Genomic DNA, 72,089 nt, shown 5'->3' on the forward strand with positions numbered 1-72,089 from the left:
GGGGGGGTAGTCTTTTGCCGAGGGATGTCGCCGCTGCCTGAGCCCCTGCTCCACTTGCTTTCCCGCCAGCGCCCCTGACTTCCCGCTGCCCGCTGGGGGACGCTGCCAGCAGCAGCTGCACAGTGCCACGCCGAGGGGGAGCTCCAGCCATGGCGGCCGCTGGAGAGCACCAAAGATAAGCCGGCAGCAGAGTGGCAGGGCAGCCTCCGAGGCAGCAGCCGGGGAGCAGGATGAGGAGGAGCCGCAGCCCGGTACCGACTGATCCACAGACCAGTCCCGGTCCCCGGACCGGGGGTTGGGGACTGCTGATCTGCCCATGTAGGATAATGTACTTTTAATGTGCTTTTACAGTTGGATTTTCCTGTGCAGAACTGGCTAATCTGTTTCTAAAGTGCATGGGAAGTGCATCATCCAACACCTGCAGAATGAGTATAGGTTAGGGCCCCAGAACATTTATTTGTGTATTTAAAAAAAACAACAACGACTGGCCCAAAGCGGGGCTTACTTTTGAACAAATATAGGATTGGGTTCCTTGTCTTACCCAGGTCCTAGCTTGGCTGATGGGGAACTTTGGCACTAAATCGGAAGACCTCCCCCCCTCCCCCCAGCATTTCTTTACCTCTTGAGGAGCTCTTTCCTGAGTGACAGGAGCCATTGGCTCCTTAAAGATGTCGTCGCCAGCGCTATTAATCAATACATACACGCCCCAGTGTCTTGAACTGGAATAGTCCTTAGGATGATTTTTCTGTGCCCTCCTCTAGTATTTCAGCATTCTTCGTGTCCTCTCGAACCCCGGTCAAAACTAATAGGAATTGCAGTGATGAGCAATCTGCTTGAAAACAAAAGGAAAAGACTTCTTCTGGCTCTGATTCATCAGAAAGCAAGCAGCAATCAACTGGGCTACTCCTTTGTAATTTTTCTGTTTCAAAAATAATATAGGAGTTTACTAACAGGAAGTTTGTGGGCAGGGACAGTAAACAGTCTCACAGCCCATCTGTTATTATGGGATCGCGGAAAGCTGATTCAGTGTCTTTGCAGAGGGAGAGAGGAGAAGGGCTATTTTGTTGTTTAGGTCTCGATGAGATTGGGGGAAAATAATTATTTAAATAATTAAGCGGGGGGGGCGTAATTCAGCAATGAGAATCCCCCCTTCTTTTTCACTAAATGAAATGGCCTGATTTTACCCAAGGACTTAGGTAGATGAACCATCTATAAGATTTTAGACACCGCAAATGTGGGATATGATCCAATTCAAGCACTGGGCTTCAAGTCCTATTCGTTTTCCTAGGAGAGATGCTGAACGTCCGTGCAGAAAACAGCGGGAGCCAAGAAGAGCTTCGATTGTAGCGTAAATGTTTCGTTTGCAACGAGGAAGATTGCTTGGTCTTAGGAAGCAGCATCTCCCAAAAGGCAGACAGCGTGTTGTTGATTAAGACATGTCAGTGTCATGTTTTGTTCTGTTGCAGTTGTGTTTCGGGCAGGACAGGGGTTGGTAGGAGGTAATGAGATCTGATTGTAAGGAGGATTGAAAAGGAGGGAGACTGTGAGCTTATAAGAAACATTGTGAAAGTTCTACAACCGGGGGGGAAATGAGGCTAGGTTGTTCTTAGGGAAGGATCTTATGGATTCATCCTCCAGAAAAGGAATTTTGAAGTGTTGGCAGAGTTTCAATTTGCAAAGGAGGAGAGAAGCACCGGCTGCTTAAAGAATAAAAAGCTTGATTGAGAACAAAAACAATATTGTAAAGAAGAGAGGAGAGAGAGTATCCTAACTGTCTAACTGTTTATTCTGTCAGCAATCAGGGAGAAAGGGTGTCCAACAAGTGGAGATTATTTGAAAAATACCAGGAAGGTCCTATGCTACCTATACATATCCGATGCCCCCTGTAGGATATTGTTCATATGCTGTTGAATCAGGCACACACAATCACGCTGTTGCATCATTACAGATCTTGCATATTCCAACATGAAAAACACCACCAGCACCAAGGCTTACCTTCGTATAACAATCCCACAGAGTAGACTGAGAGACAAAAGTTGCAGTCTCTGCTCAGCGATGGAGTTCCCCAGCTGCTTGAGGGACAGACATTCTCTCTGCACCTAAGCAGCTTTTTCATGAGGCTAAAATGAGAAAGGCCACCTTATGTCCACCCGTACTACCCTTCACTGCTAAGAGGAAGAGGCAGGCTAGAGAGCCAGTTTGGAGTAGTGGTTAAGAGTACAGACTTCTAATCTGGCAAGCCGGGTTTGATTCCCCGCTCCTACCTCACATGCAGGCAGCTGGGTGACCTTGGGCTCACCACAGCACTGATAAAGCTGTTCTGACTGAGCAGGAATATCAGGGCTCTCTCAGCCTCACCTCCCTCACAGGGTGTCTGTTGTGGGGAGAGGAAAGGGAAGGCGATTGTAAGCCGCTTTGAGACTCCTTCGGATAGAGAAAAGCAGTATATAAGATCCAACTCTTTTTTTTCTTCCTCCTTCTTGAGTAGAATGAAAAGATGTCAAGCTTATAACGTTGGCATTTGCAAGACCTGCCCTGTGCATGATTCAAAGAATATCCTGCAGAGGGCATTGCAGGAGATGTGTAGTTAGCATAGTTGTATTAGAAACCTCCTGGCATTTTTCGAGTGTGTTGATTTGCTCGTTTGGAGACCTTTTGAGAACACTTCCTCCCTGCTTGTCTCCAAAATGAACAGAACGAAGACAATAGAACAGTTAGACAGTTTAGTCTCTCTCTTCTTTCTCTATACAAAGTTCATTTCTCTTCTAAATAAAGCTATTTTATTCTTTTAAGCAGCTTGGTGCTGAGCCCTCTTTGCATACTTAAACTCTGGCAACATTGAACAATGCCAATTCCAGGTCTAGAAATACATGGAGATTCGGTGGAACCTGGAAGGCTAGGATTTAGGGAGCGGAGGGACATTGGTAAGACATAGTGCTATGGAGTCCAACTGCCAAAGCAGCCATTTCCTCCAGAAGTGGAATAAGTGGTCTAAATCAGGGGTAGTCAACCTGTGGTCCTCCAGATGCTCATGGACTACAATTCCCATGAGCCCCTGCCAGAAAACGCTGGCAGGGGCTCATGGGAACTGTAGCCCATGAACATCTGGAGGACCACAGGTTGACTATCCCTGATCTAAATGAATTTTAAAAAAGTGATTTATGTAACAGAGATCTTTTCCACACAGGGGGAAAAGGACAGGCTGGCCCACAGCAGGGCTAATTCCTGCTTCTACACGACATCGGCACCATCCTGGCTGCATCCCACCCCTATCCTGCTTTAGGCCCTCCGTTGCCCTGCAGCAAGGGAACGTGGATATTTCTGTGTTCCCTTTTTCACCATGGGTGCCAACAGGGCCTATCCTAGGGTAGGGCTGTGTGGAAGGGGAAGAGTCGGGTCTTCCAGCCTGGCTCCTCCTCCTCCTCCCAGGAAGGTCCTATGCTACCTACACATCTCTAGTGCCCCCTGCAGGAGACACAGAAGGGACACAAAATGCCTCAGTTGGCTCTATGGCACTTCACAGCAGCGTGGAGCCAACTAAGGCATTAAATTTTTTATTTCATGAGGGTGGGATTGCATTGTCACACAATCCTACCTTCGTGAAAATAACACACACATTCTGCCGCCATGATGCATGGTGGAACCTTCTGCCCTGGCTACCTTGTGTGGAGGCAGAAATGCAGGGTGGACAAGGTCCAGATGGGAAAATCCTCACCCATGAGGACCCAGGAGGGAGGGGATTACTCCATCGTAAGGAACTGGCAGCAGCCCTGTGCGGCTGCCATTGTGCCAAAAAGGTCAGGGAGATCGGTCGTCATTCCAGATTTCCTGCCCCCACCTGGAGCTTATGAGCAAACATTGGCTCATTGAATCCTGTAAGTTTCCGAATAACTCGTTTCAACCATCGTAATGCGGTCTTGTATTTCCACTGGAGATCAACAGGAAGCCGACTTCTGTCACTCAAGAGGCTTTGAGCTCTGCCTGATTTTATTGGGCACGTGCAATTATTAGACAACCGAGGAAGTCCAACAAAACTCGTTTATCCTGAGGATACTAGCCTTGCCTGTGCTTGATGATTACCATTCAAGATACTGAAGACAAAATACTTTTCTGCTTGTCTGGCATCATGTTGGCCTCCAGCTGAAAACAAACGGGATTTATTGTACCACGCTTTTGGGGGGGGGGGGTTGCGCACATCCTCCCAGGTGTATTTCTACTTTGTGGTTTTTATTCCCCCCTGGAGGCTAGCAGCCCTAGCCATCATAGATGTACTATGGGCCACGAATTAGTAAGAGGGCTTTTTAAAGTGATGCTTGGATGGTATCAACATCCTCATAAAGAACCTTTTTAGCTTTTCTACCGCCAGTGGGGGGGGGGGAGAGAGGATTGCCATCAAATTGCTGGCAATTTACAGCAGTCTCGCAGGATTTTCAAGGCAGGAGAGGTTCAGAAGTGCTTAGCCATTGTCCGCCTCTGCATCACAACCCTGGCATGCCTATATAGTCTCCCATCCAAATACTAGGCAAGGCAGACAGACGCGGCTTAGCTTCCAAGATCTGACGAGAATGGGCTAGCCTGAGTCATCCAGGCCAGAGTGTCAAGTGCTGGAAGAACTCACAACGTACTTCTGTAATAAGAAAGCTTTATTGAGAAGTTACTTCAGACACCATAACTAGCGAAGTCAAATCTGCCCAAAGATACACTTGCAGACCCTTTTCAAGAGAATTCTCCGGCCCAAAACCTGAAGGTTCCCAAGGGAGGGGGGAAGAGCACCAGGTGCAATAAACCAGGGAGTGTTACTTCTCACACGTCCTTGGGCTGCCCGGCGCCCACTGACAAGATAACTGTTTTGGTTACAAAGAGCAGGCCTTGCTGGCCAGTTCAAAAGACTAATAGTTCACAGCAAATCATGATAGCAGAGTACAGCAGACAAGTTTCGATTTCAGGCAGACTGCTAAATATAATGGGTCGAGGTTACACAGAGACCCAAAAGCGAAAGGTAAAACTAAGGCTAAGCAAACATGGAGAGGCTTAGGCTAATATAGAGATTCATGGCAGAGAGCAGGCACTGATCCTGACACAGAGAAGACATGTGATTGGCGAACAGGAACACAAGCACTAGCTGGTCACGTTCGAAATGGAGATTTTTGTATAACAAGATCAACAGTGCAATCCTAAAAGTGGTTTTTCCGGGAGCAAGCCCCGAATGAAGAGGATTCCTAACAGTCCTGCTTCGGAATATAAACGTCTGTTCTGTGGTCAGAAAAGAATATTTACATATCTTTTTTTTGGCAACCAATTAAATCGGGCCAGACTAGACAATACGGAGCCCAAGCACGCTTCCCTGTGCACGGCAGAGACTGAGAACACAAGGAAAACCATCATCTCACCCGTCGGAGATTCAAAAACGTTTTGAAATAGAATGCTTGAATATGATTGTGCACTGAGCTCCTTGGTGGGCCACATCAGATGGCAAGGGTGCAGATGGCTCCCCTGTGCCTTACGCAGGGCTTGAATGAGAGCGCATCTCCCTCTTCCATCTGAATCGACAGAATAATATTTGAGGCCGGGAGTATCTTTAAGACCAGCAACGTTCCATTCTGGATGTACACTTTCAAGAGCATGCACTTCTTCAGAGACCCAGGGGCTTTCTGCATTCGTCCAAAATAGCACAATGGTTACTAATTGAAATCGCTACAGTTTTGCCATTATGCACAACGTCATTGACAATCTGCCACACACCTGAAACCGATCTGCAAAAAGCGCTTCATTGTAGCGCTTTCAGAGAAATCCCAAAAAGTTGATTCACCCTCCGGAAAGCGCTACACTCCTGCAACCAATCTGCAACACTAGCGGGAAAGTTCTGTGCGCCACATTTAAATAAGATATATAGACGGATCCTCCAGTGACCAGGAACAGTTGATTTCCAAACCAAAATCCAGCAATTTGTCAGCGGCCAAAGAGTCTAAGCCTACATCTGCTCCATTCGACACCCTTTTTATTTTGTTGTCAAGTTTTACTGGACTTATCCCTATAGGATTTTCAAGGCACCAGACATCCAGGTTTGCCATTGGCTGCTTCAGTGTAGTAACCCTAGACTTCTCTGGTGGTCTCTCGTCCAAATACCAGCCAGAGCTGACCCCGTTTAGCTTCCAAGATCAGATTAGATCAAGCTAGCCTGGTCTATCCAGGTCAGGGATCTATTAAAATGATACATCCCTGAAAGGACAGCTGATAAACTGGGAACAGGATGGATACATCAGGTGGGGCTTCAAGGCAAGGCACACCTGATTCTTGCTCCCCACAATAAAAAGGGGATAAGTTACCTATCACCTGATCCAGCCCACTGTCAAAAGAGCAAATATACGAGTCCAAAATCACGTCAAGGATTTGACAGTGCTTCTGTTTCTAACTGGTGAAACAATGATCCAAACCGATCAGAACACAATCATTCTGAATTCATTTACTGGTGTACAAAAATAATCATTCTGGGGGGGGGGGACAAATAGCTAGAATACAGTCACGGCTTAACTTATCAAAAATGTGAGATGGGTCACGACCCGGACAAAATTAAGCCCTTCGAGGGTGCATTGATTTCAGGAGGAAAGAATTAAGCACACACGGTGCTCACGATTTAAGGCGAGATATCAGAAATCCACAACAAATCGAATTGCTGTGTTGTGTAAAAGAAAAGTCTACGGTATGATCTGGTGCAGTTTTACCCACTTGGATTTTTGTCCCAGTTTTATTATCTTAAAGGGACAGCATTTCAGAAGGTCAAAAAAGAACTATCGGCATTGGATTTTAGAAGTGCAAACCAACGAGCAAGACGGGCATGAGCTCTGGCATATAATGGACTTCAACCTCCTGCCTATATCGCCAGCATATTTAAAATCCATAACTGTACCCCGATATCGAGATTTTGGGGTGCTGCCAAATTAAACCTTATTATGGCCCCAGAAGTGAAAGGCTGCAATCTGGGAAAGGAAGAGTTTTTGCAATACAGTCTGGCTCACTTAGTTTTTGAATGCTCAGACTTCAACGAGGAGAAAAAAAAAAGACGGGTTCAATGACTGTTGTAGAAGAATGAGCTTATAAATGTAAATCAAGACCTATCCTTTCTATTGCAGGTTGTGGACCTACATGCTTCCAGGTCACTGGCAACTCAACATAAAATTAAAATTAATACTTTTTATGAAACCCGCCCCCCCCCCATGATAAAATATGATGGCTTAAGGCTTAAGGCCAAAGAGCATAAGAAAACGAAAGGAAAGATAATCTGTTACAATTTTACTTCGAAGTAAGTGCCACTGACATCACTCTTAAGTGAGTGAACACGGGACAGTATCTATGGTTCTGACAAAATCTGACAGAAGTCAATCTACGTTCTTCTTGACTGTACACCTTCCTAGCAAGAGCTTTAGCAATAATACCTTAGCTACCATCAGGTTATGTAGGGAATTAAAAAAAACCCTCAATTCTCTTGCTTGAAATCTACCTGGATATATCACCCTAACCAAAAACTTCAGGAAAGTACCTTTGTCTCCACCCTACGGGAACAACTCCCAGATTTCCAAGGTGGGTGGCCCTAGCTGGCCTTGTTAGTGCAAGTGACCTTCTGTGGCCTTTTCAGGGCAGAGGCCTTGCTCTGTTCTTGTGGATGGCACCCCAGTTTGTCCTTGATGTGGCTGCTTAGCCGTCCTTTCCCATTGTTATCACTTTGGAGCTGGGTTTTTATTTGCTTATTTATTTTTGTCGATAGCCCTTCCAAGGGTGCCATCTTCTGGTCTCACGCATGAAAATCAACCCACTATCTACTTCAAAGAAATGCTGCTGTGAAAGACAGGAAATCTTTAATTTTTCGCTCTCACCCACAGAGCAATTGCTTTTAACCCAGACTTTTAAGTCTCAATTCAGGGCCTGTGCTGACGAGAGGGTCTAACTTCTATCCCATCTAGTTAGGAAGAGGCAGTCATCCGCATGGGTCTGTATTCAGCTTGATATTTTGACACGTGATGTTAACATCAGAAATGATGAACTTCGGGAACACATGAAATGCTCTTGCATATCAAGAGAGCCTCTCTGGAAACATTCAAATTGGCGCACATTCTTGCACTTGTGTTTGTGAGCACATGGCAGCCTTTTCCAAACTTTTGACCGTGGAGCTTTTGAAATCTTGTTCAGGCTCCGGAAAGCCCCAGATCTGGCCACTCGGGTTCCCTGCTTTCACGGCAGTGCTGGGAATAGCTTGTGGCTGAGACCATTAAGGCAGGATACAGTGGAAAGGCCAGGGAGCTCTCACAGAGCCTCAGGGCTTCACGGGCCCTGGTGGGGAATCCCTGGTCTATATGAGAGAGACTGGTGCCTTTGGCTACATTGATGCTGCTTTCTCTTACTCTTCTCTCCCTTTTCTGTGGTGGCTCAGTGGCAGAGCATTGGCTTGGCACCCAGGAGGTCCCAGGTTCAAACTGTGGCATCTCCATTTCAAACAATCAGGTAGTCGTAGTGTTGAAGAGCATCACTGTAAACAGCGAACACATATAATACTGGCTCGGATAGACCAGTGGTTTGACCCAGGAGGTCCCTTCCAACTCTGTGATTCTATGATTCTAGATGACAAAAGAAGTAGGAATACACAAGGTTGAAGGCTCATACAAAAAAGAAATCATACTGTGTAAAGTATGATAAAAGAGCCTCTTGTGGTGCAGAATGGTAAGGCAGCAGACATGCGGTCTGAAAGCTCTGCCCATGAGGCTGGGAGTTCAATCCCAGCAGCCGGCTCAAGGTTGACTCAGCCTTCCATCCTTCCGAGGTTGGTAAAATGAGTACCCAGCTTGCTGGGGGGGGGGGTAAATGGTAATGACTGGGGAAGGCACTGGCAAACCACCCCGTATTGAGTCTGCCAAGAAAACACTGGAGGGCGTCACCCCAAGGGTCAGGCATGACCCAGTGCTTGCACAGGGGATACCTTTACCTTTACCTTTAAAGTATGATAAGGAGTAGGAACAGACAATTGTTGACTAAGTATTCTCCTTGTCAACAAAGTATTTATTTTCAAAATGAAATGGCTTGTACATTGAAAATGTTTTGGGGGAAACCTTCAGTAAGGAACCACAAGGATTTCTAATGGTGAATCCTCATATGTAAGAAACAGTAGACTCTGTTCCAGTGCAAAAGTCAAAGCACAGCATGAGAGAGAGAAATGACAGCCAAAAAGCTGATGGTTCCCCTCTGCGTGACGGTGTTCCTGGTTCCCAAAGGCCGTCGATGCTCTCTTTATTGTACTCCGTACAGCATAATTTCCTTTTTGCAGGGGCTCAGTCATTGAGCATCAGTTTTGCATGCAGGAAGTCCCAAGTTCAGTCACTGGCCTCTCCTACTCAAAGTAGCACATGGCAGGTAATTTCAGAGGGCAGCCATGTGGACTGTGGTCGGACCGCTAGAGTCGCGTCCAGTAGCCTCTGAGAGACTGACAAGACACTTTGGGGTAAAAGCTTTCGAGTGTCGAACCAGGTAATGTGAAATACCTGCGCACAGTGACGTTATATTTGGTGCCATGCGAAAACAACAGGAAGCTCAGAAGTTCAGCTCTTACATCTCCTGTTGGGTTTCAACAAACATAGATGGGCTATGGGCATGCCTCCCACTGAAATCTTCAAAGCAGAATTCCATCAAAGATGCTTGATTTTGCCCGGGATCAGCCAAAGGGAAATTAGAACCGAAGAGCCCAGCTTCGCTCCTGAGATCTGACGGGATCAGCCTTGCCTGGGCTATGCAGGTGTGAACTTGATGGAAGCTTCTTCCACTGACGTTCCACTCCCATGAAGCTGGTGCACAGGGAGAAAAAACATTGGTCTACTAAGTTATTTATTACTATTTATTGTATGGCATATGTGTAACGTAGCCAGAGGATCCTAAGATTGCCCAGCGGCCAGGCAAGAGACCTGTCTGCCATCGTCTGCTTCTGCGTGGCAACCATTTTATTTGTTTGTTAGTTAGTTAGTTAGTTAGTTAGTTAGTTAGTTAGTTAGTTAGTTAGATTTATTACCCCCCACTCCCGGAACTGGTTCATGGCGGGGTACAGTTGTCCGTATCAAAACCCCAATAAAACCCCTCTTCACCCCCAACTGTTGCATCTGCAAACTTGCTTGAATTCTTCACAAGAAGAGCAACATCCAGATATAATAAACAGCTGTGGGCAGATCCTTCCCAGCTGCAGAAAGGGAATGGGAATTTAAGATTCCATTCTTGATCGTAGCTCCCGTCAGGAACTGAGAAATGTCATTTTTGTTAACCTCATTTTTTTCCATCTTAGGACCATTTCCATGAGTCAAAATCTTTTATCACAAACAGGTTTAAAATGTTCAGGGTCTCCACATACACCTCCTCTGATTTTTGTACTGTGTTATATAGAGCTTTAGTGCACCCCAGTGGCTCAGTGAAGCCATTACATGTATTTATATGAAAGTGTTTGCTTTTCTCATATAGAACAGAGATTCCCAATACAGGGTCCCAGGGACACCTGGGGATCCGCAGGAGCTCTGGTGGTCCGTGGCCTTTCCCCTCCTGCCTAAATGCTATTGGCCAGAAGCTCAGATTTTTGCTTCTGTTCTGGAGATCAGTTGTGATTTTGGGACATCTCTGGGCCACACCTGGCACGTATCATAGGAGGTGGTCTCCAAAAAAGATAAAATTTACATATATTGGTTGGAGCCATAATTTACAATAAGTCACCACTCATGTTTGAATGATTTACATATTAGACTCTCTTTTTTAAATCATGCTCATTCTGATATTTTTCAATATCTATTTATGTCCCGGGATCCCATTCAACCACTCAGCTACACTTTATAAAGAGTTCAATATAGATATTTTATATAGAGTGTATTATCACAATTCTGACCACTGAGGAAGACCCAGTAGGGTCGAAACGCGTTTGGTCTTATGTGCTGTTAGTTCTGTATAGTTTTTATGAAGTTTTTATTCTGTTTTTAATTGTGCACTATAATAAATAATCAACAAGTTTTACATTATTTTATTGTACAGCTCAATTCAAGTTTGGGTTGTGTTCCTTTTTTGGTTTTGGTTTTGCATTGTATGTTTCGGGAATTATAACAACAATATTTTGGGAGGTTATCATGGCACATCATGATTTCAATGTCGTTAGCTATTCAGATGAGCATCTTGCTACATTATTGAATCAACCCAGTTTTTTTTAATTCAAATGTTCATTCCAGTGCGGGTAAGGAGTCGGAAACTTTTAGAAGGTCTAACATCAGGAAAATGAAAATACAAACTCATGGAGGGGCTCTAAGAGACTATTGTAGAAATAAGATTATACCTTAGAGTAGCGATCCCCAACCTGTGGGCCGCGGACCACGTGTGGTCCTTCGACTAATTGGAGGTGGGCCCCGAAGGACGCTTTCTCCCCCCCCGGCCCTTTACTTCATCCCCCCCCCGGTGATAAAAAGGTTGGGGACCACTGCTTTAGGATGCTTTGGACTGATCCTGCATTGACCACTCAATGCCGGGGACCACTCACCGGGGACCACTCAACACCTTTTACTGAGGCCCGGGGGGGGGGTAGTTTACTCCTCTACTCTCAACCACTGCCCTAGCGCTCTCTGGTCGCTATGGTAATGTTTAAATATCCCTTCAAAATAAGATACAGACACGCCACAACAATGAATATGTTGTAAAGGGCTGGGGGGGATGAAGTAAAGGGCCGGGGGGGGGAGAAGGTGTCCTTCGGGGCCCACCTCCAATTAGTCCCCCTCCCGGCCCCTCCGGGCCGCCAGCAAATCGGCCGCCAAAGCGGCCGATTAGCTTGCGGCTTGGCAAGCTTCTCTTCCCTCCCTTCCCGAAACAAGAAGCTTGCCTGGCTGCGAGCTAATCGGCAGCTTTGGGGGCCGATTTGCTCGCGGCCTGGCGAGCTTCTCGCTTTGGGAAGGGGGGGGGAAGGAGCCGCAGCCCGGCGCCAAGGCCTTCGCGGCCCGGCACCGGGCCGCGGCCCGCGGGTTGGGGACCACTGGACTGGATGTTAGCATTTTAATATGTATCAGTGTTGTATAATTGTATTTTATAGTTTGCGGCTGGTAGACTTGAGCTGGTGTCTTCTCCCTCTTCCCCCCCACTTTCCTTCCCCTACACACACACATTTTTTTTTGCTGGACTTCAAGGCTAGTCCACAGACACTTGCTGATGCAACAACAGCAGGATTACATCAGCCTTACAGATGGACGTCAATAGTTTCCTCCCCAATACAATGATATAGCTTTATTTCTGACGCACATGAGATACATTCTCAGCACAGAATTATATAATAGCAAAGGTATGTATGGGGATATCCCGTTGGTAATATGGGCAATTTTACTCTTTAATTTTTCAAAAGTAGGCTCTTTTTTATTTTTACACAGTGGTGACCTTAGGCACATATCATAGGAGGTGGTCTCCAAAAAGGATAAAATTTACATATATTGGCTGGAGCCGTAATTTACAGTTAAGTCACCACGCATGTTTGAATGATTTACATATCAGACTCTCCTTTTTAATCATGCTCATTCTGATATTTTCCAATATCTATTTATCTTCCAGGATCTCATTCAACCACTCAGCTACACTTTATAAAGAGTTTAATATATTTTATATAGAGTGTATTATCACAGTTCTGACACTGAGGCTCGAAACGCATTTGGTCTTATGTGCTGTTAGTTCTGTATAGTTTTTATGAACTTTTTATTCTGTTTTTTAATTGTGTACTATAATAAACAATCAACAAGTTTTACATTATTTTATTGTACAGCTCAACCTCTGAGTTCCAAAAACATTTTTATAGACATCCAAGATAGGACTGAGATTACTGTATATAATACAAAACCACCCATAATAAGAAATTAACATATTCTTTAATGCAAAGTCATAACATCTGCAAGAATGACTGTTATTCAAACTAATACAAACTGAACAAGTAGCATATGACCAAACACGCATCTCCAGGTTTTATACAAAGTTAACAGAGGGCATAAGAGCCAATAAATTACTGTATAGTAAACTGAGGGCAACGTAACCATATACAACATGTTCAAGTCTTATGCGTAGTTGGTGAGTGATGCGGTGGCTAGATAAGGCGGTCAGATAATGCAGTCAAAGCCCTTCAATGCCTGCCTCTTACAGATGATCTGTAAGGCCCTTTATCCAGTTACCTTGGAGATGGGTAAGCCTTTTATGATCTCATAGGCTGCATGCGCCTATAACCTCCTCCACACAGGCACACACACACACACATACGACATAGCTACCCCATAAGCTACAGCTGCAATCAAGTCTGAGAGACCAGAATACATTTCTTGGCCGAGAATGACAAGCGAAGGAAAGGTAGCATGGCTTGGACTGCTTACATAATTCTGTAACGATATTAAGGAGGAACTTTTTGGCTGTACTCCCATCAGGCCTAGGGAAAAAATAAAGGGGGGAGGAGAAATGCCAACCGTAAAATGTATTAGCTAACCAGTGGCTTGAGAACAACCCAACCAGCCTGGAGTATTGGTTAAGAGTGCGAACTTCTAATCTGGTGAGTTTCGGGTTTGATACCATACTCCTCCACATGCCTTGGGGTCATCAGAGCACTGATAAAGCTGTTCTGACCAAGCAAGAATATCAGGGTTCTCTCACCCTAACCCACCTCACAGGGTGTCTGTTGTGGGGAGAGGAAAGGGAAGGCAAATGTAAACTGCTCTGAGACTCCTCCGGGTAGAGAAAAGCAGCATATAAGAACCAACTGTTCTTCTTCGGTAATATCAGGGCTCTCTCAGCCTCACCTCCCTCATAGGATGTCTGTTGTCGGGAGAGGAAAGGGAAGGCGAATGTAAGCCACTTTGAGGCTCCTTTGAGTAGAGAAAAGTGGCATATAAGAACCAACTCCTCTTCTTCAAAACTCACATTCTAAGTTGTTCTTTTTAATTGCTATGAAGTCAGAGTTGATTTATGGCAACCCCATGGAGTTTTCGAGGCAAGACACGTTCAAAGGTGGTTCACCATTGCCTGCTTCTGTGCAAAGACCCTTGACTTCCTTGGGAGGTCTCCCATTCAAATACCAACCAGGGCTGAGCCTGCTTAACATCTGAGATCTGAGGAGATACAGCTAGCCTGGGATATCAAGTCAGGGTGCTAAGATGAATACCATTTGGAAATGCATACATTTTAATGGAAGATGGAACAATAAAATCCAGGGATTAAAAACACTCTTTATACAAAACACGCATCTTCCTCTTATGTTAGACATGCAGACCTGACTAGGTGTGTGCACAGGAAAAAATATCGGTACTTTTTGGACTTGGCCAAATCTGAATCACCTAAATCACTTATTTGATATAGGGGTTTGGATTATTCAGATTCGGCTGAATTGATTCGATGCCCAAATCAATTGGGCTGAATCAATTGGGCTGAATCAGACAGCTGGTCTCCAGAGATCAGCTGTTTGGCTGCTTTCTCTCCCCCCCCCCAGCTCTCTGCTGCCTGGCAAGGTGTGTGTGGGGGGCATGTAAAGGGTATGCCAAACAGCTGATCCTAACATGTTCCCCAGAAGTCCAAGTGCTCAGCAGCTTGGGATAGGTGCAGGGGGAAGGGAAGTTTAAACTGGCTGCAGATCTAACCAGTTTAAAGTGCAGGGATGAGCAATTTGGCTCTGATACATCCAAAGAATACCCGAATCAGCATTGATTTGAGTACTTCTTGGCTTATCCAAACCAAATTGCCCATCCGTATACCTGACCAGGCATGAAATAAATATTAAAGATATAAAGAGAGAAAATATATTTAAAGGAATGTTCCACTTGAATGTAATTAATACAATTTTGTTCCACTAAAAACCAATCAGTTGCTTACCTAACAATCCTATACACTGTCATGGGGTGGGTTAATATAATATCCAACCTTATTTTTTAAAATTTATATCCCATGTTCCTCCTTGATCAGCACTCGCAGTGGTTTTCTTATCCTACCCACATCCTCTATTTAATCCTCACAAAGAGGGTTGCCCTGTCCCCCCAGGCCACCAGCAGGGGATGGGGAAGTAGGCGTGTGCACCAGCTAGGCCTTCCCCGTCCTCCCCTAGTGGCCAGGAGGCTGGGGAGAGTGGCAGGCTCAGCATCCAGGGCACATGAGGAAGAGGACGGAGGTGGGGAAGAGCCTCAGATTGGCCCTCAATGGGGAAGAGCTCTCACCCTACTTGGGGGAATGGTCTCTGGTGAGGGCCAATCAGAGGCGCATGTCATTGGAGGGATCTGACACTATATGTGGTGTGATAATTAAAAAACTATTTCTATCCTGCCCTTCCCTGGTCAGCTCAGGGCAGGTAACAACTGACTTTAAAAACAAATAAATAAATTAGAACATTAAAACAATGAACTGCCTCCTCCTAATAAAAACCTTAAGATACAGCGGTAAAACTCATCCAGCACTAACATATCCGAATATCTAAGAGGGGAAGTGGAGGGAAGAGGGCGCAGGTGGAATTTGCCCCCGTCGTTCTATGGGAGGGGCCTAGATCTACTTGGTCGCCCAGCCTCAACCATAGACCTGGCGGAAGAGCTCCATTTTGCAGGCCCTGCAACCGTAGGCCTGGCAGAACAGCCTCATTTTGCAAGTCCTCTGGAACTGTTTAAAGTCCTGGAGGGCCCTGATGTCCTCAGACAGAGCATTCCACCAGCCTGGGGCCAGGGCTAAAGAAGCTCTGGCCTGAATTGAGGTCAGTTTTATCTCTTTAGGGCTGGGGACCCCAGCAGATTTTGATTACATGATCCTAATAGTCTCTGGTTGGTGTAGGGAAAAGGCTGTCCTATAGACAGAAGGGTCTCAGACCCTTTAGGGTTTTGAATGTAAGAGTCAAAACCTTGAACTTTATTTTTCTCCAATCTGGAGCCAGGGCAATCAAGAGAGCACAAGTGTAATATATGCTCTCCACTGAATCCTTGTAAGGACCAGAGCTCCTGCATTCTGGACCAGTTGGAAATGCATAAATGGCCCTTAGTGGCTGAAAATTGCAAAGCTGGGCACAGAAAAAAAAACCCAGCAGTAAGCAAGGCATGAGTATTGCTTCTCCTTATTGTTGCATATAAGGGTGCTCTTCACCCCTCCAGCTCTAAAAAAGGAATGAAGTGAGACCACCAAGCAACAGAGAAAATTTTATTTTAATAGCAAAAGGAAGATCTAAAGCAGGAGTGGCCAGACTGTGGCTCTCCAGATGGACTACATTTCCCATGAGATCCTGCCAATACACTTAAAGCTTGAGATGCAGCAGTTCTTTGATGCAACAATGATAACCACTCATCTTTACACATTCCATGACTCCCCCCATGTCTTTTTGTGACTGGTTAAAAAATTACCCTGCAGTAAAGGGTTCACTACACATGCTTGAGTTTTGCATTACATCAGTTTGTTTCTGGTTGTTTTTTGTTCTCCTTTCTCTCTATATATGGAGAGGGAAGTGTCACCTGCCACCCATTCTTTGCTGGGAAGATAGCCAAACCAGGCATGCTCTCCTAAGGATTCAGCATGGCATAGCCTTATGAATTAGCCTTCTTGCACAGTACCCCATCCCTGATGACCTTTTAACCCCACCCCCCAGGAAATAATTACCAACTCTTTAAAAGTGATGCCCAAATAGATTTCAAATCCTGCAAACAAAGTCGTCATCATGATTCAAACTGTTCAGACATGACCATCGTAGATCCTCTTATCTAAGTAAGATTCCCAACCATAATCTTAGAGCAGCTTTCACATCACTTTGCTTTGAAACAACGCCCACGGAGGTCTTGGCTGGCCGTTATAGCCGTACGCCAAAAGTTTTTGTATTTGTGGTGCACAAGCCCTGGACGATCTCCCCCCACGACATATTCGACTGTTCGCTTTAAGCTCAACCAAATTCTTGGATGAGATCTTATGCGCTTCTAACCTCCATTCTCTTGCTGAAAAGATCATTTACCTTTTATCCGACTGTGTTGACAATGTTACATATAAAGCCACATTATTTGTTTTGGCTGCAGTACTGGTTTATCCGAGCCTCTTGTGGCGCAGAGTGGTAAGGCAGCCGTCTGACAGCTTTGCCCATGAGGCTGGGAGTTCAATCCCAGCAGCCGGCTCAAGGTTGACTCAGCCTTCCATCCTTCCGAGGTCGGTAAAATGAGTACCCAGCTTGCTGGGGGGTAAACGGTAATGACTGGGGAAGGCACTGGCAAACCACCCCGTATTGAGTCTGCCAAGAAAACGCTAGAGGGCGTCACCCCAAGGGTCAGATATGACTCGGTGCTTGCACAGGGGATACCTTTACCTTTTACTGGTTTATCCATGTAACATTTGTATCACGTGCTACAGGCCCCATGGTTTAAGGGGCCCCACCCCTGCCTTGCCGGCAAAGCCCCTGAATTGGGTGACAGAGATCTTGCCAGAGAATACACGCACAGAGAGCACACACACATACATCTGGCGCTCTTCTGCCCCACCGGCTTCGACTGAGGCAGTGGAGGAGGTGGAAACAGCAGTTTCCCATAACCGGGAAATGTGGAGGATCAAAGATACTATGTCAAGCTTCTGTACTTCCAAGTCAAATAATTTTTGTCATTGAACCCAATACTCTAAATGTGTTTTGCCTTGAAAATCCCATGAGGAACCCCATAAATCAGTTGCAGCTCTATAGCAGCAAACAAAAAAAAGGGGGGGGGGGAGAAAAAGAAAAACAAACAAGGTTGCTGCACATTAATCCTAGACCTACATGGATCTGTCGTGTAAGATGTGCTTTGTTAATTGTTTGAACAGCATTTCCCCCTTAGAATGCTAAAGTTGGAAAGGGCCATCTCCAGTCCAACCCCCTGTTAACTGCAGGGTCAGCCTAGGCAGGGGTAGTCAAACTGCGGCTGCTGGCAGGGGCTCATGGGAATTGTAGTCCATGGACATCTGGAGGGCTGCAGTTTGACTACCCCTGGCCTAAAACATCCAGGATAAGTAACTGTCCAGTCACTGCTTCAAGACTGCCAGTGAGGGGGAGCTCACCACCTCCTTAGGCAGCTGATCCCACTGCCAAACTACTCTGTGAAAATGTTGTTCCCGATATCATTCACCATGTAGTTTAAACCCATTACTATCCTCTGCTCCCTGCCCTCCTTTAAGTGACAACCTTTGAAATCCTTCAAGAGAGCCATCCTGTCCCCTCTCAAGCTCCTCTTCTCCAGGCTGAACATTCCCAAGTCCCTCAGCCTTTCCTCATAGGGCTCGGTCCCCACGCCCTGGTTTCATCCTCCTCGCTCTCCTCTGCACCCTCCCCATTTTGTCCTCCTCTTTGAAGGGAGGCCTCCAGCACTCCACACTGTTGGAATTCTCGTTTTGCATCCTTGGATGTACACACTGAGGCTGAAGTGATGCATGATGGGAGGGTTCCATTTTGACAGTTAGTATATGACAGTTGTGAGAGAGAGAGAGGGGGGAGAGGGGGGAGAGAGAGGGGGAGAGAGAGAGGGGGGAGAGAGAGGAGGGAGAGAGAGGAGGGAGAGAGGGAGAGGGAGAGAGAGAGGGGGGAGAGAAAGGGGGGAGAGAGGGAGAGGGGGGAGAGAGGGAGAGGGGGGAGAGAGAGGGGGGGAGGGAGGGAGGGAGAGAGAGAGAGAGAGAGAGAGAGAGAGAGAGAGAGAGAGAGAGAGAGAGAGAGAGCCTCTCTGTTCATATTCAGGTTTTTCTGTCCGACAATGTAAAGCAATTACTATGTCTATGTTGTGAATATCAAATGAAACAACGTTATAACCAGACTGTTAACTTTATGTGAACAAGGGAAAAAGGAAGTGTCTATCTGGAGACCAGATTTTTTTTTTACCTCAGAGAAAAAGGTTACTGTTAAAGATTGTGGTTGACTGTTCTCTAGTATGTAAGTAAATGTATTCAGTTTTACTACAGTAGATGGTAGTATTATTTGAAATAAGGAAATAAGTAAGAACTTGCTGTTACCACCTGGCAGCTTTTATATACAATTTTCTCACTCCACTGAACAAACTCTGATTGGGAGCTGGAGCGTGTCCACAGGAGAGCAACCAAGATGGTGAGGGGTTTGGAGACCAAAGCGTATGAGGAAAGGTTGGGTCTGTTTAGCTTGGAGAGGAGACGACTGAGAGGGGATCTGATAACCATCTTCAAGTATTTTAAAGGGTGCCTTTTAAAGAAGTTCCTGACGGTTAGAGCAGTTTCTCGGTGGAACAGGCTTCCTCGGGAGGTGGTGGGTTCTCTATCTTTGGAAATATTTAAACAGAGGCTAGAGAGCCATCTGACAGAGAGACTGATTCTGTGAAAGCTTAATGGGGTGGCAGGTTACAGTGGGTGAGCGATAGGGTTGTGAATGTCCTGCATAGTGCAGGGAGTTGGACTAAATCACCCAGGAGGTCCCTTCCAACTCTATGATTCTATGATTAATGAAAGCTGACCAGATTCCACAAAAAGATTTCATCATATTTTATTTTTCCTCAACTAAGATATTGATAGAAATCAAAATCCCAGTATCAACCTCAATATTTTTACCATCGAATCCCAATACACCCAGGACTCCAGGAGGGGTCAGACTAATATGGTATACGGTGGGATTATGACATCTTGTGATTTTGATGTGATGCCTCTACTGATACAGCCCAAGACTGCATTCACCTTTTTTTCCGGCCGGATCACACTGTCTGTTCATGTTTAGCTTACAATCCACAAGTATCCGAGATCTAGTTCACACACACTACTCCTCAGAATATCTCCTGTCCAGTAGGCATGCTTCTCATTTTTGTGTCCCAGAGGTAGAATTCTGCACTCCTTATTGAATCATTCAACCTTCAGCGAGATACCGCATGAAGCTTCTGTGCTTCCAATACAAAGGATTTATTTATTACATTTCATCAAATAAAAAGTCCCCAAAATAACAGAAACCATAATTGTAGATTTAGGAAAAGAAGGCCTATGTGCACGGAAAGAGAATTTCTGAAGGGGGGGGGGTGCAGATATAGACTATGGGGCAGGGGGGGCAATGCTGCAGAAAAAGAAGAAATAGTGTAAGAGAGGGCTATGGAGCCAGTAAGGAGAGGCCCTCCCCCAGTGCTTCTGGTTGCCCCACTTGTAATAACAATCGCAACAATAACAATAAGGTTGTACAGCACTTGAAAGTAAACTCAACCCCGTATTCCAGGAGTGAAAAATAATTCTGAAATCTATGGTATGTCTCAGCAGATTCCTGGATCTGGTGTTGCCAACCATCAGGAAACCAACAGCACCAGGTCAGTACCTTTTGAGTTTGCTTTGGTTTTGTATCTCCAGCAAATGTGACTTGGGGGGTACTAGCCATGTGCGCCGCACACATGCGTGCACACACACACACGAATCCATATACTTCAGATACAGCCTGGAACAATTTGAGACAAATCTGAATTGCATGAATAACCCTTTTAAAAGATTTGTTTGCAATTGAATCGTTTCAGGGGATTTTTTTGTGCACATATCCCCCCTTCCCAATAGAGAGCATCTCTGCAGTCTGAGAAAGGGGAGGAGAGAGAGTGCCTGCCACGCAGCTGATAATGACAGGCACACTGAGCCCTTTAAATCCCTCCCCAAAGAAATCATGGAGAATAAGTTTAACAAGGACTACTAGCCATAGTGACATTCAGAGGCCCTAATCCTCTGAATTCCAGAGCCAGGAGCCAACATCAGGGGAACGTCTCAGCTTCTAAGCCTTGTTGTTGGCTCTCCAGAGGAACTGGTTGACCACTGTGTGAGGTAGGATGCTGGACTAGATAGATTATTGGTTTTATCCAGCAGGGCTCTTCTGATGTTCTTAGAAAGATCTTGAATCTGTTCCCTGTTGTTGGCTGCCCAGAGGAACTGGTTGGCCACTGTATGAGACAGGATGCTGGACTAGATGGATTATTGGTCTGATCCAGCAGGGGTCTTCTTATGTTCTTAGGAAGGCCTCAGCCTCTATGCCCCGTTGTTGGCCTCCAGAGTATCTGATTGGTCTCTGTGTGAGACAAGATGCTGGACTAGATGGACCACTGGTCTGATCCAGCAGGGCTCTTCTGATATTCTTATGACAAGAGGTTACAGGCTTGGAAACCAACATGAACAAAAAACTATCTAGGGCAAGGCATACAAGGTAGGTTTGCCGTACCCAGAGACGAGGTGGCATGGTACAGCCCTGTTTTGTCAGATCTTGGAAGCTAAGCAGGGTCAGGTAACCAGAGAGATAACCATTTTGCTTTTTATTGTCGCCACTAGTGACCTCTGGATGGCAACAAAGGACACTTTCCTCCAGACAAGGCATACGAACCAACGGCTGGAAGGACAGCTTCACTGTCTCCTTAAAGAAGGGGACATCATCAGAGCAAAGGACAGGGACTTACAGAGAAATGTGACCGCTATGAGGGCTGAACTCAGAAGGTATACATTTAACCATATATGTCACTGGAGGAATTGCTGAGTCCCTGTATCCTTTTTTCGGTTGAAAGTGATGATTTTCTTTAGAAATACAGATGCAAACATCAACCCAAAGCCATGTCACTTCTTCAAACTACATTTGCCATACTGAGGCAGTCATTTATTCACTTGTTTTCCCCTGGATTGTACGCAGGGTAAAGAAGGTTGAGAAGAGAAACATTTTCTTGGAGGCAGAAATCCAAGCAGGCCGGAAAAAACTGGACGAAGAGAGGGTGTCCACATCTTTGGCGGAACAGTACCTTAAAAAGCTGGTAGGCAACCATGAAGAGAAATACCACGAATGGAAGTCTGCACGGGGCCCTAAAAATGAAATCCCAGGGACCTATTGTGTTGGATCTCATGAGCAATCAGTGGAAGGTATTAACAATAGCCAGCCTTCCCCCAGTAGATCTTTCTGACTTTAGGAAAGTTTATTCCCACTGAAGAAAGAGGGGAAAAGAGGATAATTTTGCCCCCTCCCCATTGCTTCCTCCTGACTCTTGTGGCCCTTAACTCTGGGAACTATTGGTCACCTCTAGACTAGACTTCTGTAACTTGCCCTATGCAGGGCTTCCTCTGGGACTCCTCCTAAGACTCCAACTAGTTCAAAATGTAGCAGCACAGGACCTTACAGGGACCCAGTAGAAGTTGCACATGACACCAGTGCTCTTCCAGCTGCACTGATGCCAGATTAAAGACTGGATCAAGTTCAATTCCCACCACCACTACCATGCCATATAGCAGGGGGTAGTCAACCTACGTCCTCCTCCAGATGTCCATGTTTGCTGGCAGGGGCTCATGGGAATTGTAGTCCACGAACAACTGGAGGATCACAGGTTGACTACCCCTGCCATATAGCATCTGGAGTTCGGCTGAATACTGCCTAGCCCCAAGGGAGACCTCCCCCATGCCTCCTGGCCATACAGGTGCTTTGGAGGGTGGGCTCTATGGAATTATAGTCCATTCAGGTCTCTCCCCTAACCAGGTTCCTCCCCAAAACTCCAGGAATTTCCCCACCCAGAGTTAGCAAGCCTGTGACTGTTCCACTGCAATATATCCAATAAACAGATCACCTCCAGAATCTTCTGCATGCAAAGCATGTGCTTCGCTATTAAGCCCCAGCATTTCTGAGGAAACAATTGGAGGGGGGAATCATGGATAGTGAGTCCACGTCTCAGCATCAATTCCCCAATACCAACCAAAGGCTTAAGCTGTGCACAAGCCACAGATTCACTCAAGAGTTTTGGAGGAACTTGCAATCTATTGGAGTGTGCAGTAGGCCTAGGACGGTTGACTAGTTTTTCCTCTGGGGATCCTTAACTAACTCTGTAGCATGGCAACTTGCAACTGGAATAATGTAGGGTTCTTCAGAGCTTTGAGATGAGCTGGGAGATTTTCCAAGGGTTCTTTCTGACACATCAGTAAAATAACTGCTTCAGTCTGTTAGCTGTTCTGCTCATCATGATCTTTTTTCTCCCCCACAGAAGGAAAACAATGAACGTTTGCACAACAGAATGTCCGTGCTTTCAGAAGAGGCATGTATAAAGCCACTTTCAACTAGTGACATTAATGCGGGGGGTGGGGGGGTTTCCACACTTTCCCATTGTTGTTTTTTCTTAATGACTTCCTCCTGTTAGGACCCCAGCCACCCTCACTGCGCAAAAGGGGGAGTTTGTCTATGAACCTTCCTTTATAAGGCATGAAATAGTCTAAAGGTAAAGGTATCCCCTGTGCAAGCACCGAGTCATGTCTGACCCTTGGGGTGACGCCCTCCAGCGTTTTCATGGCAGACTCAATACGGGGTGGCTTGCCAGTGCCTTCCCCAGTCATGACCGTTTACCCCCCAGCAAGCTGGGCACTCATTTTACCGACCTCAGAAGGATGGAAGGCTGAGTCAACCTTGAGCTGGCTGCTGGGATCGAACTCCCAGCCTCATAGGCAGATCTTTCAGACCGCTTGTCTGCTGCCTTACCACTCTGCACCACAAGAAGCTCATCGAGATAGTCTAGTGACATGTTAACCTCCATCAAGAGGATTTTAGCAGAGTAATGTAATTAACTGCATCAGCGACCTTTCTCTCACCTGGGAACACCTCAAACAAAGAAATCCTTAAACTCTGTCAGTTTGCTAATCCTTTCAGATAGCCTACAATGCTATCTCAGCCGTTGTAACTATTCTTTTCCCAATTTCATCTCTGATTCAATCATCTACCAGGTACTTTTTTTCATCCATATGCACAAGATCATCAAACCCATTTGAGCAAAGTGGCTTTGCCCCACCCAAACACCTATTCAAAGTGAATACAAATGTTGCAGCTACCTGAGCAAATCTGAAATTACCTCACTCTGGAGGTTTCTCTTTAACTCTATGCTTCTATTCTATAGAACTCAATCAATGTTTCTTTGCCAAATATTTGTTAAAATCATTAACTAGTTCAGTTTCTTTATTTCATTCCAGTAATTAGATCAGACACGTTATTTTAGGGGCTAACTGCCTTAGGACACTTTTGGAGAATTTAAACATCACACTGAACTCAGTCTTTTGTGTACTGTCTCTAGATCCACAACACACACCTAGTTCTGGTGCTGGTTTGTCCTGCTGCTTATCTCTTCATGGAAGCCTGAACATTGGAAGGCAGCGATTGACCTTTATCCAACCCAAAATATCAATCCCCCTTTGCACCTCTCAACTTTTCTTCCTTCTTGTATACTTGTTTCGTTTAAATAGCGTGGATGTGTGTTAAGAACTTCCATTTTTCAAAAACAATCCTAATAGCTAATTCCCCTTATCATATATTCAGGAGAAGTCTATTTTAAGTAAACCCCCCCCCTTTTCCAATGTAAAAATCAGAACATCTGGGAGAGAACTGGGCAAAAATTTTAAAACTATTTTTCTCCTTTTGAAGAAATAAAATGCTTCTTTAGGTTTGATTCTGCACTCCCCCACATGCAGCCAGCTGGGTGACCTTGGGCTCGCCACGGCTCTGATAAAGCTGTTCTGACTGAGCAGTGATATCAGGGCTCTCTCAGCCTCACCCACCCCACAGGGTGTCTGTTGTGGGGAGAGGAAAGGGAAGGCGACTGTAAGCCGCTTTGAGCCTCCTTCGGGTAGGGAAAAGTGGCATATAAGAACCAACTCTTCTTCTTCTTCTTTTTCTAGGTGAGATTTTTTACATCCAAAATGCAGAGTATGAAAAGGTTTGAGGCCTTTTTTTCTTTTAGGTCCTCTTTGAGTTTGAGGCCTGGGGCAAATGGACCCTTACACACAGAGAATACATGACAGCTCTGCCTAGAGCCATTTATGTCTGGTTCTATAGGGCATAGCAACCCCCAAGTCCTGGTCTTGGAATTGCTTCTATCAACTGGCCTCTGCACTCAGCCCTCATCCTGCAAAGATCCTCCTTTTTCCAGTTCCCTGTGATAGCAGGCCTATAGATGAACACTACATCTTGTCTCTTTAAATGCTTTCCTTTGCTGCTCTTTCCTTTGCTCTAATGGGTGCTTCTGGTGAGCTGGATACTTGTTTTTCTAGCAGTGTTGATGGCTCACGTGTGGGAGGTTCATTATCAGGAGATGAACCTTCTGTAGAATCTCTCTCCAGAGACTGTGCTTCATGCTGTTTGCCGGTTACCTTTGGACCCAAACAGATAGAGCCAGATTTCTTGTTTTCCAAGGAGTTCTCCGGCACGGGCAATACATCTAGCATCTCCTTGTGCTTCACCTTTCTTGTCCTCAGTGTCTGCAGCCTTCCTGTAGCAGTCATAAAACAACTTTTTAAATTAGGGACCAAAGAGCATTTTTCTCTTTGGTTTTCGTGCATTCACCAAGTGTTTTTAGAAACTGGGAGGAACGAAGTGTGGGCAAAAGCTCAACTCATGGAAGAGGGCAGTCAGGTTGGAAACCTGCAAAATGAAGACAGATACAGCTTGATGTGAGTTTCTTACATAGTTCAATATGTGGACTTATTTTGCGTATATCCAGAAAACATTTTAAAACACCATGTTCATTTTAAAAGGAAACATTAAATGGAGCTTTTGTCTTAAGTTTTGAATGCAGAATACCAAACTTACTATAACCTCACTCCCTGACATTTTGTGGTTGGCTAAGGTTGCCAACCTCCAGGAGGGACATGTGGATCCCACAAAAATACTGCTCATCTCCAGAGATCAATTTCTTAAAATGGTTGCTTTGGAGGGTAGACTCTATAGCAGTGTACCCCACTGAGGTTTCTGCCTTTGGCTCCATCCCCAAATCTCTAAGGGTTTCCCAACCTAGATCTGGCAGTCATACTCACCTATCCTCCTCTGGTGGCCAAGAGGAACCTGGCAAGTCTATGGTTGGCTCCACCTCCTTTGGAAGCCATTTAGTTGTTGTGCATTCCACCAGTGTCAATGTTCCAAATATAGAATCATAGAGTTGGAAGGGGCCATACAGGCCATCTAGTCCAACCCCCTGCTCTACAGAGGATCAGCCCTAAGCATCCTAAAGCATCCAAGATATCCACTAAAAGGCTGGGAACCCCTGGATTAAACATACATAAGAGTGAAGTGAGATCAAAACAGACATGAAGAGGTAAAACAGCAGAAAGAGTTTCAGTAGAGTCTACTGTAGTCCCCTGGTTGGGAATCCCTGCTCTAGGGACTGTCATTCGAGTCCTAAAGCCGTCTAGCTGGGCCCAGATTCTGTCTGGAAATTATCATTCCAGGTCCAGGACAGTTCTCTGCAAATCCATTCAGCTACTTTGATGTACTGTTTATTCGTTGGCATGTATTTCCGTTCATAAATAAGGAATACAACTAAATGGCATGTATAAGGAGGCCATAGAACTGATGCTAGGTGTTTATTTTTATGTGTGTCTGAAACCAGAGTGCAGCTTTAGCCGAATCACAGAAGATCATTCAGCAGGAGTATTTGCAGCTGAGCTGTCATGTCAATAAATTACGGGTAAGCAAATTTAGAACAGCCCTGAGCAGGCAAGGCCAATCTTGTCAGATTTTGGAAGCTAAGCAGGATCGGCCCTGGTCAATATTCAGATGGGAGACCACCAAGAAATGCCAGGGTGGTTACTGTTGGAATATGCAAGATCTGCAGTGTTTGCATGATTGAATAGAATATGAAGAGTGATCTGCAGGGGGCATCATAGATGTGTGTTTAGCATAGTTAATCCAGAAGCTTCCTGATGTTTTTCCAGTTATCTCCTGATTGGCTCATTTGGAGTCGTCCTGCTCTTTGAGTATTCTTCCTCCCAGCTTGGGTCCAGGATGGAGTGAATCACGGTTTCATGAAACCCTGGGGTTTCTTGATGGCCCTTGGAAGGGTTTCCTGAATGGGTGGGAGTTAATTAATTTTTAAGATATTTTTAAAAACTGTTAAACGTTTATCAGGTGATACAAACTTAGATCATCATGTCGACCTGCCCTGCCCCAAAATGGCTAGTGATGGGCCTGGAGGGGGTGGGAATGGGAGGTGCCGCAGGTGGGCCTGTGCTGTGCACAGCTGTGCTTAACAACCGTATTCTGCACCATCACACCACTTCTGGAGTTTCTTGAAGCCTGAAGAATGTTTCAGGGGTTTCTCAACAGTAAAACAGTTGAGGAAGGCTGGAGTGAATAAAGACAACGTAACAGTTAGACAGGACTCTCTCTTTCTATGCAAAGTTGTTTGTCTACCAAATAAAACTATTTTATTCTTTAAAGCAGTGGTCCCCAACCCCCGGTTCGGGGACTGGGACCGGTCCGTGGATCAGTCAGTACCGGGCCGTGGCTCCTCCTCGTCCTCCTCCCCGGTTGCTGCCTCGGGGGCTGCCCTGCCACTCTGCCACCGGCTCACCTTTGGTGCTCTCCAGCGACCGCCATGGCTGGGGCTCCCCCTTGGTGTGGCACTGCACAGATGCTGCTGGCAGAGCCCCCCAGTGGACAGCAGGAAATCAGGGGCACCGGCAGGAAAGCAAGCGGAGCACGGGCACAGGCGGCAACGTCCCTCAGCAAAAGACTACCCCCTCCCCGGTACTCAGTAAAATTGTCAAGTGTTGATTGGTCCCCAGTGATAAAAAGATTGGGGACCACTGCTTTAAAGCACCCTGGTGCTGCAGATCTTGCAAATTTAAACTCTGACAACACATGCTAAATGCAGTTTCAATCCACTTCAGCAACCTTTGCAGGTGGATTTTGCCATTTCACACAGTAAAATCCAGTTGCAAAGTGCATAAAAATGGGTTGAAAGTGCATTATTTAGTGTGTGTTAAAGTGTCAAGCAATGGCAAACCACCTAAGTATCACTTGCCTTGAAAACCCTATGGGGTCACCATAGTTTGAATGCAACTTAATCCCGTCCCCTCAGCCCCCCGCCTGGAAAAAAAAATCAGAACAAGCAAAACAAGACAAGACAGAATAAGTATATGCAAAATAGAGCTATGAGCAATGAAAACTGAGTGTCAGTAAAAATTGACTTGTATATCTGATCAGTCTTTGGGGAACTGGAAATATCAGTGGGGAAAGTCTTTGTTAAAAATGTCCCCAAATGAGTAACGTGTTTGTTGTTTTTTAGAGACAGATTCAAGAATGCAAACTGTCCTGTGCTGAGAAAGATGAAGTTTTAGCAAAGGTAAACTTATACCCCAAAAACATCCAGCCCAGACCAAATTTAAAAACTTCTATTTTACCAGTTTCAGTTTTACACAACTGTTTATTCCTTTCTTCTTCCACACTCCTTCCCCAATATTGTACCCTTTTCCCAACTGCCTGGGACTCATGGGCAGTTCTTCAAGAATTCAAGGAGTTGGCGGGATCATCCCAATAGTGACACTCTTAAGAAATTTCACATGTTTCTGTGGTGTTAACCATAGAGTTAAGGGGGAATTCCACCTTCATGCAGAAGTGACATCACATCCTCTCAAACCTCCACTATTCACATCTCTCAATATTTTCCTAGGCAGTGTTGTGATCCCTATTTAGAATGTTGCATTCATGTTTTGCTAAATATAAAACTAATAGCCCTTTAAGAGGAAAAATACTGCACTTAACATTCATGAAAAAAATAGATGTTTGTCTTATCCTATACATTTGAAATCCAAGTTTTTCCAAAATATGTTTCATTTATTTAGATTTTAAGACAGCTCCCTCCCCCAAGATAAGAAAAGTTTAACCTTACAGCCAACCAGGCATTCCTTAACAGAACATTCAGGGCTAGTCAAACTGCGGCCCTCCAGATGTCCATGGACTACAATTCCCAGGAGCCCCTGCCAGCGAACGCCATGGACATCTGGAGGGCCGCAGTTTGACTACCCCTGAACTAAATTAACAACAAAACATTTGTCAACTTGTGTGATGAGGTTTCCAGTACCAGATAATTCAACTTGGCATGTGGCAAATGTCATTAATGTGTTACCTGGAATAAAACACTTAGAATTCCCGTAACCAAAAACTATAATTGTGCTGAGCAAGAAATCCATGGCTAGGAACGGTAGAAGAAAACAGGGGTAACTAAAGGCATGTTTCTTTTTCAGATGAAACGTGAGAGTCGGAAGGTAGAGGAGTGCATTAAGGAATATGAAGAGGCAATACAGGTGCTTCGCAGTTGAAAGATGGAATGAGATTGTCACCATTTACCAAACTAAAACTATGATGTAACAAGAAGTGTTGGTTTTTATACCCCGCTTTTTACTACCCAAAGGAGTCTTAAAGCAGCTTACAATCGCCTTCCCTTCCTCTACTCATAACAGACACCCTGTGAGGTAGGTGGGGCTAAGAGAGCCCTGATAGAAACTGCTCTGTGGAAACAGCACTATCAGGACTGTGAAGAGTCCAAGGTTACCCAGATGGCTGCATGTGGAGGAGCAGGGAATCAAACCCAGCTCACCAGATTAGCAGCTGCAACTCTTAACCAATACACAAAATGGGGGTGGCATAAGATTGTGGAATTTGGGCTTGCATTCCACATTCCACTGTTCTCCGCACACAAGTGATGGGGTTATCCCTCATTTCTGCTAACAACCATTAGGTAGTATTCCTGGTGATATTATCTATCTTTACAGATGTGTGGAAATACCCAGAGTGTTCATCAGCTACAACTGATGAAAAGAAACATAGAGGTATCCTTCTGTTGATGTCAGGAAGGATTCCTAGTCACAACAAAACCATATTCCCATGTGCAGGACACAAGATCCTGGAGGGAAATGTTAACCTCAAAAGTGTCAAGTCTCCTAATATGTGGCTCTGAGACAACTTAATTATGTTTATGTTATATATATAGATTAATATGGAAAGTAAAAGGTGAATGATACAGACAAGCTGTATTGGAAGATCACAGAACTTACAATTTGACGGCCACCGTGCCATATATCAGTGGTACCCAGGGCTCAATCAGTACAGAGAGTCACATTCGCAGTTACCAGCAACAAAAAGGGCCACCTCTTGGGTTGCCAAGTCCTGCAGAACTGGGCTTGGAGCCTGGGGACAGCAGCACTTGGGGAGGGACCTCAGTTGAGTATAATTGTAGAGCCCACCCTTCAAAGCAGTCATTTCTTTAAGGGTAACCAATCTCTGTTTTGGAGATTGATTCTAATTGTGGTAATTAGGGTAAGCAAACCCCCATTGGGGGCACCAGCAATCCCCAAGTGTCAGGTCCCACCTCCCTGCTACCATTCAGCTGGCTAAAGGTAAAGGTTAAGGTATCCCCTGTGCAAGCACCAAGTCATGTCTGACCCTTGGGGTGACGCCCTCTAGCATTCTCATGGCAGACTCAATACGGGGTGGTTTGCCAGTGCCTTCCCCAGTCATTACCGTTTGCCCCCCAGCAAGCTGGGTACTCATTTGACCACCCTCGGAAGGATGGAAGGCTGAGTCAACCTTGAGCCAGCTGCTGGGATTGAACTCCCAGCCTCATGGGCAAAGCTTTCAGACGGCTGCCTTACCACTCTGCGCCACAAGAGGCTCTTTCAGCTGGCTACAACAACATAAAAAAAGAACCTATCCTAGGCTACAATAAACAATTTCACAATGAGTGCAACAAACTGCCCCGTACCTGTGAGCCAAAGGCCACATATATATAATTTAAATCCTGCCAAGAAGAATTGATCCTATTGAAGGACTTCATTAGCAAACAAAAAAACAACCATTGATGAAAACTGACTTGAAAATGGTTATAATCTAGAGGCCGTTTTGGTTGTTCAAATAAAAAGAAGAGATTAGACACATTTGTTGCACTCATTGTGAAATTGTTTATTGTAGCCTAGGATAAGGTTCTTTTTTCTGTTGTACTCAATTTGAACCATCCTTTTTTTCGTGGTGTACCTACCATTCAGCTGGCTGGCAGAGGACATTTACCCAGGTAAAGAGGGCCATCCCTCCCACGTGCAGCAACAGGTCTACATAACTGCCCTTGTGACCTGGAGATGATGCTATCACTTCTAGGATGGCAGGGCAATGCTCTGGTATTTGGCCAAAACCTCTATGGTAGAAGCCAAATTTACCATAGATTTACCATAGATTTTTTTGCCCCAATATCCGAGTGTTGCCCCAGTGTCCTGGAAGTGACATTTCTTTTGGTTTACATGGGTAGTGACAGACATGTCACTGTAGTTTGATGTAGGGGTGTGCATTTGACTAAGCAAGCCAGAGTGACTGATGAGAGACCTTCAATGTATTGGTTGCAGGTTCTTGAGGACAGAGAGCAAACCCAGAAGGATAAAATGTCAGGATTTGCAGAAAAGAGCCTTCGGTAAGACTTCCCTACAATCCCCAATTCTTTCTGTATCCCAAAGAATCATAGAGTTGGAAGGTACCTCCAGGGTTGTCTAGTCCTGCCCCTTGCATAATGTAGAAATTCACAACTACCTGCCTGCCCACAGTGACCCCAATTTCATGCCCAAGTGTTCCCCACCACCACCACCAAACATCTCCAGAATCCAGCCTGGCCTGGAGAAAATTCACCTACCATCCCACAGTGGCAATCAGCAATTCCCTGGGCATGCAAGGAAAGGCCACAGGAGCCAAGTTCAGATACAAGTTCATAAAATCAGCATTCTTGTCAGATGGCTATCTAGCCTCTGCTTAATTACCAAGCAGGTTGCTGAGTTCTTATCAACAGTTATTTTGCTTAGGTCTAAAAGGACAAGGCATTGAAGGACTTGCATTTATTCTTATCATTGTTTTTTGTTCGCTGATATGTTTTATTGTATACTAGGAATCAAGCCCGCTGTAGTCACAATACAGCGGGTGCTAGATTATGGTCTCGGTGCCTGCGAGCCTGCAGGCCGGCGGCACGCGGGACATGGCGGCCAGGGAGCAACTGCGAGCCGTCGACAGGCCGGGAATTGGAGAGGCCAATCGGGGGCGGGGAGAAGGGCACGGGGCAGGCGGGCAGCCATGCAGGATGTAAAGCGTCCTGTTGGGGCGTGGAACATGAGCGGCGTGGCGGCGACTTGGAAAGGCTGGTGTTGGCGTGGGAGAAGGGTGCGCTGTCCTCGGGCAAGCTTACCAGAGCTGCTGGGGAGACGGACGCTGTAGCAGATGCTGCCGCAGGGACGCAGGACAGCTGGGACTGGGAGGCAGGGCGAGGCGTGGGGCCGCGTCAGCCAGGGCATCCAGGCATGTGCGGGAGTCTGCACATGGCCATTTCAGTCGGGCGGCGTGATGGAGGCCGCACAGGGCACACTGGCTAGGCGAGGCGCGCCGCGGCCTACCCGCAGCGCCACAGCAAGGGCAGAAAAGGGCCAGGGATGGGGTGGCTGGGCTGAAGGTAAGTAGGGTCACGGCGACGGTTGTGGGATAGGGACGGTCGGGGTGGGGGCGGGAGGGCGGGGGCTCGAGAGGCGTCTGGCGGTCGTTGGGTTCTCGTGAAGGGAGGGGGCGCGGACAGGGGTGGGGGGATTGGCGCAGAAGATTAAAGGGGGGTTAGTTGGGCCACAACCCTCCCCTCCTCAATTTTTCCTTACCCCCTCTTAGTATTTTGGCAAGATTAGAAGGCAGAGACTGTACTTGGGGGTTATTCTGAGCACGTGGCTACTCTCCCCCCCCCCCATTTTGCTTGCGGCGGCCATTTTGGAGCCGATTTTTGCCGAGGCTTGTGCCTTCATCTCTGGAATGGCTTCAGAGGATGAACAGCCTGACACTCAGGAGGCACAGGGGCTAGGGCAGCATAAAGAGGCCGCAGAGGAGGCGGCACGAGGCTCGGCTGCGCCCCCAGCGCCCTTGGAAGGGCCTCAGTGCTCTGAGACCCAGCGTGCGGGAAAGGACCCACGCTGTCCCCCCAACCTGTCTTACTCAGCAGCTAAGGGAGAGGGACCCAATCCTGGCTCGGCCTGCCCGGCAAAGAGGAGGAGGAGAGAAGATGTGGATTGCCATCAAGAGGAGCAGAGCCCAGTCGAGGATTTGGGTAATGTAAGGGGAATGGCTGAGAGGTTCAATCTGCCCCCTGAATTCTTCACCTTCATGCAGAACTCTATGCAAGCAGAAATCGCAAGATTCTGTAGGCAGAACTTGCCTCCCCCCCAAGAGGCTCCAGATCCAGGTCTCCTTCTTCCTCCCCTGATACCAGGAGACATAGGAGACGATCTTCCTCCCACCATGACAGGCCTAGCACTAGCTGGCCCACCAAGGCGGCACAGAAGAGACCTTATCAGGCCCCTAGCCAGCACTCTGAGTCCTCAGAGGAGGATTTGCAGCAGAGGTATAGAGAAGAAGGGGAATTTATTACTGACGAGGAGGAGGTGGAGCCGATCCAGGTCCCCCAACTGTCTGAAAGATTTTTTAATGCTGAGGACTTCCAGTTTTTACTGAATAAGTCTATCTCTATATTGGACGTGAAGTATTCGGGGGAAGAGCCTCCAGTGAAGCAGGCCAGAAAGTATTATGGGCCCAAGGGGAGTGGGGAATTTTTCCCCAAGGTCGTGACTAACCTAACTAATTTCCCCCTTCCAGAGTCCTTTAAGAGAAAGATAAGGGCTGAGTGGGAAAAGCCCATTGTTACTAAGCAGTTTCCTTTTATTAAAAAGATGTATGATCTTCCAGAGTATGCCGAGTCTATGCTGCAGATTCCTGCTGTTGATGGCCCTGTGGCAGCTCTCCAGACATCCGGATTGGTCTCAGAGGATGGGGAAGGATACCTTCGGGATGTAATAGACAGAAAGTCGGAGGCAGCCCTACGCAAGGCTCGTGAAGCTATGGCTATGGCTATTAGGGCTGCCACAACAGCGTCCATCGTGGCCAGGGCATCTATGGCCTGGTGTAAGAAACTCCTGACACTGATCCCAGAGACTGAGGGCAGGATTCAGGAGGGAACCAATAGGATCCTCAAGGCCTCGGCTTACAACGCAGATGCCTCTCTGAATACCATCGTTTTTGCAGCTCGCGCCATGGCGTCCACTACGGTGGCAAGGCGCATCCTCTGGTTGAAGGCCTGGCAGGCTGACCCTCGAAGACACAGGTCACTGTTTACCCGTTCCAGGGGGATAAACATTTCGGGGAAGCACTAGACAGGGTACTGGTGGAGACCAGAGACAAGAAGAGAGCAATGCCCAGGCATATCTGCCATGATGGCAAACCCTTTTCGACCGCCTTCCGCAGCCAAAACACTAACCCCAGGTTTAGACCGGAAGGTAGAAGAGGTTCCTGGAGATATAACAGACAGGGCTTCAGAAGGGGAGGTTCTGGTTACAAGCCCAACCGATTCAAGCAGGGGCAGTTAGACAGATCTGAGGGGGGAAACAAGTCTCCCAAGGCATGACTCACTGCCCATACCAGTGGGAGTTCGCCTTCAGGAGTTCAGCCAGGCTTGGTTGGACGCTAGGGTAGACCCTTGGGCAAAGGATCTAGTCTCCCAGGGATACATAATAGAATTTGCATCCATCCCACCAGACAGATTTATTCAGTCCCCAGATTCAAGGAATCCAGAAAAGTTAAGCAGGACCATAAGAGCCATAAGACACCTACTGGACATCAGAGCCATAGAGCCAGTTCCACTGCAGGAGCAGGGAAAGGGTGTCTACTCCATTCTCTTTACTGTCCCCAAGAGGAATGGAGACTGGAGAGCTATTCTAGATCTGAAGTTTGTCAATCACTTCATCAGTCTAAAGAGATTTCAGATGGAGACACTCCGCTCCATTGCAGAGGCACTCCAAAGCGGCGAGTATCTGACGTCTTTAGACCTCAAGAGGCATACCTCCACATCCCAATAGCTCAGGGTCACAGGCGTTTCTTGCGTTTTTGCGCAGGGGGGCGGCACTTTCAATACAGGGCCCTACCTTTTGGCCTATCAACCGCACCAAGGGTGTTCACCAAGGTGTTAATCAATGTCCTAGTGTTCCTAAGAGAGGAAGGAATCCATGTCCATCCATACCTGGACGACCTGCTCATACACACCCCATCCCGCCAGGTGTCCCTACAATTTACCAGCAGGGTGATCCAGAACTTAGAGAGGTTCGGGTTTGTAGTCAACCTTCCCAAGAGCTCTCTAGTTCCCTCACAGACCCTGGAACACCTGGGTGTCGTGATCGACACCAGGAGCATGGAATTCTTTCTTCCCCGATCCAAGGCCCAGCGAACTGTACTCCTGTCTTCGCAGATCATAAAGGCCAAAAGATCCAAGCTCCTGCAACTAGGCAGTCTGTTAGGCATATTGGTATCCAATTCAGAGACTCTACAGTGGGGACGTGCTCACGCTCGCCCTCTCCAGCAGGCTCTACGTCCCTTCCAGAAGAGAATAGCCAGGAAGGTGGATGTTTCAGTGAAGTTGGACCTTCAAACCAAACAGAGTCTTTGTTGGTGGACAGTACAGAGCAACCTTTTAGCAGGGAAGCCCTTTTTTGTTCCAGAGTTTCGGCAGATCTTCACGGATGCCAGTCTCTCCGGTTGGGGAGCCACATTCAACCATTGCCTGATCCAGGGGGTTTGGACTGTGGAGGAATCCAGGCTGCCCATAAATCTGTTGGAACTGAGAGCAATCTTCCTAGCACTGCAGGCCTTTCTGGAAGGAATAAAGAATGCTCATGTGCTGATCCGCACAGACAATATTGCAGCGAAGGCTTACATTAACCATCAAGGGGGGTCTCGCTCGGGCAGACACCAGAAGGAAGCCAAAAAGATAATGGACTGGGCCGAACTACACTTGGCATCGTTGAGGGCAGAACACGTTCAAGGAGTTCTGAACATACAGGCAGACTGGCTCAGCAGACAACAGCTACAGGAGGCAGAGTGGAGCCTCAATCGATCAGTATTCAAGAACATAGTGTGTCACTTCGGCACTCCGAGGATGGACCTTTTTGCATCGCACCTGAACTTTCAGGTGGAGTCCTTTTGCACAAGGTTCTACCACCCCAAGGCCGCCCTCACGGACGCTCTTACCGCAAGTTGGCCAAGGGGACTCCTGTATGCCTTCCCTCTGCTGCCAGTTCAGCTGCGGTTCCTAGCCAGAGTAAAGCTACTGGGAGCAGAAGTGATTCTGGTGGCTCCTTGGTGGCCAAAACGTCCTTGGTTTTCCTCCATCATACAGATGTCCCAGGGGTCGCACCTTCCGTTACCAATCATCCCAGATCTCCTAGTGCAGGGTCCACTATGCCATCCTCGTCCAGAATGGTGGAACTTGACCGCCTGGAGGCTGAGAGGAGGGCCCTAAGCAGTAGGGGCTACAGTGCGGCGGTCACCAGCACAATCTTAGCTTCCAGAAGAGCATCCACAGTTAGGCTCTATAATTGCACATGAAGGCTTTTGTCTGCTGGTCCCGTAGGAAGTCGATTAATCCCAACAATCCTAAAATAAAGCAGATCCTGGAGTTCCTCCAGGATGGCATTTTATCCGGCCTACGCTCCGGCACCCTACGTAGACAGGTGGCAGCCCTTTCCACCGTGTTAGGTCTGGAGGGTGGGGTCCCTCTCTCCCGTCACCCGCACATCATCAGGTTCCTCAGGGGGGCAGCGCTATCCGAGCCTCCCCCCAGGCATCACTTCCCCACCTGGAGGCTGAGTGTCGTGCTCAACGCCCTATCCAGAGAACCATTTGAGCCAATTAGTTCCATTCCGCTGTCTAGACTGTCACTCAAGACTATCTTCCTCATAGCCATCACCTCGGCTAGGAGGGTGTCAGAGCTGGGAGCCCTCTCCATTGAGAAGGACCTCTGTGTGTTTCAGAAATCTAGAGTGGTGTTAAGGACAGATCCTTTATTTAGGCCTAAGGTGGACTCAAGTTTCCACCTATCCCAGGAGATTAACTTGCCTTCCTTCTTTTCCAGGCCAAGTTCCGATGAGGAGCGGAGATGGCACAAGCTTGACGTCCACAGGGTCCTCAAGATTTACATTAGACGAACTGTGGAGCTTAGGAAGACCAAGACCTTGTTTGTGTCTGTGGTTTCATTGAGAGCAGGGACGGCCATGTCCAAGGCTGCCATTAGCAAGAGTCTTAGAGCTTGCATAGTGGAGGCTTACAGAGCTGAGGGCAGGACCGTGCCCGAGGGCATCACTGCACATTCCTTGCGGAGTGCGGCTACCTCAGCTGCTCTTGCCAACAGGGCCCCTGTGGAGCAGATCTGCAGGGCCGCTACTTGGGCCACCCCTTCCACCTTTACCAGGCATTATAAGATAGAGGCCCTGGAGGTGGCTGAGGCGGAATTTGGCCGCAAGGTCCTGCAACATGTGATGGACTCTAGTTGATTCCTTCCCCGAGTTGGGACTGCTCTTGTAAGTCCCACCAAGCTGTCCTCCTATTCTAGAGGGAGAATGACCCCTGGATACTCACCGAGAGGGGTCCTTCTCCTCGTAGATCAGGAGGACAGCTTGTCCCACCCGGTGGCTGACCTGAGTCCTTCATAATAATAATTTAAAAAAGAAAGAAAGAAAGATGGAGTGCGCAAAGCGCCATGAGTTTTTCATAGGGTCCATGGAGACACGTCCATTGTTGCATAGTTTTAGTTGGGGACTTCCTGTTTGGTCCTTCCTTGCATGTTCTATCAAATGACAGTTTGGTTCTAGAGTGAAAATCAGTAACTTCATGGCTCAGGAAGAATCCGACTGAGCAAGGAGGGCGTTTCCCACAAGGGAGACAGGAAGTTCTTCTTTGACCTGCCTCCCTCAAAGAGAGATGGGAAATCACCCACCAAGCTGTCCTCCTGATCTACAAGGAGAAGGACCCCTCTCGGTGAGTATCCAGGGGTCATTCTGAGCGGTCAGTCCCCTGGCAGCCAAGGCGAAGCCGGGCCAAGCGGCCAATGAGGAGGCCCCTCGGCCCTTGAGTGTCACATCCCTGCCCTTGTCATGATTGTGTTAAAGATTTACCTCACTCTAATGGTTACCAACTGCAGAGTTACCAAGGTGCAGAGTGGGGACCTGGCTCCCAGGGCAGCCAACCCCCTCACAACATGGTGGAAAATGTGGGCATCAGAACCCCAAAGAAAAGACGACCACACATTCCCAAGTTCAATGTGGATTTTGCACCACCCTGAAAGCCAAAGGGGGATAACCAACATAGAAGAAAATATGGAAACCACCCCGATGGATGCCTCAGGGGGCACTTCTGTCCCTCCCCAACAACCAGTATCTGAGTTGACTCATTTCGGCAATTGGTTGGCTGAACATCAGGCTCAATTGATGAAGTAGATTGGCCAACAATTGATAGACTCCAGTAGGGCACCTCCAACTCCTGATACGGGGTTGGGAAGACCCTCCTAGATCCCCCTGACAAAGTTGAACACTGAGGATGACATTGAGGCATATTTAGAAGTGTTCAAGAGATTGGTGGAGGTAGCCCAATGGTCCCATAGTCAGTGGGCATTCTGGTTAGGCCCATACCTCACGAGGGAGGCTCAGACCACCTTGAGGATCATGGAAAAAGAAGAGGCCAAAGATTATGAGAAAGTAAAAGCTGCCATTCTTGATAGATATGAAATCACCAGGGAAACCTACCGTCAACAATTTCAGAATTTTTCTTATCAACCTGGATCCCAGACTCAGGCAGTAGTGTCAGCCCTATGAGATGCTGCTTGTTGTTGTTGTTAGGTGCAAAGTCGTGTCCAACCCATCGTGACCCCATGGACAATGGTCCTCCATATGAGATGCTACTACCCGGTGGTTAAAACCCACTACCATAGTAGATGAACTCATCTTAGAACAAATACTCCAAGTAGTACCTCCCTGTGCTTGTCATTAGATCGCCAGTTCCAAACCCTCATCTCTAAAGGAAGCCGTGGTCTTGTGGAAAAATTTTCTGGCGGCTGACTTTAAGGAAACTCATAGGGAAATTGGGAGAGGACAAGACCTTCCCAATCACTCAAAAACAATAGTCACCTCAACTAGTTTTGGCCCAAAGAATGTGGAGAGTCAACGGGGAGGCAGAGCCAAACCAGGACCATTTAGACCCCCATTCCAGGCTGTGCTATGCTGGGTAAATCCTTCACCCCATAATGAACCAACAGTTCATCTTCGTGGTTTCTGTGCAGTCCCACATGGGTTCTGCGAAGATCACAGGCCTGCCACGGAGAAATAACTAGCCAGCTAAAGCAAAAGATTGCCTCCCAAGAGTGCTCACCCCTCCCCTCACAGAGTGACTTTCCCGCCCAAAGTCACATGATGTGGGAGGAGTTAGCACTCTCCCCTCAGTCCTTTTTTGCCTCTGCAGAAGAAGGACGCTAGTCAGCTAGCTCTTGGTATTTCCTCAGATAATTTTGTGAGGTAAAAAATTTTACAATTCAATATAATGGCACTTTTTAAGAAGTGTGGGGAATGTGGTGCCAAAATGGCACAGTTGGATAATCGTTCCTCATGTTATTTATGCCTTGGTGAAGTACATTCAACAACTAATTGTCCCTCATGTAAAAAACTGACTCCAAAGATCAAGGATGATAGGGCGAGGAGATTAAAAGCTGCCCTGTGGGAAAAATCCCTGAGACCTGAGGAGGCAGCTGGCCCTTTTATGTCTGTGGGCCCAACATCTGCAAAGACAGCAAAGAGCTGCCTCAAAGCCCTTGAAGAAAAAGAAGAAAAGGGTGATTACCCCATCACGAGATCGTTCCCCGTCAGCCTCGGTGGTGTCTAAAAGGGCCAGAAGGCTAGATTCCCCCTCACCGTCGCTGACGTGATTGGCGTCAAGCGGCCGCTCTCGAGGGCGTGAACCGACTCCATCGACGGTGATTCAGCTTTTCAGTGCCTCGCCGTTGCGCCAAGTTTCGGCGTCGATGGTAGAACCGCCAGCCGGCAACGAGCCTGTGCTTCATCCGGGCACTGAACAAGCGTTGCAGTGGAGGTCGGTTTCTCGGCGGCGTTCAACATCGCCATCTGCTGGTCGTCGTCGACGCTCGTCTAATGTGGAAAGGTCTGGCTTGACGCCGAGCATCATGCAACACTCGCTGCCAACCTTGTACTGTCATCGCTCGCCCTCGGTGTCAGATGACGACTCTCCTGTGAGACCCAGATGCCGTCGGCACTTGTCGTCATCAGAGTTATCGTCGGAATTCTGGGTGCCAATGCTGGTGCCAGCGTCTTGGCGTTGATGGGGAAAGGACGTCCCACCGCCGATGAACTTAGCTCTGCCATTGTCAAGTCTCGTCGTCGACGAAGTACATTGCTAGCCCCAGTTTCGTCCGCAAAGTGGCATGTCGAAGACCGGGCTTGTCACTGACGGTCCTCATCGCAAATTGCGTTGTCGTCGTCGAGAATTCTCATTGACTATGATCGATGTCGAAGGGCACATTCTGAAAAAAACTCTGGACATTGACTCTGCTTCTGAGTATGAGTCTGATATTGATGTCTTAACCTCCCCCTTTGATAAGGTGGGGGAGTCTGTGGTAAAGTCTCCTACGGATGACAATAAGCCCAACGCCCAGCAATTGATTAGAATGCCGAATGCTTTGAGTCTCCAGTATAAAGTGAATTTGGAGAAATCAGAGGACCCCCTCATGGAATTTTTATATTCCTCTGAAGGGGGTCCGGTGGCACTGCCTCTGATTAGAGGTGTAACGGAAGTGCTAGAAAGGGTTTGGCAATGTCCGTCTTCAGCCTTCGGCCAAGAAAATTGATCATTTGTATAAAATTCAAGAGGAGGGGTCGACTTTTCTGTTTAATCACCTGAAAGCCTCTTCTGTTTTTTCAGCATTCCTTCCAGGGAAGGGCAAAGCGGATCAGCATTCCGCCCCTCTAGATAAGGAGGGTAGAAGATTAGATACCTTTGGCCAAAAGGTTTATACATCATCTGCTATGGCCATTAGGGTTTCTAATCTGCAAACCCTTATGACCCGCTACTAAGCGGTTCTGTGGGAAAAACTGGAGCCTTATCTAGCATCTCTCCCAGAGGATCAGAGGCCCTTTGTGCAGGCTTTACTTACGGAGGGTAGAGACTTGGTGAAACAACAGGTTCAGTCTGCTAGACTTACTGTGGACTGTTTGGGGAGAATCATGGATACTTCTTTAGTGATGAGAAGGTACTTATGGTTAAAAAATTCCACCATCTCCTCAGAGATAAGATCTGCTTTGGAGGATCTTCCCTTTGAAGGGGAAGAACTCTTTAGCTCCAAAACAGACAAGGTCCTGTAGTGTAGAAGATAAGGCGGTATAGGTTGCAGGCGAGATCTTTAGGCATTGGAGCGTCATCTGCCCCATCCAAACCTAGACATTGGGAATGTCCTTTTTACCGCTCTCAGTCTTTTCGGCCTTATAAGAGTCCAAGCCCAGAGATTTCTCTCTGTCTCCTCGATTCCAGCAAGGTCACAGGAGAAGAGGAGGACGGCGTAATCGGCAGAATATGCCTGACAAAGATAACCGTGGACGGCAGACTCAGTCGCAATGACTAGGGGGTCCGTCCATTGCTGTTGCTGATTTATCTACCAAATTACCTGTTTGGAGTTCTATATTGCTTAATTCTTGGGTATTTTCCATAATAAAATATGGTTATAGTTTGGAATTTTCAAATGTCCCCAGGTTTAATGTTCCTCCTGCACACTGGGATTCGTATGACTCTGATGTTTTATCAGAGGTGGCTGACCTTGTGAATAAGGGTGCTGTGGTGTGTTTGGGTCCTTCACCTTCCTCGGGAGGATTTTACTCCCACTATTTCTTGATAAGAAAAATGGAGGGGAAAGGCCTATCCTGGACTGACGCGCTCTAAATGTTTTTATACAAGTTAAGCGCTTCCGTATGTTGTCATTTACAGAGTTGATTCCCCTCTTATCAAAAGATCTTTGGTTTGCCAAGGTGGACCTGAAGGATGTGTATTTTCACATTGCTGTTAATGCATCCTACACAAAATTTCTGCATTTTTGTGCAGGGGGGAATCATTATGAATTTAAAGTTCTCCCATTTGGTTTAGCATCTGCCCACAGGGTGTTCACAAAAGTTACCAACACAGTTGTAGCACACCTGAGAAAACAAGGTATTGAAATTTACCCGTACCTGGATGACTGGCTTCTTGTTGGTCATTCGGTGGAAGAACGTTCTTTAGGTTTTAATATCAATGTAAGGAAATTGCACCTCACTCCAACACACTGTTTGGAGTTTATTGGTGCTTTGCTAGATGGAGAGACGGGCATGGTATATCTGCCTACTGCGCGGGCCTCTAAGCTTTCTGCAACTGGGCCAACAGAGACTTGAAACCAGAGCCTGGTCTCTTACCTTTAGATACTGGATCAGTTTTCATTTTAGGGCTCATTCAAATAATCTTTTAGCTGCCCTGCTAAGCGATCCCCATAACTCCAAGTGGTCTCATAGACTCTCTAACAAACTCCTCTCATTGGGCTTAGACATACATTTTTTGATGGACCACGAGGAGAAAAGTATTTATAAGTTTATAGTAAGGAGACTAGAGGACATTGAATATCAATCCTTACTGTCATTTACTTCTCCATCTTGCTCTCCCCGTGTATGGAATATTGTCCCGCTATATAAAGTTATCCCCCCCTACCTGACTATCATTGAAGCTTTCTCTGACAGGAAAGCACTCTTATTTGCTCGGCTGAACTCTTTCCCCTCTAATGTTCTTTTAGGAAGGTTTAACCGCATTCATTTAGCGGAGAGACTACGTTTTCACGGCTGTATGGTCCCTGATCTCCTTCCGCATATTATTATGTTCTGCCCTATACCGCCAGGGGGTATCCGACATTCTATCTTCCTTTCAATTCCATAGTAACGACACGGCCGTGATCAATAAATTACTTGATAGCAAGGATCCTGAGCAGATCGCCCACATTGCAAAATTTTTAGCAAAGGTTTTTAGAATTCCTTGTTTTTAACAAAATTGAGTGACTGTCTGATTCTTATAATTGTACTATTTTGTATTTCCATACCTGTAATATTCTTTATGCCAATAAAGGCTTTTTGTATCTTTATCTTTCTGCACTGGCCATCGCGTTCTCTAAAGTCAGATCTCAGTCTGACCATGGAATTCAGACTATTTTGGGACACATGGCATCTACTACTGCTGTTACGCCTTATGCTAGGCTACGGATGTGACCGCTCCACTGTGGTTCTTGTCAGTATGCAAGCCACATTCCGTCACTAGATGGAAACGATTCTCATGTTCAGTTTTGCGGTCCCTTACCTGGTGGACTCTCTCATGTAATGGAGGACTTAATCCTGTATATGGATGCTTCTCTTGCTGGGTGGGGAGCACATTGTCTCCATCATATCACCAGGGGTCTCTGGGGTGATAGGGAAAGACACCTTCACATAAATGTTTTAGAATTAAAAGCAGTAAGGTATGCTCTCCTTTGCAGGATTAACAAGAGGAAAGAGCGTACTCATTACTTAAGACAATATAGCAGCAGTATTTTACATCAAGAAACGGAGGCACCAGGTCTACCTGACTGTGTCGAGAAGCTATAAGATTATGGAACTGGGCCATAGACAACCAAACAATGCTGTCAGCCATTCACATTGCAGGAGACAACACGTGGGCGGACGTGCTGAGCAGGGACATAAATCTAGTTCAGAATGGTCCCTCAGCCGTTGTTATCTAATTCCAATATTGCAGCTATGGGGTCAACCGTCAGTAGACCCTTTCGCCACACGTCAAAACACAAAGTGTCTTCAATTTTGTTCAAGTGGAGGCAGGGACCCGAGTTCATTAGGAGACGCCTTCCTCCTATCCTGAAAGGGATTCCTTTTTTATGCCTTCCCTCCATTCGGATTGATAGGAAGGATGGTAACAAAACTGATGGCAGACAACACCCGATGCCTCTGTGTAACCCCATTCTGGACACAGAAAACCTGGTTCCCGCCAGTCTTCCGCCTATCTCAGGTACGGTTTATCCATCTCCCAGACCAACCAGACCTATTAACACGGGGGAAGTATTTGCATCCCAACCCTCAATCCCTCCATCTAACCGTGTGGAGAGTGGGGACATGAGGGACGAGAACATGCAAAAGGTTCTAGAGGCAGCTAGACGGCCTTCCACCCGTTGGTCCTATACTAACAAGTGGAAGAGTTTCGTACAGTGGGCTTTGGAATTTGGATATGACTCATTTTCTTGTGCCCTTGATAATATTTTTTCATATCTCATAACATTGAAAGATAGAGGCCTCTCTAACCCCTCTATCAAGGTACATTTGGCTGCAATTTTGTCATTCCATCATGGAGTGGGCGGAAAAACAGTGTTTTCTCACCCGTTATCATCCATGTTTCTTAAAGTTTTGAAAAACATGTTTCTGCCGGTTTCACCTATAATGCCGCAATGGAGTTTATCTCTTGTATTATCAAGACTGGTATATAAACCTTTTGAACCTTTGGCTACTGGATTTGTTTTTTATCATTTAAAGTTGCGTTTTTCGCAGATGTAATACATGAAATGGACATTGTCTGCAGGATTCAAATGGTTTATGAAGCTCCAAAGTTGTGCTGCAGTGAATTTTGTTTTTGGTGGGGCGTTTCTGTTGATTGTTATTTATTAATTATAATAAAATTTTAAAAATTAAAATAAAATAAAGTTGCGTTTTTCGTAGTGATTACTTCAGCTCGTAGGGTGGGAGAATTGACAGCCCTTTCTTCAGTGCCTCCATATTTACAAGTTTTTTTCTGACAAAGTTATTTTACGCCCTAGCGTATCTTTCCTACCTAAAGTGGTATCTAAGTTCCATTTAGGCCCATCGCTAGTGCTCCCGGTGTTTTTTCCTCATCCCACGTCTAATTTTGAAAAACAAATGCACACACTCGATGTTTGTAGAGCTATACTGTTTTATTTAGATAGGACAAAGGACTTCAGGCAGGAAGAATCCCTTTTTGTCTGTTTCCGTGGTGTACGGAAGGGGAAGGCCGCATCTGCCCAAACTGTTTTGAGATGGATTGTACAAGCCATCAGTCATGCTTATAAGGCTTCCGGGTTGGAATGTCCGATGAGGCTTACAGCACATTCGACTAGAGCACAAGCTTCGTCGGCAGCATTTGCAGTTCGTCTCCCAATTCTAGACATTTGCAGAGCAGCTACATGGTCAACACCTGGTACCTTCGTACGCCACTACTCCCTTGATGTGGATGCTGCGGTGGGGAAAGAGGTTTTACAATCTATACTCCGCTCGTAGCCCACCCCATCTCCACTGGTGAGTCATCTTGCTAATCTCCCATGTGGGACTGCACAGAAACCACGAAGATGAAAACAGGGTTGCACCTACCTGTAACTGTTGTTCATCGAGTGGTCTTCTGTGCAGTCACACAACCCTCCCTCCATCCCCGCTGGGCCGCTACGTATTGATTGTCCCGCTAAACGGCAAGGGGAAAGGACTGAGGGGAGAATGCTAACTCCTCCCACATGACATAACTTTGGGCGGGAAAATCACTCTGTGAGGGGAGAGGTGAACACTCTTAGGGAGCAATTTTTTGCTTTAGCTGGCTAGTTATTTCTCCGTGGCAGGCCTGCGATCTTCGCAGAACCCATGTGTGACTTGGAGGCCTTTACCTAGAAAAAGATGGGAGGAAGTAAACAAAGAGGTCCAAGACATGCTTCAATTAGGAGTAATACAGCCATCCAAAAGTGATTGGAGAAGTCCCATTGTCATGGCCCCATTTAGTACCAAAACCAGATGGGACCATTCATTTTTGTGTAGATTTTAGAGAAGTGAATAAGGTCACTTGGTTTAATGCATACCCAATGACCTGAACAGATATACTAGTAGAACAACTCGGGGCAGCTCGGTTTACATTTAACTAAGGGCTATTGGCAGGTTCCCATGAGTGATAAAGATAAGCAGAGAACCGCCTTTGCAATACTTCAAGGGCTTTTTCAGTTTACACGTATGCCATTCGGATTGCATGAGGCCACTGCCACATTTCAAAGACTAGTGGATCAGGCCCTATAGGATGTCAACAGTTTGCATTAGTACTGTACTAACAGCATTACAGAAATCAGGACTAAAAATTAACCCCAAAAGAGCCAAATAGGCTTCCAAGAGCAGAAAAAATTAGGATTCCTGGTAGGTAAAGGACAATTAAGACCTCTCTCAGAAAAGGTTACAACACTCCAAAACAGTCCAAGGCCAATAACCAAAAAACAGTTAAGATGGTTCCTCGAGCTTATAGGCTATTATAGTTGGTTCATCCCAAATTATGCCACGGTGGCCAGTCCTTTAACAGATTATCTTAAAAAGATGGAGCCATATAAAATACACTGGACTGAGACCAAACAAGAGGCCTTTCAGAAACTTATAATCAGCCTCACCCAAGGTCTGGTTCTCAGGAATCCTGATTTCTCAATCCCTTTTCTTCTACATACGGACGCATCCGGCATGGGGTTAGGGGCTGTGCTCTCACAGTTGATCCAGGGAGAGGAACATCTGTTTATCAGCCAGAAGCTAAAGCCAGCAGAAACCCGATACACCACGGTGGAAAAAGAGGCACTAGCGGTGAAATGGGCTATAGGGAGTTTACAATACTATCTTTCAAACAAACCTTTATCCTTGGTGGTGAACCACACTCCCCTTCTCTGGCTACAAAATCACAATAATTGAGGATTTTTCTGTTATCAAGTCTCATAAATGTTTGTGTGAATGTGAACCATGTAAATAACTCAATTTTCATAAAAGTATGCTCACTTTTTTAGAAGGTGGTTTTGTTTTTTATGCTAAGGAAGGCAGAGTCTGCACTTACTTTCTTTATTCCATTGTCAATCCTGTTGAATTCAGATCGCTTTGAACTCGGATCTTCCTCTTTCCCCCCCTCCCCATTGAAACAGGAAAGTCTTCTGCACATGGTTAGGGTAGTTCAGAAGGGGGGGGAGCCAAGCCTCTTTCTTTCTTTTCTCGAAGGGGGGGAGGAGCCAAGCAGGGAGCATCTTTCTTTTCTTGGAGTGGATGGGGGAGAAGATCGAAAAAGGCAGAGGAGGGAGGAAAAATCCAGGACCGACAGAAGTTGAGAGCAATTAGGGGCTTCTCCTTTAAGGCAAGTGTGTCACATGACCAGGTGTAGCCTATCAGAGGTTCTCTACCACGGAGCTTGTTTCCCAATCCGGATATTGAGGATTAAAAGCACTCTAAGATATCGCACAATAAAGGTGGGGTCACTCCGGATCAATCCTTCTTGCTGCAGAAGGAAATTTTTAATCGCCCCATATCCAAATGGAAATCGCATTCTGTGTAGAGGGCAGGGACTGAATCGATCTGGGGTTGGAATAAAAGCTCCGTGCAGTTTACAACGAAGTTTAGAGTTCAGGATAATACTAGTAAATGTTTTCAGAAAAGGGAAGGTATCACTTGCTTCCAAAGTTCCAAACTATCCCTGGGAAGGGTGCTCCGCTGTTACTTGTGCAGCACGAGTAACAGCTCCAGTTGTGTATTGCTAAGGTTCCACTGGCTGTAGTGCTATGGGCCCTAACTGGGCCTACACAGGATAGGGGCATAACAAAATTCCCATGGATCTGTCACATTGACTTGTAGGCCATACAGCAAGACTGAGGATGTGACCCATTTATGTGTGCTGCTATACTGGACTCTTCTCAATGTCCAGAAGCAAGACAGAAAATGGTTGCCTTATTGGCTTGTCAGGGGGAGGTGGGTGATGATTCAGCATTCCTATAACAGAGACAGAGAAAACAACAGGTATAATTCTCCTCTGATAATCCAACCCTCTCTTACTCTTTCAGAAGACAGATCCCATTCTCAAACAACAACCTGAACATCAACCCATGGAGCCTGATGAATGAAATAGTCAATGCTGAACTGGTCAGTAGCCATAGAAAGGAGAAAGCTATCCGTTTACTCCTGGCAGCATGTATTTTAGTTCATCAGTCCAAAAGCTTTTGATTTTATGATTAACATAGAGAAGTGGGAAACTCACAGGACTTGCAGGGAATACTTCATTTTTTCCTATGTCTCGTTCCCCAAACTGTTACCTCTGTCCTCCTGGCAGTCCCCATACCCTGTCCCATTGCCGAGTTTCCTTTCTCTCCTTCCCACTCACCAACCTTTCCTTTACCTCTCCTAATCTTTATCTTTAGTTATTATTTTATTTTTACCCCATCTTTCTTCTCAGTGAGGAACCCAAAGCTGCTTACATCATTCTTCTCTCTGCCATTTTGTTCTCTGCATGGTAGATGAGAGTGAGAGAGGTTGACCGGCTCATTCTTACTCAGCAAGTTTCCAGGGCAGAGCAGGGGTTCAAACCTCAGTGTCCCAGGTTCTAGACTGATACCCTATCCCTTATACTACACTGTCTTAGCTCTGCCTCCTTCCCTCCCACTGGCAACATTGCCCTGTGTTTGAACCTGGCCCCACAAGGTCCAGACTCAACCCAAGATTAGGAAGATACCATGAAGACAGCCTCACCCTTCACCTCATTGGGATTGACTGCTTCCAGACAGTTTTCCCTACGTCATACTCAGAGAGGAGGCCTGAGGAAGGAGAGAATGCTGGCAGGTATGACAAAGACACAGCAAGTAATCTGGGATGAAGGGAACCTGGTCATTCCAAATCACAGGAAGGCATCAAGGAAATGCTGGAAACCCAAAGTGGCTACAAGCAGCAAGCAGAACCCAGGAGCTGCTGGGTCGAGCCATGGAACATGCTCTTCTGAAGCAGGATGCCCTCAGGAGACAGGCAACAGCCAATGAGAGGTGGAAGAGGCTATTAGGCACGACAGCAGACATACAGTGGAAATGAACAACTCAGCCTGGCCTATTCCTGGTGTCAGGGCTATCTGGTTGGGCTAAGCCCATGCAGAGGGCCAGGCTAATTTTGGGGTGAGGTTTCCTGGACCTGGGTGCCACCAGGCTACCTTGGGGGTCCAACAGGCAAGTCCCAGGCCCGATGGACAGGACTTCATGGTGGTGGGATGGCCAGAGGAGGAGAAGACTCAGGAAGTAACAAGAGGGGGGAGTCGACTGAAGATGGCGCCATAAAAAGCTGGACTTCTGTTCAGCTCTTCAGCCATGCCGAGGGTCAGGAGCTTCTGCACCTGGCTGACCTGAGCAGATACGCAAATCTGCTTGCCGGTCGCCCCAGGAACCGGGAACGGCATCCTGAGGGTCCTACAGATCCGTGGGGAGGTAGGGGGACCGAACTCCCCGGATTAATAGTGGCGTGTGCTCAAGGTCACGATGGCGTCCTTGTCGCAAACAACTTTACAAGCTTGAAACGACCAGCTGACCCTACATTCTTCCCAGACCATCTTTTACCAGATTGACAGAAGCGCTGACAGAAGCTGGAGTCTGCAACAGTAAGAATTGAAAGCTTTCTGGCTCTCCCCTTTCTTTTTCCACAAGCTCTCCCCCCCCCCCTCCTCAACCAATTTACAAGTGAATTCCCTCTTTCGCCGAGTGAGAGACTCCCAGCTAATTATACCCACTAACCAAACAAAGAAAGAACTTTGAAGTTTTGTTGAAAAAAGTTCAGTGGGGGTAACTGACTTGATACGGAGATCGACAAACTGATAATTTGGGATCGCTCGTGCTCCCGCGAGACCGTACGAGACTTTCTGTTTCTAATTTGTGACTGCCTGGAACTATGGAGAAATTAACTAAGGCACAGCTTTTCCATTTGTTATGCGAAGGGAACTCAAAGATACTGAAAGCAGTCAATAAGCTGGAAAAGGAAATCCGTGGGATTAAGGGGGAGCTTTTGTACGGAGCCGACGGCCCGGAGAGAACAGCTGATATAGCTTTGCCAATAATAAATCAAACGAAAACTCAATGTCTGGAAGTTAATCAACAGGAGAGGGAGAGAGCCAGAGATGTAAAAACCCAAAGTACCTTTGAAGAACCTGAGAAAACAGATTCAAGGAAGGAAAGCACCGAAAACCTGGAAGTCTATTCAGAGCAGGAAATGATTTGGATCAGCAAAATAAAAAGAGTCTATTCAAAAGCGACAGCAACCAGGAAGCTATCAGGAGATATTCCTGTGCGACCAGAGGAAGAGATCCAGATTGATAAAGTATTCAGAGCCAACTCAAAGGCGACTGGCAGCAAGAATCAAGTAAGAGATTTCTCTGGCCCTGACAGAAGGACAATCAGAAACACTCTACTATGGAAAAAAACACAATTTCATTTTCTGCGACCACCTGAAGGATGAGTTGAACAATGGAGTATTCTCCTGGCTTCCTGTGGGAAAGACAGCAGCAGTAACTTTTAGGACAGGACCAATATATGAAGGGAACTGACTTTATATCATCTAAGACAATAATAGAATATATCCTTATAATAGATTATACTCTCATATGTATCAACAACTACTTTGCTAAGAAAGATGGTAATAACTCCCTAGATCAGGATTAATATGCGATGGGAATTGAATATGTATGTCAATATGTATGCTAAAAGAGGATGACAAACCATACTTCATAGGCATTAACAAGACGGCAGTAGTAACTCTTGGGTCAGGGCCAATTTATGAAGGGGACTGACCTAATATCATTTAAGATAATAACAGAATGTATTCTTATAACAGATCATACTCTCATATGTATTAACAATCACTTGGCTAAGAAAAATGGTAAAAACTTCTAGATTAGGAATAATATGTGATGGGAACTGAATATGTATGTTAAAAGAGATGGCAAACCATATCAGCTGGTCGCTTTTTCTTCTCAATTTTTCTGTAAATGCTTTATATAATAATAAATAACAAAATTATTTAAAAAAAGGAAGTAACAAGAGGTATAAAAAGGAGTTCAAGTAACAGTCTGAGGAGGATTCTGGTTTTAAAAAAGTGATGGAGTTGTGGGAGAACTTTCTGGTGACTGATGGCAGAGAACACCCTCTGGATGAACCTAGAGACTCTACAGTAAATGCTGACATTCAAGGGACTGGAATAGGACAACAGTCAGTCAACAGAGGAGCCTTTGTTACCACATCTATGTACAGGCATCATAACACCCTCATGGAGAAGCTCTCAGTCTGGCGTCAACTTGGCTATGGTGAAGAACCTGCTATACCCCTTGTTATTGGAAATACCCCTGACTTCTGAAGAGCCCTGCAGGAATTGACTGCCCAAGGTCGAGGAGGCTGCTCCTGTTATAGAGACTGGAGAAATTTCTGATGGCCAGGAACCTGACCCCTATTGACCCAAATTTGGCTAAATAGTGCCAATGGGATCCACAGTTCCTGACCACACAGGAAAGTGATGATACCTTGGAAGGCTACAGAAAGCAGTAGTAGTGAGTTAGGGGTTGATCACTGATGACCAGAATAGCTGGAGGATTCCCAGTGTGATATGGAGGCAGGAGTGTAGTTCCAGCAGTCTATTGGCCAGATGGGAGTCCAGCAGCAACTCCTGGTCTCAGCCTGATATTGCCCTGAGGTGTTAACCTTCAAGTCTTCACAATCTGGGCCCAGTGTATCTGAGAGCCTGCCTGCCTGACTATACCCCTTGAAGGGCATTACGTGCCACCTGTTCCAGCAGACTGCTGATCCCTGACCCAAGAGGGGTACATTTGGCCTCAACCATAGGTACCACAATTATCTACCAAGATTATGCACAGCTGGTCTGCAGATATGGGTGTGACCAGTACATGAATTACATGTAGTTCTATCTGTTAATGAGTGGCCAGCTGAACACACCACCTGAGTCCTTGGCCACATGTTTGGAAGCTATGACGGAATGGCTCCTGCAGAGTCACCAGAAGTTGACTGCAAATTCAAAGGTCCTGTGGCTAGGGAGGAAGGACCTAGAAGAGGAGTTATGACTATCCAGCCTGGATAAGGTGTACCTGACAGCTGCACTCACTGTCAGTAATTTGGGAGTGATCCTCGACACTATGGAGGCACAGATCACTAGAGCAGCATGGCAGATGTTTTTCCACCTACATCAATTGAAGCTATTACCACCCAATCTGGCTCGAGAATACCTGGCCACAGTGATCCATGTCACAGTCCCTCCAGACTGAACTACTGTAACTCGCTGTATGTCAGCCTTCCCTTGACTCTGATCTGGAAATTACAGCTGGTACAGAAAGCAGCTGTTTGGGTCTTTGCCAGGATCCCATTGAGGGTCCATATTTGACCTGTCCTCCAGCAACCACATTGGCTGCCAGTTGAGTTGGGTCAAGTTCAAGGTGTTTGTTCTGATCTTTAAGATCTTCTGTGGTCTGGGTTCTGTGTATCTAAAGGACCACCTCTCCAAGTATGTCCCCCAAAGAGTGTTGCATTCCTCTAATTCCAATCTCTTGGTGATTCCTGGCCCCAAAGAAGTGCACTTGGCTGAAAAAGTCCCAGTTCCAGCCTGGTGGAATGAGCTGCCAGCAAAGATTCAAACCCTTTCAGAACTACCAAAGTTCCAACAGGCCTGTGCTCTTCCACCAAGCCTATGACTGAGGCCAAAATGAGCAAGCAGAACAATAAATTGGGCCCTCTACCAGGGGAAATACTAGATCTTAAAAAAACTGAATCACTCCACTAACTTTTCTATGGGAGCACTACTCTTATTAGAATTACTAGGGTTTGCATTGTTTTAAACTGTGTTTTTATGTTTTAAAATATGTACTAAACCTTTGACCAAGCCTACAATAGTAAAATTTACTATTGGGCTACAATAGTAAATTTATTCCTCATTTTGCAACCTTTACCAGCCCATTAAAAGACAGACTTTGTAAAATTCAACCCAATACAATATGATGGATTTCTAGCTCTCAGAAGGCATTTGAGGCTCTCAGAGAGCTTAACACAGACGTTGGTGCTATGGAATCTGGATTTTGAGCAATCTTTCCTGCTTCAGACAGTTTAGGCATTAGGAAGCAAGTTATCTCAAATAAAAGAGCAAGAATATCCAAGCTGCAGCTGGCAGAACAATATACTACTGTCAGAAAAAAAGGTGGCAGCTATCAAATGGGTGATTGGTGCCTTACAATATTATTTATTTAATCCCTTCCCGCAGGTGGTGAACCATGCTCCTTTGCTGTAGATGTCTTGCATGAAAAATAACAACCCTTGAGTACTCAGACGGTGTCTCTCTACTCCCTTTCAGATTTATGGTGCTACATCAATCCAGCAAGACCCATCTCAATGCGGACTACATGTCCCAGATTCTCAAGGAATCACCGTTGGAGAACCCACAAAGGGGAAGGTGATTGAACTCCAGGTAGGCAGACTGGGATTGACACCCTGGAAAAAAGTTTGGCCAAGTCATGTAATAGTACTTTGCTCAGGTGAGTTTTGTGGTGACCACTGCCAAGCCTAGCCACATAATTAGCCAGCTTAAAGCTTTAAAGCTTCCAAGAGTGCTTGCCCCTTCTCTCACAGGGAGACTTCCTGCCCAAAGTCACATGGTGTGGGAAGGGGCAGCACTCTCCCTTCAATCCTGTTTTTGCAGCTTCAGGAGAAGGACGCTAGCCAGCTAGCTCGTCAAATTTACCTCAGACTTCTGTTGTGGTGAGAATTCAGATAAGTTCAGCAGTGGAATAGGCTGCCTAAGGAGGTGGTGAGCTCCCCCTCACTGGCAGTCTTCATGCAAAGGTTGGATACACACTTTTCTTGGATGCTTTGGGCTGATCCTGCGTTGAGCAGGGGATGGACTAGATGGCCTGCATGGCTTCATCCAACTCTATGATTCTGTGATTCTGTGAAAATTTCGGAATACAGATACTAGATGGCTTATTTGATTGTGTTCTTCAAGAAGCACGCTCAATGTGCCAAAATGGCCCAGACTGACAGCCACTCTTCTTGTTTGCTCTGTCTGGAGGAAGGGCATTCAACTACCAACTGCCCTTCATGTAAGAAATTAACCCCCATGACCCGGGATGACAGAGCAAGGAGCTTGAAGGAAGCCTTGTGGAAAAGGTCTCTTATGGCTGTTGATTCCCTGGATCCCTCGACTTCTACAGGCCTCTCTGGGAGAGATAAGGCCATTGAACAAAGAGCAGCCTCTGAGCCCCCTAAAACAAAAATTGGCTGTGGCTCCATCGAGGAGACGTTCCCACCTGCCATCGACTGCTTCTAAGAAGACTATGAGGCAGCTTTCTCCCTCACTGTCGCCTATGTGTCTGGCGTCGAGGGGATGCTGTCCAAGTCGAGCCCTAGCCTGCCGTTACCTATTCAATTCCCAAGCATATCACCAATGCATGACCCTTTGACATCAATGGCAGCTCTGTAGCATGATCTCGAGCCTTTGGCTCCGGTGCCAATGGATCTGCTGGCAACATTGTCCCTGCCACTTTCGCTGATGACTGATTGCTGATAGCATTTATCATCTTTCCATTGATGGCGGATGCCGCCAGCATTACGTCCTCACCATCTGCTGTCAACTGCCGATGATGACGTCCTTGCGAGGTCTAAACATCGTCGCCTCTTGTTGTCAGACTCGACAGGTTGGGTCCCAATGATAAGCTCCAGTATCAAGTAAATTTAGAAAAATCAGAAGACCCCCTTATGGAGGATGGGGGAGGCGGATCCTGCAAATCAGGACCCTAGGAGACCTGATGGGAATAGGGAGTATTTCCCCCCTGATGAGGATGTACTCAGAAACTTCCCTTTGCCTTTCTTTTTTGAGAAAAAATTCAGGACTGAGTGGGAAAAGCCAATGGTGAATAGACAGCTTCCTGCTTATGCCAAGAAGCTATACACTATGCCAGACTATGCTGAATACCCATTAAGAACTCCCATTGTAGATGCACCTGTGATGGGTTTACAAACTTTTGGGCTTCTATCTGAAGATGGACAGGGCTCAGTTAGAGATGTGATGGACATAAAGGCAGAATTTGCATTCCGTAAAGCACATGAGACCCTGGCTATGTCCGTGACAGTCTCCTCCATGTCTTCTATAGTTTCTAGAGCCATGATTATGTGGATTAAAAAATTAATTCAACTAATTCCAGATCCTGATAAGTGGATAACGGAAGGTATGAATAGGGTGTTAAAAGCTGCATGTTTTACAACAGATGCAACTCTCGATGCTTCTATTTTAAATGTTAGAGCTATGGCCACAACAGCAGTGGCAAGAAGGACCTTGTGGTTACGTGCTTGGCAAGTGGACACTAAGGCAAAATCCATCATCACAGCTTACCCCTTTCATGGTTCTATGCTGTTTGGTGAGTCATTGGAAAAAGTATTGGTTGAGACAGACAAGAAACGTCTGATGCCTAGAACATTGTGTAGGACAGTTAGGAGATTTAATCAGCCTTCTGGCAGCTCCTTTCATCCATAGAACACCTATAACACATTCAATAGACAGAGGCAAGACAGGAGACAAAACTGGTCCTCATGAAAGCAATCCATTCAGGGAGGATATGGCAATTGATTTCAGAGGGGAAATCCAGCTCCAAAACAGGACAGAGACAATAAACCCAACAAAGCATGACTTTCACATCCTGGCGGGGGGGTCGGCTAGGCTTGTTTCAAGACTATTGGTTAACAAGTCACACATATAGCTGGTCATTAGAAGTGGTAAAACAAGGCTATGCCATAGAGTTCCTGTCATTTCCTCCAAACAGGTTCCTACAGTCCTCCTGTCCAAAAACACAATAAAACCTAGAACACACTCAAAATGCCATACGCTGCCTCATGGACATTTGAGTAATAGAAACAATCACAAAAGAAGACGAAAGGTTGGGGTCTACTCCATCTTTTTTACCATTCTCAAGACCAACCGGGCCTGGAGAGCGGTTCTGGACTTAAAATTCCTAAACCGTTATATAAAACTAAGACACTTCAGAATGGAGACTCTAAAGCAGTGGTCCCCAACCTGCGGGCCGCGGCCCGGCGCCGGGCCGCAAAGGCCATGGCGCCGGGCCGCGGCTCCCTCTCCCCGCCCCCCCCTGTAGTAAAAAACTTCCCAGGCCGCAAGCTTGCGGCCCGGGAAGCTACTTACTGCGGGAGGGCGGGGAGAGGGAATCAGGGCCGGGCCGCGCCTGTGCAGGCCGTACCCGCGCGGCGATCTGCGGGCGCGGCTCGCGGGCGCGGCCTGAAAAGTGGGCGTGGCCTGCGCGGGCGCGGTCCCCGCGGACGCGGCCCGATGCCCTGCCGGTCCCCAGCCTAATAAAGGTTGGGGACCACTGCTCTAAAGTATATTTCAGAGGCGATTCAGAAGGGAGAGTTTCTTACTTCCATGGATCTCACCGAGGCGTACCTACACGTCCCCATTCTAGCATCTCACAAAAAATTCCTTCGCTTCTGCATAGGAACACAACATTACCAGTACAGAGCACTCCCTTTTAGTCTCTCAACGGCTCCAAGAGTGTTCTCAAAAATGCTAATTACACCAATAGTCCTACTCAGAAGGCAGGGCATCCATATGCATCCGTACCTAGATGACCTGTTGTTATGGGCCAAAAATCTTCAGCAGGCACAAGAGCATACCAAGATTACCCTACAGACAATGAAGGAATTCGGTTTCATTGTAAACATGCAAAAGATTTCACTGATAACCACACAGTCTCTACAACACTTAGGGGACAGGATACAGAGATTTCTCAGTTGTACATGGTAGAGAAGAAAGGTCAGAAGACCAGGGATTTGGCAAGGCAAATAATCAGGGGGAAGACACCAGCCTTGATGTCACTGGCAAGCATGATGGACCTGCTAATCTCAAACCTACATATAGTAGAACGAGGAAGACTTCACGCAAGATTGTTGCAGAGTTTCCTAAGACCTTTTCAACACGACATTTCTTTGAAGCGAGAAAAAAACCTGAAGGTCTCGACTGCCATAACAATCAGCCTGGCTTGGTGGACAAATGTACGCAATCTGGTAAAGGGGAAGCTTTTTGGCCCCAGACAGGAAAGACAACTATTTACCGATGTGAGCTTAACGGGTTGGGGAGCAACTATAGAGGGCTCTTCAGCCCAGGGAAAGTGATCATCTCAGGAAGCCCTCCTTCCAATAAATATGCTAGAGATGAGAGCGGTGTTTCAAGCCCTGCAACGCTTCAAGGAAAAACTGAAGAATCCTCACCTAGTAGTAGGACAGACAATGTAGCCATGAAGACTTATTTAAACAACCAGGGAGAATCAAGATCCTCAAATCTACACAAAGAGGAGATGAGAGTACTTTATTGGGCAGAGTCCAATCTTATCTGATGTCAATACATAAGGGGAAAGGAAAGGAAAAGATATGGGCAGACTAGCTCAGCAGAACACCGATATCATTGGCAGAATGGCGGTTGAAGCCTATTCAACCTATCCAAATGGGTAGTAGCCAAGATGGGAAATCTGGTAATGGATCTGTTTGCATCAGTACACAACAGAGGTTCATGCCCTGCTAGTTTCATCCGGCAGTGGAACAGATGGATGCATTGATGGCGCCTTGGCCCAGGGCTCTACTTTATGCATTCCCACCTTTCCCAATAATACTTCATCTTCTAGCAAGAATAAAAGAATTAAGAGCACAGATAATTCTTAAAGCACCAAGCTGGCCACAACTCCCGTAGTTCATCTTCGTGTGTTCTGTGCAGTCACACATGGCTTCTGCGGAATCGCAGGCCAGCTACGGAGAAAAGACTAGCCAGTTTAAAGCAAAATGTTTCTCTCCCAAGAGTGCTAGCCCCTCCCCTCACAGTGACTTTCCCACCCAAAGTCACGTGATGTGGGAAGAGTTAGCACTCTCCCCTCAGTCCTTTTCTTACCGCTACAGGAGGAGTACACTAGCCAGCTAGCTCTCTGTGTTTTCCCTCACAACTTTTCTGAGAAGAAAATTCTTCATAGTAAGACAAATTTACTATTTTTCCTTAATGGCACACTTTAAAAAGTGTGTAGAGTGCGGTGCCAAGATGACGCAAACAGACAACCATTTGTCTTATGTTTGGGTGAGGGACATTCAACATCCAATTGTTCCTCATGCAAGAAACTCACACCAAAGACTAGAGATGACAGAGCGAGTAGGCTAAAGGCCGCTCTCTGGGAAAAATCTTTGAGGACTGTAGAAGTAGCTGGCCCTTCAGCTTCTGAAGCTTCTAAGACACTGAGTTAGCAGAGGGCCACTTCCGAGCCACCTAAAAAGAAGGAAAAAAAGGGCAGTGGTTCCAGTCACGGGCCGTTCCCCCTCAGCTGCTTGTACATCCAAAAAAACTAGAAGGGTGGTCTCACCCTCGCCTTCGAGAGGATGTTCAAAGAGCCGTGAATTGACTCCTTCGGTGGCTAGTTGCTCTCGGACTGAGTTGCCGATGCTGACTGAATTGACGTCGAGAGATGAGCCTATCCTCATCGATGAGCCGGTGGAACCCTCCTTGATTGTGGAACGGAGGTCAAGATCTGCGTCTCAAAGACAGTCATTATCGCCATCTAGTGGCCAGCGTGGATGTTTGGAGATGGCATTCGACGCTGAAGCTATGGCGTCGGGCTCAATTCGGCATTCGCCACCAAGACTTTCAGGGCAGCATTCACAGTCGAAATCTGATGATAGTAGACCAATCCAGTCTAACAGGCGCCGCCTGTTGTCGTCGGAGTCATCCACAGAGTCGTGGGTGCCAATGCTTGTCCCGGCTTCTTGGAAGTGTTGGGGTAAAGATCTACCGGAGTCAATGAGAGACTTACCTGCAGTCCCAGTAGACTTGCAATCCCGTTGACGTCATATGCCATCATCAAGGCAGCAGTCATCGGTGAGCCAACCAGTCACCGCCGATAAGAAGTGGAGTCGTTGCCGCCGGTTCCGTCGACGTCAATGAGGCTCCCTGCCGGTGAACTTGCGGCTGCTCATTATCATCGTCCCTCTCCATCGCCGATCCCACCGTCGACGTCTAGACTGCCTGCTGAGGAGGGAGCAAGCTCTCGAAGTCGAAGATTAGATAGTGACTCTATATCTGATACAATGTATGATGATGACTCGGAAATGTTACCATCACCGACTGCGACAGTGGGGGAAGCTGTTGTTCATTCTCCAACAGATGACAACAAACCCTATGCACAACAGCTTATTAGAATGGCTAATGCCCTAAGCTTGCAATATAGGGTAAATTTGGAAAAATAGGAAGATCCTCTAATGGAATTCCTGTATTCCTCAGAGGGTTGGCCCGTAGCTCTCCCGTTAATTAGAGGAGTAACAGAGGTCTTGGAGCAAGTATGGCAGTTACCTGCATCAGCCCCCCCCCCCCTTCAGCTAAAATAATGGAGCACTTATATAAGGTGCAAGACGAGGGTTGCAGTTTTCTTTTTAATCATCCCAAGGCCTCGTCAGTATTCTCAGCCATATTGCCTGGAAGGGGTAAACCAGATCAACATTCCGCCCCAGTTGACAGGGAAGGTAGATAATTAGACAACATGGGAAGAAAAGTTTATTCTTCTTCAGCCATGGGCATGAGGGTCGCGGATTTGCAGACCCCGATGAGCCGCTATCAAGCTGTTCTTTGGAAGAAATTAGAAGTGTTTCTAATTTTTCTTCCTGAAGACCAGAAACCTTTTGTGCAGGCTTTGCTGACTGAGGGCAAGGACCTGGCAAAACAACAAGTAAAGATGGCACGACACTCAGTCGACTGCCTGGGAAGGATTATGGGCACGGCAGTGGTAATGCACAGGCATTCCTGGCTAAAGAATTCCGCCCTGTCTTCTGACATCAAGTCAGCTGTGGAAGATCTCCTATTTGAAGGGGAGGACCTTTTTAGTTCAAAAACTGATGAGGTCCTTGAAAAAATGAGGAGATATAAACTACAAGCCAAGTCTCTTGGTATTACTGCATCTTCCTCTACCCAGGCAAAACTTAACATTGGAATCGGCTGTTTTACAAACTGCAAGGATTTAGATCTTTTAGGAGCTTTGAATCTTGGTCTAGAGATTTCTCTCCATCCCCATGTTTTCAACAGGGCCGTAGACGAGGGGAAGGGCATAGCTGCCCAACAGCTCCTGCCAGGGACAACAGAGGTTGTCAGACCCAGTCTCAATGACTGGAAGTTTCTATAATTACCGTTGGTTCTCTTTCGAGATGTTTACAGGTTTGGAATTCTCTTACTAACAGTATAGTTGAATTTGTTTCATAATAAAATTTGGTTATTATTTACAATTTCTAAAGGTCCAATTATGGAATGTGACATGGGATGGGATGAATGAACAGCCTGATCAATGAACAGCCTGATCAATAGGTCAGCTAGACATTGTTGTCGGTGTTGGTTAATGGTGAGCGGAGAGGAGCATTGGTAGACAGTGGGAGTTCAATGTCTATGGCAAGAACAAATCAGGTGAAACAACCAGGAAAGGTGCTGAGGTGGGTTGCGGTCACCTGTTGTCATGGGCATATAGAAAAATTTCCAGTGGTAGTCTTGCAGGTAGAATACTTAGGGGGTAAGTGGGAGTTGGAGGCAGCATTGGTGCCGGATCTTCCATAAGCATTTTTGTTGGGAAGAGATGCCCCTAAATTTCAGAGAGCCCTAGAGTGGGTTAGTAGAGAGTGTGCATACAAAGTAGGATGTGTGGGAGAACTGGACAGGGATCAGTTAGCAGTAGAAGATACAGAGGGCGAGCTTCAGGAGAATCTTCAAAATGATCCTGATCTCCTGGGCCTACAAGAAGAAGATGAATCACTGGCAGAACTGAGATCCCGGGTGGCTATAGAAGATGGCCAGGTAAGGGACAACCGTAGAAGTTTGCGCTGGCCTCAAATAATTAAGGAAGGGGGGCTATAGTTTCGATGCCAAAAAGACAAGGGAGTAGTGATTCGGCAATTGCTAGTACCTAAATGCTATAGAAAGGAAATACTTGAGACAGCCCATGACCACCTTTGGGCGGGCCATCAGGGCAGCAAAGCAACATTGCGAAGAGTTATGCGTCGTTTCTTCTGGCCGAAGGTGGCCCAGGATGTATTGGAACAACGTAGGTCATGTGAGGCTTGCCAGCGCACGACTGCGTGGGCCCCCCAAGGGCACCACTACAACCGCTGCCTATTATAGAGGTCCCTTTTGAGAGGATTGGGATGGATTTTGTTGGTCCTCTTCCTAGAACCCCACGAGGGTCGAGATACCTTTTAGTAATTGTAGACTATGCCATGCGGTATCCCGAGGCGATACCTATGCGGTGCATGAAAAGAGAGGGTGTTGCTAGAGCTCTCATGAGACTTTTTGCGCAGGTGGGCCTACCGAAAGAGATAATTACTGATCATGGTTCCCCATTTACTTCCGCTCGCATGAAGTAAGTGTGCCAAACCCTAGGTATTAATCAGGATTTTACTATGGTATACCACCCGCAGACAGATGGATTGACAGAAAGGATGAACCAGACTCTAAAAAATAAATTGAGAGCTCTAGCTTATGGGACCTGTATTGGGACCTGTATGTAGATCCTATTCTATTCGCCATCAGGGAAACCCCACAAGCCTCTACGGGTTATTCGCTTTTTGAGCTGTTGTATGGACGGCAACCCAGGGGAGTTGTGGACTTAGTAGGGGAGAAATGGGTGCAGGACATAACAAAGAGTGGGAAAACGGCAAACGTGTTTGTAGAGGAGTTAAGAGAACAGTTACAAGCTTTAAGAAGGAAAGCTAGAGGAAATTTAGTAGTGGCTCAACAATATAAAAAAAAGTATTATGATCAGAAGTCCTGAAAACATCAATTTGCAGTACGGGATTGGATATTGATTAATCGGAGGAGTTTGGGTTTCATAGATGGGGATAGGTGGCGTGGACCATATATGATTTCCCGCGTCTTAGGGCATGTAACATATGAGGTCTTGAAAAAGGGCAGGAAGGGCTAGATGAAGACAGTGCATGTCAATCACCGAAAACCGTGGTATTCCAGAGGGTCGGTCGGGTGCGCTTTAGAAGTGGAGCTGGAACCTGTAACAGATGGCACTCCACCATGTCAGGAGAGTGATCGTAATGGGGTAATCATACCTCCTACAGAGCCGTCATTGACGGAACATAAAAAGGCGGAGGTAGAGCAGTTGATTCGTCAGTTTCCCCAGTTGTTCTCCAAAATACCGGGAAAAACTAACCTGCTAGAACATGCCATCCGCACGGAAGCTGGGGTGGTGGTACCGTTAAAAAAATGGTCTCTCATACAAAAGGAGGTGGAAGACATGTTATCTTTTGGAATAATTGAACCGTCACGGAGTGGGTGGCGGAGTCCTATCGTAATGGTTCCAAAACCAGATGGATCCGTACGGTTTTGTGTAGACTTTAGGGCCGTAAATCTAAAGGCAAAATTTGATGCTTATGCAGTGCCCAGGGCGGAGTATTTGGTAAACCAATTGGGGCAAGCTAGAATCATATCTGCTTTGGATTTAACCAAGGGATACTGGCAGGTCCCATTGAGAGAAGAGGATAGGGAGAAGATGTACCAGTTTAAGGTTATGCCTTTTGGGTTACACGGGGCAGCGGCAACTTTCCAACTTTTAGTAGACTTAGCTCTGCAGGACTGTGCATCCTATGCATTTGTGTACATTGATGATATCATCATTTGCGGTCCTAATTGGGAGTCACACTTGGTGCATTTACAGGAGGTGTTTTAGGCTTTATCCAAAGCGGGTTTAATAGTAAATCCCACAAAGAGTAAGTTAGGCTTTAAGCAATTAAAGTACCTAGGGCTCATAGTGGGCGATGGAAAGTTATCTCCTGTCCGAGACAAAGTGGCGACCCTGGAAACATATGTTAAACCGAACACCAAGAGACAAATGAGACAATTCCTAGGATTTGTGGGGTACTACCAGCGGTTTGTGCCTCATTTCGCAACCAGAACCTCCGTTCTGACGGATGTCCTTGCTAAGACAGAGCCGAATCGGATTCAATGAACAGCTCCTAGAGAAAAAGCGTTTCAGGATTTACGGGCCTGTTTGTCAGGCAGCACTGTATTGCATAACCTGGACTTTAATAGACCTTTTATTGTTCGGACAGATGCTTCGGGCTCCGGGCCCAGTGCAGTGTTGGCTCAAGAGTACGAAGGGGTGGAAAAGCCCATTTGGTTTTTGAGCCGTAAGCTTACGAAGACAGGAAAAAAAAATACTCCCTCCATCCCCGCTGGGCCGCTGTGTATTGATTGACATGCCAAGTGGCAAGAGGAAAGAACTGAGGGGAGAGTGCTAACTCCTCCCTCATCACGTGACTTTGGGCGGGAAAGTCACTCTGTGAGAGGAGGGGCAAGCACTCTTGGGAGAGAAAAATTTTGCTTTAACCTGGCTAGTCTTTTCTCCGTAGCAGGCCTGCGATTCTGCATAACCCATGCGTGACTGCACAGAACACCACTCGATGAACAACTATTACAGGTAAGTGCAACCCTGTTTTCTCCACGATAGTACGGATGTCATCACAAGATCCAATGAAAATCCTAGTACAACCAGACATACTGCTACAGGGTCCAGTCTGGCATCTGGACCCAGATTGGTTAAAGCTGACCGCATGGAGATTGAGCGGGAGCTTTTGATCAAGAAAGGCTACAGTTTGGAAGTAATTGATACTATGTTAGTATCCAGGCAGCAGTCAACCAACAGAATGTACAACACAATTTGGAAAGCTTTCATATGCTGGTGCAGGCACAAGAAGTTGGATCATCTTTCCCCAAGATTGAGGGAAGTATTTAAATTCTTATAAGATGGTTTGTCTTAAAACCTAAAAGTAGCCACATCATACCGTCAAGTTGCAGCTCTGGTTTCCATGCTTCCAAATTTCAAGGGGAAACCAATTTCAAAGCATCCACATGTAATTCGTTATTTAAAAGGTGCAGAAAAACTGGAGGGCCCATCAACACAGATTCCCAACTTGGAACTTGAACAAGACCTTGACAGGGATAACACAGAAGCTGTTTGAATCTATTATGGATATATCCTTAAAACATATTAGAATGAAGGTTGTGTTTCTTGTGGCAGTGACTTCAGCAAGAAGAATTTCGGAACTGGCAGCGTTGTCCACTAGGAAAGAATTATGCATTTTCCATACAGACAAGGTAGTGCTAAGAACAGACCCAACGTTCAGGTCTAATGTACTATCTTCCTTTCACCATAACCAAGACTTAATATTCCCATCCTTCTGCCCAAAACATAACCATCCTGATTCAGACGGAAAAGATCAGAAAACCGAAGTCTCTTTTGTTTCCATAACAGAGCCAAACAAAGGTGCAAAGATGTCCACCATAGTAATTGGAAGATGCCTAAGAACAGCAATTGTGGAAGGGTACAGTGCAGAAAAACTGTCTCCTCCCACTGGCATCACAGCACATTCTGTGAGAAGCGCAACAATATCAGCAGCTCTAGCGGGAAGAGCATCAATTCAAGATATATGTAGAGTGGCCACGTGGTCTAATCCTTCTACCTTTATCTGTCATTACAAAATAGATGCTTTCAGTTCTGCAGAAGCAGCTTTTGGCCACCTAGTATTACAACAAGTAATTAGAACAGATGATGATGTCCCACCCAAAAGGTCTACTGCTATGGGAAATCCCAGCAAGATGTCCTTGTCCCAGGAGGAGAATGACCATTGAATACATGCCAAGAAGAGTCCTTCTCTCCTGGGATATAAGAGGATATCTTGATCCCTCTCTTCATTGTTATCGGACAAAAAAAAGATATATGTAAAAATATATGAGTAAATTACATTTTAAGGGGAGAGTTCAGTCCAGAGCAGACCCTTTTCTCCCCATCTTATTCATGTCCTTCTTCTATTTTAGTGTTATAGAGTTTTTTCATGTTCCTAGGGGTTAAAGTTCAGTTGAGAGCTAATGTTATTTTTGCTGGAGTAGGCAATGTCTGGTGTACAAGACCCTGAAGAAGGCAGCAAGAAGACTGTTAGTTAGGTCAGAGAGTTTAGGACCTTTCTATCTTTTAAGTGTGCCTTTTGTCTGTCCCTAGACTGATACTTTCTGGGCAATTTCCTCTTTCTTCACGGAAGCTTTTCTCCGTTACTCTCCTTTGAGCTAGCTATGTAGGCAGACGCTATCCTCTATCTCTCCCTCTGCTCTATCAGAAATGTCCTTCCAGAAATAAACCTTTTCCTCCTTTAACCTAAAATACAGCGTGTGCATATCAACGACTCATCCGCCCTGCTAACAATTTTGAGCCTGGTAGGTTGATTGTATTGGCAGTAGCGAACTGAGGAAGCCGGGCGAGCGCCACATAGGGACAGGAAGAGAAGGACCCTTCTCAGTATGTATTCAATGGTGATTCTAGATACTTCCTTGTGGATAAGAAAGAAGGTGGCAAAAGACCCATTTTGGATTTACAAGAACTATATGAATTTATTGATGTTAAGAGCTTTCGTATGCTCTCACTCTCTGAACTGCTTCCTGTCCTCTCTGACAATTTATGGTTTGCCAAGGCGAACCTTAGGGATGCATATTTTCATGTGTCCATCAACACATCCTGTACCAGATATTTATGTTTTTATGCAATAGGAAATCATTATGAATATACTGCCCTCCTTTCTGGCCTGGCTTCTGCTCCCAGAGTTTTTACCAAGGTCACCAATGGAGTGGTATCTCATCTTCGAAGGCAGGGTATAGTGGTATATCCATATATTGATGACTGGCTTTTTGTTGGTCACTCTGAAGAGGAACTCTCTTCCTGTTTCTACTTCAGTTTTCCTTCTATGTTCTTTGGGATTTGTTTTGAACTGGAAGAAGTCTCACATTACACAGACTCATACCCTAGAATTTATGTGCGCTTTGCTTGTCAGAGCCAAAGTGATGGTGTTTTCACCACCTGAGAAAATGTTGTGACTCTCAGCCTTAGCATATAGAACCAGTAATTCTCCCTTGAGATCTCAGAGGACGTCTAAGTGGGTGTTTCTTGCCACTTGAACTGTGAGGCAGGACTAAAATCATAAAACTTCCTGTACTGCGTGGTGCCCCAGACATCTTCCTGCCCGTCCTAGGAGTGGCAGGTCTGACTAGTCTCTCCCCAATTTTTCTATAGATAGATTTTTTTTAAAGACAAAAAAAGAGTTTCTCAGTTTTAATAGTATAGTGTTATTGTTATAGATAATAGAGAATAAGAATTGTTTGTTTAACTCACACTTGCAGTGTGACTAGAAACGTTAGCTTATATTTGGCATAGTTTTATTCGCTGCTCATACTTCAGTTAATCTCATTGCATAGTTATAATAATTATTTTTAGGGTGTTAAGTACGGTTTGCACCATTTTTGCGTGCCTCGGAAGTCGCGGTCGCCATTTTGTGTTTTGTGAACCATGTCCTTTTTAACGGCCTCATGGCTGTGACTCGAAAAAGTTCCTAAGGATTTTCCTCAGATGATGATCCTCCGGCCCCAATCATGCCACTTTCTTCAAACGTGGGTGCGGCCAGCAGCAGTCCATTTGGGCTGCTGTAGTTGCTGGGGCTGTGAGTGACCATGAGTGCACCGAAGCACTGCAGCCAAAAAGACAACAGCTCTCTGACCCAGCTGCTTCAGGATCGCAGGCTCGGTCTCCTGCATCCGTAGAACGTGAAGGTGTCCATGGGAAGGGCTCTTCGCAGCAAGACCAGATAAGTACAATCCCTTCCTCTCTTAATAGCCAGGCAGAGACCAGAGGACCGTCAGCTGGCCCTTCCAATATTACTCTTTCCCCAGACTTCATAAGCTTACTGAAAACTGCTACGAGAGGAATTTGAGAGAGACAGGGCAGAGGCCCAACAGAATGGTGGGAAATCTTCAATGGCTCACTAAGGCTGCGCGTAAGAGCTCAAGAGGGAGGAAGCGTGTCTGCCCACCCTGCACGGTGTGCAGCTCCTCATTACTCACTCTGCCAGGAAACTGGGTGTGATTCTGTATGCTTCCCTTACAAAGGAAGCTCAGGTCACAAAGGTCGAACGGCTGGTATATTACCACCTCCGCCAAGCCAAACTACTAGCGCCTTACCTGGAACCAGAGCACCTAGCCACAGTGATCCATGCGATGGTCATCACTAGACTGGACTTCAACTCACTTTACGCAGGCCTACCTTATCCTTGATTTGGAAACTATCACTGGTGCAGATTGTCATGGCCAGGATTCTCATTAAGACATCATGGAGATCTCACATCCGGACGGTACTCCAAGATCTTGGCTGGCTCCCAGTTGAATTCCGGATTAAACTTAAGGTTATGATAAGATAAGATACATTTATTTGTATATAGCCATAGGCCTTTACAAAATATAAAATACAAATTTACAAACAGTAAAATAGAATAAAAGGAACTGTATAAAAATATAAAATTTAAGACCAAAAAACTGAAACAGCATACAAAGTTCAAGAGTGTTAAGAGGCTGCCTTAGTGGTTGTAACATTGGCCCTTATTTTCCTTGCAGCCAAGGCAAATAGGGCGGTTTTATATGTTACATCATCAACCTGGTCAGATAAAAGATAGATTATCTTTTCAGCAACGGAGTGAAGGTTAGAACCCCGTAAGGTCTCATTGAGGAATTTGGCTCTGGGTTGAGCATAAAGTAAGCAGTCAAAGATGTAGTGGGGTAAATCCTCCAGAGCTTGTGTACCACAAATACAGAAACGCTGGTTTTTTGGCGTACAGCTAAATCGACCCGCCAGTACCTCTGTAGGCATCGTTTCGAATCGAAGTGATGTAAAAGCTACTCTGAGATTATGGTTAGTGATCTTCATTAGATAAGAGGATCTACGATGGTCATATTTAAACCGCTTAAACCATGTTGCTGTCTTAATTTCCAAAATTTGCATTCTGTCTAACTGGGCATCACTTTTGAAGTTCCAGTCTCTAAGGTGAGAGTTATTAGCTGAAGGATTTAGGAGGTCATCGGGGATGGAGTAGCGTGCAATAAGGCTATTAATAAGGCAATGCCGTGCTGGATCCTTAGATAACATTATATTAAAGGACTGATGACTAAATTTGTTTATGTTGGCTAACCTAAGGTTTTTCCACTGTTTTAAAATTGCCAAATGTACTCGGGCACTAAGAGAAGGCAGACCTGTTTCTGCCCTCATCAAAACAGCCGGGTAGGGCTAGGTAGGGCTAGAATTCGCCTTAAGGTAGGGCTAGAATTCCCCTAGGTAGGGCTAGAATTCGCCTTAAGAATATATTTTGAACAGATTCTAGCCTAGGTATGAAGTTTTCCTTCCATCCCCAGACCTCTACTCCATACAAAAGATGGGGGATAACCTTGCACTTGTATAATTTGAGGGCTGGATCGATGAGGAAGCCTCCTGTTGTATAATAAAACTTCAGAATAGTGCCCACTAGGCGTGTTGCAGATGGTGGTGTCCAGATGAAGTCCAGATGAAGTTTCCAATTCAGCCTCTCACTAAATGTGATACCCAGATATTTAAATGAGTTGCACTGGCTAACAGAATTTCCAGATATGCTCCAAGAGAACTTTTTGGCCCTTTTTCTAAAGACCATTACTTTTGTCTTATCGTAGTTTATTTTAAGACCTTCTTCTTTACAATAAGCACCAAGTTGTTGTAGTAGTCTTTGCATCCCAATTTTTGTGAGGGAAATTAGGGCCATGTCATCTGCGTAAAGTAAAATAGATATTTTTTGACCTCCTAGTATAGGAGAAACAAATTGTGGGCCAGAGAGTCTTTCTACAATGTTGTTAATGTATAAATTAAACAGCAGGGGAGCCAACACACATCCCTGCTTGACGCCCTTGCATGTTGGAATTTTGTTGGTTAGGGAGCCAGAAATTCCCACTCTAATTTGAGCATAAGTGTCAAAGTGCAACTCCCGCAGCAGAAATAGGAGCCGCCTATCAATGTTAAAGTCTGCTAATTTTTGCCATAGGCGCTGCCTGTCTATAGAATCAAAAGCTGCGGCCAAGTCAACGAATGCAACGTACAACACTTTCTTAGGGCCATTTATCCCTGAATAGACCAGTTGCTGAAGTATCTGACATTGGTCAATAGTACTAAAGCCCTTTCTGAATCCAGCTTGATGTGGGTATAAAATATGATTTTCATCTGCCCATTCCTCCAGCTTAATCAGTAAGTACTTACTGTACAGTTTTGCTGCTATGTCCAACAAACTAATAGGCCTATAGGTATTTGGAGCTGATTTGTCCCCTTTTTTGTAAATGGGCACAACAATGCTAAGTTTCCATCCAGGGGGGATTTGGCCTGTATTGTTAATTTGCGAGAAGGTTTTTGCTAATATAGGAGACCACCATGATGGAAAGGCTTTATAAAGATCTGTAGGGATCAGATCTTCCCCTGGGGACTTACCAGATGTCAATGAGGAGATCAGGCCTTTGATTTCAGCCTCTGAAACTGTGGGCCAAACTGGGAGATCTGTTAGATCAGGAGGGATATGTTGTAAATGTGACATGGCTGTTGGGGGTGAAGCCAAATGGGCTCCAAAGACCTTGCTAAAATGCAGGGCCCAATCTTTAGCTGGTATTTGAGCCTCCAGGTGATGGGACCAGGTGTTTAAACTATTGGAGACTAGTGCCCAAAAGCGTGAGTCATTTTTCTCAGAAACCGCCCGATCTAATTCTTTCCATAAGGATTTGGCATGTTCGAGCTTTTTTTGTTTAATTAATTTTTTGTATTGTGATCTTAAATACAAAAGTTGGGGCACCCAGAACTCATTAGTATTACTCCTTGCTTTCCTCATGGTGTGGGTTATATATTTTTTGAGAGTTTTACACTCTTGGTCAAACCAACCATTATTTGAATATGGTGAAAGTTTGATTGGTCTGTTATTAACAAGAAACGGCTTTAGGAGAGTAGTAATAGCTTCCCAGATTTGGATAGCATCATTATCTGACTGAAGGATAGCATGCCTCAGAGATTCTGTTTCTGGGTTTGCAAAAAATTGGGAGAATTTGGATTGAAGCTGGTCGGACCATTTGAGTCTCCTAGAACATGGTAAACCTGCTAATTCAGAAACTGGTTTCAAGATTTTACTGCCAGTAGTTTTAAGTGTTAGTCTCAGTGGACAGTGGTCACTTAACAAGCTGTCAACAACCTCAAACTTGGCTACTAGGTTAAGTAAATCAGATGAGACTGTGATGTAATCTAGCTCGATAAGTTGATAGGTAAGTATAAGCACCTCCTGATATATCCAAGCTGGTACCATGCAAAATGTGTAGATTGGCCAAAGAGAGCAGTTTTAAAAGTTTGAGGCCAAATTTGTTGACAATCCTGTCCTTTGAGGAGCGATCCGAAAGATAGGCATGGGTGGCTATTTGAGTACTCTTATTACCTCCTACATCAACTGCCCCAGAGCCTATTCTTGCATTGAAATAACCACCCATTATAATATAGGAATTTGGATAGTGAAGGAGCAAGGATTCTATGGTATCAGCCAGGGAGTCCCAGAGATCGTCTCCTTGGCTCTTACTACTATTAGGTGGAATGTATACATTAATACATATTAATCTTCTGGGAAAAAGTCCCTTAACTAATATGACCTGGCGACGACAAGATGGCGACGGAGCAGTAGCAGCGTTTCTAGAGGCTCTCCTACGCATTTTCTTTTCTAATTAACTCCTGGAGCTTGTTTGAGTTGCTTGTATTATCGTCGGTGCCACCTGATTTACCCTGTGTCTTTACATCCGAGCTTGGAACTCTAAACACCTGGTAGGACTCATTTATACTTAAATTCTGCTGTGTTTCGAGAACAGAGTGCCGCCAACTAAGAGAGTCTTTACCTTGGAGCTCACCGGGGGAGTAAACTATACTGAAGATAAGAAGACAATTATCTATAGTTAGCAACTCTTGTTTCATTTTTTTCCTGTCTGGAATTCTTCCTTGTCTGCTGTATTTAGTTTGTTTTGCTTCAACACGCCTTAACACTAATAAGCTCAGTGGACGGGATTGCAGCGAGCTTTTATGTCTCTCTTCTCCCCTGAACATCATTTGTTTATTTGAATATCCTGTCCTCCTGACTGTTCCTTTCATTGCCTATTTCTGACAATAACAGCCTCTCACTTGTGAGCTTTAAGCACTTGTGAGCTTTAGGACTTTTGCAATGGGAGGTGGTAAAAGGGTGAGTAAGAGGGTGCGTGAAGGTGATGGCGATATTACCCCACCCCCTGCCAGCAAGCAGACAAAGATAGACGATTTTATTATGGCAAGTGGTATCTCCAAATATGCTGCCTCAACCTCAAACCGATTTGCTCCACTGAAAAATTGTATCATCAAGACTCAGTGTGAAGAAGAAAGAAAAGAGGGAGATGACTCAACTGCTTGGCTGTTAGAAGGCCAGGCTGAAGCCAATTGCAGAACCTCCGATAACATCCTAAGTGAACTCTCACATCTGACTGCCAAAACTGTGAACGCCTTATTTGAAAGAATAAAGCTTATTGAGGATAAGATTGACAATATGACACAATTGTTTGCACAACACTTCGGCCCTAACCTAGGCTTCAGTGGGAAAGAGGTATGTAATCAACCTCCTAAAATACTTAATTTTGACAAGAAGCCATTTGTTACAAATAATGGAGAGTCTAAAAAGGCTAGCACACATCTGCAGTCTTCGGAGGAGAGTTTAAATTACCAACTTAAGCTTCTGCCATGCAAAGTTTGTCTGGTGGTTTGCAAGTATGGAGACCATCTCATTCCTTGGAGGACAAAACAACTGGTGATACGTCACCTAAGCAATATCCTCGGTGTGAATACTTCTTCACTTGACTTAGTTCAAGTACAGCCTCTCTACAATCTGAATCAAACGCAAAGAATCTTACTGGAATTTCATAGCCCCAGGTTTCCTTCCCTACTACTCCGTAAGAAGTTATTTCTTCGCTCAAAAGGGATTTTCCCAGTTCGCATTTTTGAAAACACTATTCTAAAACCTTTATTGCCGAAGCAGCATACTAATCCCTTGATGAAATTGGGTAGTCACTCTGAAGAACCATCAACGGATGCTCGCCAGCAAGATTTGATACAGTGGACTGATCTACCCACTCAACCCTGCTTGGATCCAACTCATTTTGAACCTGAAAACACAATAGAAGAAGACCTATTGAACTCCTACTCTGATCTTCCACCTACAGAGCAAAAAGAGATCACTACCAGATTGGAACATCTAAGGCTTAAGCTTTTGAGTACTTCAAAAGGCATACACTCACAAAGCACAGAATCTCCTCATCAAAACAATGTACCGCCAGCAAGTACATCTGGGTCATCTCAGCCGCTGATCCCAACCTCAATTTTAACAAGTAGTGGGAAGCAAAACGAACCCACTACCAGCACCAATCGGGAGATCTTAGAGGGCACTCTGCCCAATGAAAAATCCAAAAAACCGAGAGAGGAAAGCACTACACTTGCACCATTATGTAATAATGGCTGTGTAGTCCTGGATCCGGAGGGAGATCTGAATAAGATAACAAATGAGCCCTGACAATTAAAGTGTTTGTCCTGGAATCTTGGGGGGTGGAAGAACAAGCTCCACGACACTGATTTTTTAAAGTTTTTGCAAATTCATGACATTATTCTCCTGCAGGAA

General features: G+C 45.9%; 1 protein-coding gene across 1 annotated transcript; it reads left to right on the top strand.

Moving 5' to 3' along the window:
- The first annotated feature begins 13,291 nt into the window (after positions 1–13,291).
- LOC143830984 (uncharacterized) lies at positions 13,292–53,189 on the top strand. Its single transcript, XM_077324201.1, has 12 exons — positions 13,292–13,374; positions 20,239–20,285; positions 21,280–21,441; positions 21,632–21,749; positions 22,962–23,012; positions 26,343–26,420; positions 28,023–28,079; positions 28,981–29,040; positions 31,129–31,193; positions 47,514–47,592; positions 52,825–52,938; positions 53,100–53,189. Exons 1-12 carry the CDS (start codon positions 13,357–13,359, stop codon positions 53,187–53,189), a joined length of 939 nt encoding a protein of 312 aa, XP_077180316.1. The 5' UTR covers positions 13,292–13,356.
- Positions 53,190–72,089: the final 18,900 nt, after the last annotated feature.

Source organism: Paroedura picta, chromosome 2 (assembly GCF_049243985.1).
Source record: "Paroedura picta isolate Pp20150507F chromosome 2, Ppicta_v3.0, whole genome shotgun sequence".
Classification (NCBI taxonomy): Eukaryota; Metazoa; Chordata; class Lepidosauria; order Squamata; family Gekkonidae; genus Paroedura; species Paroedura picta.

What these genes read in the sequence shown, in the direction of transcription:
- LOC143830984 (XM_077324201.1), top strand. An exon ending in TGTCCGTGCTTTCAGAAGAG is followed by an intron (nt 23,013 to 26,342) that starts GCATGTATAAAG and finishes GTCTGAAACCAG; the next exon opens with AGTGCAGCTTTAGCCGAATC. An exon ending in AAGATGAAGTTTTAGCAAAG is followed by an intron (nt 28,080 to 28,980) that starts GTAAACTTATAC and finishes TTTCTTTTTCAG; the next exon opens with ATGAAACGTGAGAGTCGGAA.